Below are 72089 nucleotides of genomic sequence, written 5' to 3'. Positions count from 1 at the left end.
GACATGACCTCCCTGAGACAGCGATGCAGGACACTACTAATTATCAATACTCAACACCACACCATCTACTGAGCAACTCACTGACTGTGGGTCAGGCCTGCACTAAAGCACCATTTACTAGCATTATCCCATGTCATGTTCATAGGCAAGCAAGTGAACACAAACATTTCCTATCAGATAAACCAACTGAGAGGCAGGTGTAGGCTTCATCACTATTTTACAGGTGAGACTGAGGCCTACAGAAGGGAAGAGACTTGCCCAAGAGCGGAACCTAAGGCTTCAGCACCTGGTCAGGATGGAATATGTCACCAGAGGCCCTCCTCAGTCCCACAGATCCTCCACTTCCCTCACTCCACTACTGGCGTAGACCTACCCTTGGTGCTTCCTCGCCAAAGGGCTTCAGAGCCTTGAGCCCACCCCTCCCCACACAGGAGCAAGAAATCTGTCTCTGGCTGAGCTAAGCTGGACTCTGTCACTCTGCTGGAGAATTACACATCGCTCTACAGCTTTCTCTTTAAGGCAGGGGATGAGAAAGCTTGGAGTCACATTGCTAGAGCTGACAAAGCCATAGCTGGAAACAGCAGCCCTCCCCCCACCCCTTTCCCTGGCTGGCGTGGCAGAAGAACTTTAGGCCCAGTTCCAGGCCTGTCAGATTGGCTGTCAGGTGCCTGCCTGCAGCAGGAAGGGGCTGACAATCCAGTCCAAACCCCTTCTGAGTTGTTCCCACACCTGGCTCTAGAGTATCTTGCCTGAACCAAGGTATAGATGAGTTGACGAGTCCTTTTCCCCTTCAGTTCAGCCAAACGGAGGTATTTTTCAAAAACATCTTTTACTAGGAAATTGAAGGAAAACAAACAGATCGTAAGTACACAGCAACAAGCAGATTCCTAAGCAGGACTTTAACCAGCACCTAACCAGAGCCCTATAGATGCTTGCTTCTCCCTTCTCTCCTCATGAAGCCTCTTTCTAGGCATCAGAAGACCTGGGGTCTCATTCCTCATTGCTGGCAGCCTGAGGAATCTGAAGCAAGTTCATAAACCTCTCAACCTCATCTGTAAAGTAGAGATGAAGATACCGCAGGGCCAGGACTGGACCCAGTTCTAATTCTAAAGCCTCCATTCTACACAGCCTTCCTGACCCCACACTTCCACCATTATGGTTGCTGGAGGCCCAAGTGAAACACTGTATGGGGAAGTGCTCTATGGACTGGGAAGGGCTATCAGGGATGCTGACAGTAGTCACTGGCCAGAACACTGGCTCTTTCCTTAAGAGTGAGGGAAATATGTATTGGGCATGTGAAGGATGGCATTCCAGGCTCCTGGTCTCATCAGGTTGTGACACTAGAATTTGCTTGCTGGGTCTCTCTTCTCCCATCTCTCCTCCTCCTTCCTTCCAGCACCTCCTGCAACCTGGGCCTCCTCCCCCATCACCTTCTTGGACAGTGGCTGGAGCCACCTGGGAAGCTTCAAGAATGGCTGATGGTTATCATAGCCAGGACAGGGCGAGCTGCTGCCCCTCTGATTCATCATAGAGCTGGAGTGGATCCAGAGAAGTGACCAAGAGGATCCAGGGCTGCTGCTCTGAATTCAGACAGCTTCAATGGGGAAAGAGGCAGGCTGAGAGGAGCGGCTCAATCCCGCAATCAGAAGGGTGTGAGGAAAAGGGACTTGAGACTTGCTCTCCAAAACAATAGGCAATAGTGTGGCAGGAAAAGCCTGAGAGCTGAGGTTGCACAGCTTCCCTATCTGTCCCATCTCAAAGAACTCCTGTGAGAACTGAACCACAATGCAGGTCGGCATCCAATGAATAGTTCCCTCTCCCATTCCCTTCACTTCTGACCCGGGACACACACATTCACCCTTCCCACCTGGGCAAGTCAGCACAGCCAGATGCTGCATGACAACCCTCTACACACCCTGACCCTCTCATCTCAGAATCTAGGATACACTCAATGTGGGTGTGATTCCTGGTCCCCAAGCTGCTCAGGTGCCCATTTCCAACCACAGCAGGCTTCAGTTTGATAGGGGGACCCCAGTATGGCAAGGGGAAAAGCTGGTTACTCCCCTCCACTGTGCCCTCAAGGGTCACAGCTCTGTACAGCTCACCCAGTGAAGCAGCCACTTGCTGGCAAGCAAGAGATTCTCAACCTTTAACCTATGTCCCCTGCCTTTGAGAGACAAACCCCTGCTTTGTTAAATCTGTCATTTCAAAATAAATCTTGTGACTAAAAACAAATCAACACAATAGTGATTTTAAAATAAGCATTTTTTTTCTATTATTCTCATCTGATAAAATAAGCATTTCAAATTCTACACATCATTTGTCCACCAGCTATTCTGTTACTGCCCCCAAGGGGAGCTGGTAGTACAAGTTCTAGAGTCAGAAGTTCAAGGCTGGCCAGCTTGTTCAAGTTCAAGGTGCAGTGGCTCATGCCTGTAGTCCCAGCACTTTGGGAGGCCGAGGCAGGCAGATCACGAAATCAGGAGTTCGAGACCAACCTAGCCAACATGGTGAAACCCCGTCTCTACTAAAAATACAAAAAATTAGCCGGGCGTGGTGGCACAGTCCTGTAATCCCAGCTGCTTGGGAGGCTGAGGCAGGAGAATCGCTTGAACTGGAGAAACAGAGGTTGCAGTGAGCTGAGACCACACCAACGCACTCCAGCCTAGGCAACAGGGCAAGACTCAGCCTCAAAAAGAAAAAAAAAAAAAAAGTTCAAGTCTACAGTGAGCTATGATTGCACACTACACTTCAGCCTGGATGACAGAGTGAGAATCTGTCTTTATAATTTTTTTAATTTTATTTTAATGTAGAGACAGGGTTTCACCATGTTGGCCAGGATGGTCTAACAGGTGTGAGCCATCGTGCCCAGCCACACCTTACCACTTTTCTATAGAAATAAATACTGAACACCACTTTTAACTGCCAGTTGACTAATTTCAACTTAAGTAAACTAATAATTTAGTTATTGACATGTAAGAGGCTTAATGTCAACTCTATTCTAGAAATTTTTACATTTTCTGTAAAGAAGTTAGCCACAACATCCCACCAATAGCACCAGTTACAAGAAAAAATAGCTCAGAACATTCTCAAAAATAATTTTTTTTTTGAAGTTGTGGAGTCAAATAACCCCAGCTCTACCACGGACTGGCTGTGAACCTTGGGCAAGTCATTAACTTGTTTCCTCAGTTATAAACTGAGAATGAAAAGAGTAGCCATCTCACAGAGCTATCATGAAGATACAGCATGTAAAACCCTTAGCACATTGCTGGTCACAAAGCCAGGGCTCAGTCATTAGCTATTACTGCTTTTAACATCAGAGAATGTTCCTGCCCCCACTTCCAATCCTGAGAATCCTGAGCCAGTAGATGTTTAAGAGTAGGCTCCCCAAGACTTCAGTTGGGCAGAGAACACATTTTACAGAAAAAAAGGGCTGATGCTCCTTTGACAGACCTGTGCTTCCCGAGGTACAAGCCATATGGTGTCATACATACTACTGCTTATACATTCATACCCCCCATTAAACTGTGAGCACCTTCAGGGTGGGATCTGGAACTTCTATTTCATATTGAGGGTGGGAAGGATGCACTGAATGTCAAATGAACTGAGACATGCATGTTAGGGGAGAAAACATAACCATCTACTGACCATCAGAGAGGTACAAGATAGACTGACTCTCTGATGAATGGCCACACAGGAGTGGGCCCCAGCCCTTTTCTAAAATGCTACAGGTCTATGACTGTTACTCTGGACTCCTCTCCATAATAAACAAGTCCAGGGAACAGATTAAACTATCTCTACCCACTACTATCCCTGAACTTCAAGGCCCCTTAATGCCCCTTTCAGGGCCCCAGAGAAGAGCCTCAGCCTGGGTCCACAACCCATGGTCCCTGTGCAAGGCCTCCCTGGAGGGCCAGCCCACACGGCTTTGTTATAGATGACGTCCTGGACAGCTATCTGACCCACTGTCTTCTAGTCTCCTCATCTCCAAGTTCCTGAAGCCCTAGCCAAAGACAACAGTGTGGACTTGTTTTTTCGGGGCCCAAAGTAGAAGGCTTCTCAGCACCTGGGAGCAGCTGGAAGTTGGAACTCAGGACTCATCGCTGCTGGTCTCCCCATCCTGTGCCAAGTGCATCTGTAAACAAGCCTTCTCAGTGGCTCCCTGCAGCTGCTCCCCAAATGGGTCAAAAGAAGAGAAACAGGCTAGAATCAGGGCAGCCCATAGCTTGCAAGTGAGAACTAAGCCAGGCAAGGCCTAGTCTGAAAGGTGGTCCCTGGATACAGCCAGGCCTGCACTGCTGGCCCTGTGCCCAAAGTCTTAGATGGGTTCAACATTGCCCACGACTGCTGCCCTATGCCAAGGTGTTGAGACCCCAAGAGCCATGGGGCCTGTGTCACACTGCTGTAGGTCCCACTGTTTTACAAGCTGGCGGGGAGAATGAGCTTGCTGGGGTGGAGATGCCTGGATGCTGGGCTGTTGTGCGTGATTCTGTTTGCTATAAAACAGCCAGACATTCCTAGGACCTGGAATCGCGCCGAGGCCACGGAGTTAGCCTTCCCAGCCATATATCTCCAGGCGGGGGACAGGCCTGAGACATCTGAGATAATAAAGACATGATTGTCTCAGCCCTGGGGCTTGTCTCCCCTTTGTCCCAGGGCCCAGCAGCCAGCAAAAAGTTTAAAGACATCCTCCTCCTTCTCCTGGGAAAATAAAAATGCACCAGATTCTATAGCCCCTGGGGTGAACTTCCCCAAAACCAGGCCTTGGCCCGGGATTCCTGCTCTCAGCACCCCAAAGCAAAAGGTAACTTGGAAGCACACAGCAGAGACATGAACAGCTAGAACGTAAAGACACTCACTACATGCCATTCTCGTGCACACATCTCTAATTCTCACCAGTCCTACGACACAGCAATAATTTTAGGGATAAAGAAACTAAAGCTTAGAGGTTAATAGATTTCTCCAAAGCCACAGCTATTAGATGGCACAAAGAGGTTTGAAACCTAGATTCGTTTTATCCCAAAACCTGTAACTTCTGTGGTAACCTGAAAACTGCTTTTGAAAAAAATGTTCCTTCTTGGCCGGGCGTGGTGGCTCACGCCTGTAATCCCAACACTTTGGGAGGCCAAAGTGGGCAGATCACAAGGTCAGGAGTTCGAGACCAGTCTGGCCAACATAGTGAAACCCCATCTCTACTAAAAACAAAAAAAATCAGCTGGGTGTGGTGGTATGCACCTGTAATCCCAGTTACTCAGGAGGATGAGGCAGGAGAATCGCGTGAACCCAGGAGGCAGAGGCTGCAGTGAGCTGAGATCGTGTCATTGCACTCCAGCCCAGGCGACAGTGCAACACTCCGTCTCAAAAGAAAAAAAAAGGAAGAAAGTTCCTTCTTCCAATTTCTCAACCCCAAAAAGGGCAGGAGGACTCCCTTTAACACATGAAGGGAAAAATTTGTATGATGGAAGCAAAACCCAGATTCCTTAATCTGGAACCCAAAGCAGCCGCTGCCAGGCCAGTTTCCGTAAGTCACTTCTACCTCAATCTGAGCAACAGCCTGTCCCAAGGGTATGTGGCTTCATGGAGGGAAACAGGGACCTGAGACGTGCTAAGGATGAAATCCCTACATACTTCCAAGGATGACTCTTACCCACTTTATGAATGAATAGAAGGCCAGTTCTAGCCTTCTTAACCACAGAAAAGGGAGAAGAGGCACCACCCACACAAAAGTAAGGTGTTTGAGTAGCGGGAACACTGGATTCAGAACCAAAAGACTCCAGTTCAATCTGTAAAATCTTGTAGAAACTCAACTCTAAGCCAGTTTTCTCATTTGTAAAATAAACACCTGTTTTACTTGCCTCACAGTCTTTTATGAAGATGAACATGAAAGCATTTTTTCAGCAGCCTTATAAATAGAATGTATTACGACCCGTGCAAGCTTTTTCCCTGTTGCCTTCTTTTGCATTCCTGACTCCCCTCTTTTCTCCCTTTCTTCTGTTCACACAACTGAACTATGTGCTCAACAGCATGCTAGACAGGGAGGCTCAACCACAGGTTAAGAGAGTAGAGACATTAAGAAAATCAGATAGTGTCAGACCAGAGCCACTTGGTTCCCAATGAATAAGAACCAGACCTGCTGAGGCCCAGGAACTGACCTCAGTCATATACTTCTGTCTAAGTTTCAGGCCTGCCCACGACCCTCTCAGTCTGGTTGCAGGGCCTCAGGACTAGAGGTTTATTGTCTTCCTAAGTCAAACATTCATTGCTGGACCACATGATCTTTTTCAAGGCTACTTCCAGCCCACCAATTTGCCCCTAACTCATCTGCTTTTTCTATCCTCAATTCACTGGCCTCTACAAACCAGGCAGCCTCAACTCCATTAGAAACACAACTGCCCTCCTTGGCAGCAAAAGGGGACTGAGAGAAACCAAGAGCAGGAAGTCCTCCTAAATGGCCCAGAGAAAAGGTGAACCTTCCACTGACTTACCCATTCTGGCGACATAGACTCAGAACTCTGTAAGAAGGGAAAGGTCATCTGGTATAACAGTCCCAATGGTTGCCCTCAAAAGTTCTCTGCTTGTACCTATTTCCAACAACCTAAACAGCCTTAAAATCGACCAATTTTCTCCAAGCACCATCCCACACACAGACATTTCACTATTCCCTGACAGTCTAAGTTTAATTCTGCTTGTAGGGATGGAATGTATCTGTCTAAAACAGAGGATGTCTGGGTCTGCAAGTTCCCCAACAACAGAATCTACACCAAGGCTTGACTCACGACCCAATTTAAAATAAAATAAAAATAAAACAAACAAGGAGAATGAAGACTGATACTTGGCTGAAGGTTAACTGAAAGGTAATTTCATGACCATCAAACAAACTGGGGTCTAGGGAATTGGCAGCAATTATTTTAAGAAATGAGAAGCAAGATCATCAGCTTTGGAGTGCAGTAATGTTTCTGTATCTGCACAGGCTGCAGGTATGGGGTGATGACATTCTGTGGGCAGTGGGCTCTTTTCCCAGCAATGTGGGAGCCTGTACTCTCCTCTCACGGACAATTAGAAAGAAGCTTAAGAAACCTTGCTAAGTTCCAGGTGCACAACCAGCGACTCTTTTCTTGCTGTTTCTCTGCCATCTAGTGGCTGCTCTGGATCATTACAGGCCCACCTCACAGTCATTTTCCTTGGTCCTTCCAGTAACTTCCTAAATGATGATACCACTTAGACAGCTAGGTATACTGGTGAGTGATTTACCTATATTATTGCTAGTCTTCACAACAGTGCAAGGTACATTATTAATTCCATTTTTCAAACGAGAAAGCCAAGGCTTATAGAAGTCACTTGTCCAGGGTTACAGAGGCTCAGTAGAAAATGTGACACCAAAGTCCATCCTCATGCTGTTGTATCACTCCTCCTGAAGGAACAGAAGTCCCCGAAACTAAACATAATTTCAATTCTTCCAGAAATCTCTACATGCTCCAAGCTCCTCACGGCTAGCTACGATCTTGGTCAAGTAGATGGCACCACTGCCTCCTCTAGCCCCACAATGCATTGGACACTACACTGGGAACTGGGCAAATCACCCCACTCCATTTGCTTCATCTGAAAACTGAGAGACCACGTAAAAATGTGTACACAATGTTCATTGTAACCTAAGGTGGAAATAACTCACGTGTCCATCATTTGATGGAATGAGTATTCCAAATACAATGGAATACTATTCAGCCATAAAAAGGAATGAAGTAATGACACATGCTACCATACGGATGAACCTTGAAACATGCTAAGTGAAACAGTTGGTTAAAAAAGACTACATATTATAATTATACGAACTATCCATAATGGGCAAATCTACAGTGACAGGAAGTGGTTCAGCAGTTGTTTAGGGCTGGGCAGATGGGACAGAAAGTTTCAGGGGATGATAGCTAAAGGGTACAGAGTTTTTGAAGGAAAGAGAAAGTTCTAAAATTTGTCAGGTGATAGTTGCACAACTTTGTGAATAAACTAAAAACCACTGACTTGTACACTTTAAATAAGTGAATTGTTTGGTATAGGAATTATATCTCAATAAAGCTGTTACACTCACCTCACCCTGCCAAAATTGAGAGGGCTGGTCTAAGTAACCTCTAAAAGTCCTTCCCACAGTCTTTTTAAAGCTTAGAGACCTATCATTATCATTCCCATCGCTGATAACTTGGCCTGAACCAAGTTCAATTAACTTGAACCAAGTAAGACTATAATATCCTCAAAGCAACTAAAATCAGAGAATAAACAAACATAATCTGAATCTTCTAGCTCTTTAAAATACTTACGGTTCTATGATATATACAAAACCTAGATTTTGAGGAGTTTTATTTCCTTATAGTCTTTTAAGACTTTCAAGGATCTCGTTTTTTAAATCCCAGAAGTGTAAGTAATCAGACCTGATGGGACTGTGGAGTCCCCTACTTTTTCTCTACAGCACTTAACACCATCTCTGACATACACATTTTAATCATCTGTCTGCCTCCCCCTACGAGAATGTAAGTTCCACCAGTGTAAGAATTTTGTCTTGGTCATCCTGCTGCATCATGAGAGTTACTGATTTGGTTTGGCTGTGTCCCCACCCATATCTCATCTTGAATTATAGTTCCCATAATCCCCATATCCCCACGTGTCATGGGAGGGACTTGGAGGGAGGTAACTGAATCACGAGGGTGGTTACCTCCATGCTGTTCTTGTGATAATGAGTTCTCACAAGATCTGATGGTTTTATAAGGGGTTTCCCCCATCCCACCCCCAACTTTGCTCTGCACTTCTCTCTCCTGCCGCCATGTGAAGAAGGACGTGTTTGCTTCCCCTTCCGCCATGACTGTAAGTTTCCTGAGGCCTCCCCAGCCATGCTGAACTGTGAATCAATTAAACCTCTTTCCCTTTATAAATTACCCAGTCTTTGGTATGTCTTTATAAGGAGCGTTGAGAACACACTAATACAGGTACTAAGCAGATGTTTGTTAAATAAACGAATTTATGGACAAATGAATGAACTGCATTGCTAGTGTTATGTAGGGAAAGGTACAGTTCCTTTAGATCTATACCAGGTATACCACTAAGGCATACCAAAGAAAAATGTTGCTTGTTAAGAAATATGGCTGTAAATCACTGTAGGCAGTGACTGAATGTGGCAAAATAAGTCTACTGACAGACAATTAGATGTGTTCCCAAAGTCACTTCTAGTCACCCTCAATCAGGCAAATCACACTTTGTTTCTTCCTTTTATTACTATTATTCCCAGAGGTGCATCAGACCCCACCACTGACCCCATGGGGAAGCACCATTAGCTCCTCCAAGAGCTCTATGAGCTAAAAAGGCACTGGTTACAACTCTCAACCCCAAGGTCATGATTCATAGATCACTGGTTACTACGTGGTAACAATTCCTTAGATCCTCTATCAGAAGAGAGCAGGATCAGGCTGGCATAAAAGAACACTGGCCTAAAAACAGAGGCCTGGAGTTTAGTCACCAAACAGCTGTGCAACTCTAAGCAAATTGTTTTCCTTCCCAGCGACCATACCCTTATTTTAAAATGTAATTAATTACCACCCTTGGCCTACTCACCTCACAGACTGTGGGGATAAACTGAAAGAATGTGACACACTGTGCAAATGTAAAATCTTGGTCATTATTTTCAGGGAGGAAACACAGGTCTCACCACATTTCAGCACTAGCTGGGGTCTTATCCAGAAAGAAAATACTGCTGGGATTGCTTGACAGGTTTTTTGAACTACATTCCTACCCATCTGAACTATTCAACACAGACTACATGAAATGCTCAATTCAAACATATGTGCAATGTGCGCTAGCTCTGTAAGTCTCAAGATCTCTAAGCAGCAAGCTTCCCTCAAGATAATCTTATACAACAGCTAACAAAAATAACCAAACACTGTACTAGGCAATTTACGCACATGAACTTGTCTAATCCTCACGAAACCCCGTGAGGTGGTATTGCTACTATCCTCACAAGAAAAACATCCAAGTTAAATATCTTGCCCAGTATCACACAGTCAGTAAACAGTGAACCCAAGATTCAAAACCAGGCAGTCTGGCTCTAGAGTCTGGAAGTGATCCATAAGGTAGAAAAATATGCTGTCTGTGGCTGTTTAAGAGTCTAGAGTCTACGTTTTTAATACTACTCTATACTGCCTCCTACAAAACAGACAAGATATAGACAAGCATTCCTGAAATGAATAAATGCCTAAACAAAAGTAAATCACAGTGACGAATTACCATTTTGTACCCACTAACACTGTAAAATTGGCTGTTCTTCTATGAGAACTCCCTATCATACAAAGCTTTGTCTATCCTTTTGCCTGAGTGCTTATTGGAGGAGAGTACCTTATCCCTAAATCCTAATGACAATTCTGCAAAAGGTAAGCAGGCATAACTGGCTTGATTTTACAGATGTGTAAATCAAGACTCAAAAACTAAAGCAGTTTGCCCAAACACAGCTGGTCATTAACAGAGCCAGATTCAAAGTTAAGTCCTTCTACTCCAAAATATATGTGCTTTTCCTACTATTTAATACTGTTTTTCTCTTTAAAATCAAAAGGTTCTACATAGAACTGGCACTAGAATGATTCCTGAAACAAGAACAACAGGAAATATGCTATTTTACATAAACTGTAATGAAGAATGCCAGGATACTTACAAGAAGGGAGACAGTTAAGTCTGTATAAAGGGAGCTAATTTTACCACTGAGTTATATTTATGCTTGGATCCTACTGGTACTCCCAAAAGGAAGTGATCCATAAGGTAGAAAAATACGCTGTCTGTGGCTGTTTAAGAAGCCATATTTGGCCAGGCCCAGTGGCTCACGCCTGTAATCCCAGCACTTTGTGAGGTCAAGGCAGGAGGATCATCTGAGGTTGGGAGTTCGAGACCAGCCTGACCAACATGGAGAAGCCCCCATCTCTACCAAAAATACCAAGAAATTAGATGGGCGTGGTGGCACATGCCTGTAATCCCAGCTACTCAGGAGGCTGAGGCAGGAGAACTGCTTGAACCCGGGAGGCGGAGGTTGCAGTGAGCAGAGATCATGCCAGTACACTCCAGCCTGGGCAACAAGAGCATAACTTCATCTCAAAAAAAAAAAAAAAAGCAGCAGTAGCCATATTTATCCTATAAACAAAAACCAACTCAGTCTTTACTGGTTACTGCTATACGTATTTTTTAAAAACACTACAGACTGAACCAAACTTAGAATCTCTCAACTATATCAGTAAAAATCTAGACTCATCAAAGATGATCCCTATATGGATAATAATCACAATTTTTTTTTTTTGAGACGGAGTCTCGCTCTGTCGCCCAGGATAGAGTGCAGTGGCCGCATCTCGGCTCAATGCAAGCTCCGCCTCCCGGGTTTACACCGTTCTCCTGCCTCAGCCTCCCAAGTAGCTGGGACTACAGGCGCCCGCCACCTCGCCCAGCTAGTTTTTTGTATTTTTTAGTAGAGACGGGGTTTCACCATGTTAGCCAAGATGGTCTCGATCTCCTGACCTCGTGATCCGCCCATCTCGGCCTCCCCAAGTGCTGGGATTACAGGTGTGTTTTTCTGTTTTTCTTTTCTCTCTTTTTTTTTTGAGACGGAGTCTCGCTCTGTCGCCCAGGCTGGAGTGCAGTGGCCGGATCTCAGCTCACTGCAAGCTCCGCCTCCCGGGTTTACACCGTTCTCCTGCCTCAGCCTCCCAAGTAGCTGGGACTACAGGCGCCCGCCACCTCGCCCAGCTAGTTTTTTGTATTTTTTAGTAGAGACGGGGTTTCACCATGTTAGCCAGGATGGTCTCTATCTCCTGACCTCGTGATCCGCCCATCTCGGCCTCCCAAAGCACTGGGATTACAGGTTTGAGCCACCGCGCCCGGCCATAATCAAACAAAATTCTTAAAGACTCACTAGGCTACTTGTATATTTAGTATACAGGTTTTATAGATTTTTGTTAACTACCTGCTAGCAAAAAATCCTGAAACATAAGAGGCTACAGAAACGATCCTGCACTGGTGGTGTTCAAATCCCTTGGCAATACCTTAGAGGTTACTAGGGCTGCACAAACTTTATCTCTGTGACAAGGAGGCAGTGGGAAGAGCAAAACTGCTGGGCCTGCCTTGACTACAGCAACTCTGTTTCATACACCTTTTCTGTTTCTATAGTGTGGCTCTATATAAGCTTTTGTTTAGGAAAAGGAAGACACAAACCAAAAAGACTACTGAAAAAAAGACACAAACCAAAAAGGAACAGAAACTCATTTTATTGAGATGAGGAAACCAAGGCCCAAAAAGGTATAGCAACTTGCCCAAGGAAACTCTGATACCTCAATTAGAACCTGGGTCTTCAACTCCCAAATGAGAGCTCTTTCCAACAGTGTTATTACTACCATGGGAGAAATGAAGATGTAATATCAAGCACCATAATGCAAGCTAGGAGCAAAAACGTGACTTGATTCATCATGCTGTATGTACCAGAGTTCACAGAGTTTTCTAGCAGCAGAGGAGATAATCACAAACTCAGCACCCTCCAGTAAAGTCATTCTTACACGAAGCCAGTGAAGAATTCACAGGTGCCCGCCCACCCTTCACAAGCTGCCACGGGATGGATCTAACTGCTTAACACCAATAATTCCAATACAACTGTGAAATCCTCAAGTTATGGAGAAAAAGGAACATTTCTTTAATAGCTTCAGAATCAAGACAAAAAAATTCCTCTCCCATCAGACTAATGCAAACCTTACAAAGGAGGGCTAAGAAGTTGGCACTGGGGCCCCATAGTGGGTCTGGAACTCCATACACGTTTCCAGCCCTATCAGAGTTGGTCAGAGGTGAAATTAAAAGCCTTACCCTACTCCTGGCAATGAGTATGAGGAGGAAGTCCCTCACTGATACAGCAGCCTCAGACCCAGAAGTCAACAGGGTTTTCTGGTTCTGATTTGATGTGAGCCAAAATGATGACAGTGATGATGACAGCTGCTATCTACCCCATTCACAGATGAGTACCTTCTACTTGCCAGGCACTGTGCTAAGAGCCTCACATATAGCAATTCATGTAGTTCTCACAACTCTTGGGCAAAGTACAGCTATTTCCATTCACAGAGAATGCAACACTCACAGCATTTAAGTTACTTGCCTGAAGACATAGATCAAGTTAGTGGCAAAGCCAAACTCAAATCCAAAGCCTATGCATGTACTTTGCACAACACCAACAATGCCAAGTTGTTTCGCCTCAGTTTTGCCATTTGACAAATGACATCATCCATCCCTGCCTCTTTTACAGAGTTGTAACTGAGGTCAAGTGAAATCAATAACACGAACATGATTTGAACTTTAGGAGTTTACTACTTAAACTCAAAAACTGCATGAGGATCCCTGACCATTTGCGAAGATGTAGCCAGAGCCCCCGTCATCTCCCTATGCTTGGGTCAAGCGAATGAAAGAAGAGAGCCAGGTTGCAGAGCTGGCTCCTAGCCCTCCTCAGACCTTGGGTATTCACTAAGGAGGAACTTTCTCACCAAACAAACCCTGTTCTTCCCAACTCACAGGCCTACTATAATTTAAAAAAAAAAAAAAAAAAAAAAGGTCAACTGAGCAGACTCTAGAGACAGACTACTTAAATTCAAATCCCAGCTCCCTCACTTACTAGCTCTGAATTCTTGGACAAGTTTCGTATCATAACATGCCTCAGTTTCCACATATGAAAAAATGGGGGATTGCTGAGAAGACCGAGTTAATTCATACAAGGGCTTGAAAGAGAGTCATGTACAGAATAAACACTCAAATTTTTAAAAGGACCAAATGACACAATGGGCAAAGGCATCCTACAATCCTCTAAAGTTACACCTTTAGATCCTCTAAAGGAAGATGTCATTCTCTCATGCTACAACCAATCCTAAAGTCACCTCCCGCAAAAAGTTCCTACCCAACAAACCTACCCTTATAGATGAAGCCTTTTATGCTGCTTTGCTTGCCCTGTGCACTATATGATGCTTGAACTACAATTTCCAGCTTTGTAATTAGTCACATACATTTTATTTCCACATAAGATAGGTAATGAATAAGCACACAGGTTCCAAAATCAGACAGATACGATCTCCAACTCTGGCTACAGACACCAAGCGATGATGTCTCAGAGTCCTACTCCATAAAAAGAAGATAACTGTACTATCAACCTCAGAGCTGTTGTGAGTACCAAGTGTGATAACACCATGTGCTTAACACAATGCAAAGCACACAGTAAGAGTTCAATTAACAAAGCTGTTATTTCGCCAGAGTATGTCCCCATTTCTTTTGTGATCCTTAGCAGTTAGGGCAGAGCCCTCCTGGATGTGATTAATATTCCTTCCTTAATGCACTAATTTACTTACGGGGGCCTTGAGGCTACCGTTCTTCCTACTGCACCTGTCCCTATGCGGTGGTGAAACAGAGCCCCCAGCCACTCTGCAAACATGCCTGGGCCCTCCTTTGTTCACATTCCCTCCACTCAGAAATCCACACCTGGCCGGGCACGGTGGCTCATGTAATCCAGCACTTTAGGAGGCCGAGGTGGGTGGATCAGCTCAGGAGTTCGAGACCAGCCTGGGTAACATGGCAAAACCCCATCTCTACCAAAAAAAAAAAAGTAGCCAGGCATGGCGTCACACACCTGTAGTACCTTCTACTTGGGAGGCTGAGGTGGGAGGATCGTTTGAGCTGGGGAGGTCGAGGATGCAGTGACCCAAGAACACAACGCTGCACTCAGCCTGGGTGACAGAGTGAGACCCTGTCTCCAAAAAATAAGTAAGTTGTAATGACCTATAGCCCAGAAATACTCTAAAATTCATGTTTGACATAAATAAATCCTCAAGAAATCATCTCATGTCATGGGTTTCAAACCAAGAGCGCATTAGTCTGATGGGCTTTAAAGAAATGATGCCTCCAAAAAATAATTTTTTATGAAAATTTAAATGGTGCTCAGATCCTATTTCAAAACAATATGGCCCTAAGCACTGTTTTCCTTTTTTAAAAATAAGCTTCTTAGGTAACATTACACAGAACCCTTTAACTTTTGAAAGTTTCAAAAAGGTTCTATCACCAAGGTGTGCACTGGTCCCTAAACATAGCTAATCAAAGTTCTATCTGGGACTCTTTTAGAAATTAGATTGATTCTCAGGTCCCATCACAAACTTACAGATTCAGAATCTCAGGGGCATTTTTTTTTAGCCTTCCCATCTAATTGTTGACCAACCAGGAACCTGAACTGCATTTAAAACCTCAACAATAAGTATGCAATTTTACAGATAGAGGCCAGAAACGTGGAAGCTACCTGCCAAAGGGCACATTGTTAGGAGCAATAATGCAAACTTCATCAAAATTAAAAGATGCTTGTTCAAAATGTAGGCGCCTAGTCTCTACCCCTAAAGATTGAGAGTAAATCCTACAGGGTCCAGGAATCCTGATGACTTGAGATAAGTGGCCCACAGTTCACACCAAGAAAAGTACTGCTCTGCGGGATACATCAGAGCAAACAGAACGGTTACGATGCTGTGCTCTATTTTAATAGCGTTAAGAAAATGCTATGCTTACCTTTGCCTTGAAAATCTGTCACTTCTTCTTTTTTTTTTTTTTGAGACGGAGTCTCGCTCTGTCACCCAGGCTGGAGTGCAGTGGCCGATCTCAGCTCACTGCAAGCTCCGCCTCCCGGGTTTACACCATTCTCCTGCCTCAGCCTCCCAAGTAGCTGGGACTACAGGCGCCCGCCACCTCGCCCAGCTAGTTTTTTGTATTTTTTAGTAGAGACGGGGTTTCACTGTGTTAGCCAGGATGGTCTCCATCTCCTGACCTCGTGATCCACCCATCTCGGCCTCCCAAAGTGCTGGGATTATAGGCTTGAGCCACCGCGCCCAGCCGAAAATCTGTCACTTCTACTTCAGAGAAGGAATGCATGGTGAACCCAAAATCCATCGAGCATTTATTTGCTTTTGGGGAAATCACCTATGAGACTATGATACTGCATTAAAATCAGGGCTTTCCTCCCATCTTGACCCCACTAATCAGCTTTTAAACCTCCCACTGTACTCCTTTATTAGATATACTTCACATTTTTCTACAACGCAGGGCTTTAATGACTCACTGGATATGCTTCTAAGAGGCAAGTGTCTAACTTCACAGAAGTGTAACTGTTCTGTCACAAGTTAGTTCTAATCCACAAATTACCTGATGGCAGCAAAACAAGACGTATACAGAGATTCTAAGAGAAACTAGGTAGAGCCACAAGAAGGCAGTACTTGACTTTGACAGGGGGACTTAAGAACACACATTTCAGGGCGGGCGCGGTGGCTCACACCTGTAATCCCAGCACTTCGGGAGGCCGAGGCGGGCGGATCACTTGAGGTCAGGAGTTCGAGACCAGCCTGGCCAACATGGTGAAACCCCATCTCTACTAAAAATACAAAAATTAGCCAGGCATGGTAGCTCATGCCTGTAGTCCCAGCTACTTGGGAGGCTGAGGCATGAGAACTGCCTGAAATCAGGAGGCAGAGACTGCAGTCCTGGGCAACAGAGTAAGACCCAGTCTCAAAAAAAAAAAAAAAAAGAATACAGATTTAAGAGGTAAACTGGACCTAACACAGCACTGTAAGTACCACAAAACAAAAGGCCAGGAATGCAGGTTTCACACCCAGCTCTGCTACCATACAGCTGTGTAGTGACAGGAAAAAGTCATTTAAATGTCCTCACCTTTCCTCACCATGTGCAAGATGCAGGGATTTAAATTAGCTAGTCTCAATTCTGTGATTGTGACATATGAACTATGAACTAAAAAGGATTACAAAATTGTTCCCCACCCAGTTCTCCATCTTAGCCTATTTTAAATCCCACTATCTAAATAAATACAATGTAGAATAACAATCATGTCAATACAACATGGTGTATGAACTGTCCAAGTTGTGCACTGCACAAATACATCTGTGTATTTACTCTAACAGTTCTAGTAGGTAGCAACCAAATGCCTTGTTCTTTGAAAAATAAAATCACAGGCGGTAGCTGATTGGCTCAAGCCTGTAATCCCAGCACTTTGGGAGGCCGGCCGGGTGGATCATGAGATCGGAGATGGGGCCATCCTGGCTAACATGGTGGCTTGCCGTCTCTACTAAAAATAAAAACTAGCGGGCATGGTGGGCCGAGCCTGTAGTCCCAGCTGCCGGAGGCTGGGGGAGGGAGTGAACCCGGGAGGTGGAGCTTGCAGTGAGCGAGATCGGCGCTAGCTCCAGCCTGGGCCACACAGGCTGAGACTCCGTCTCAAAAAGAAAAGAAATCACTAAATTATTACAAGTCGTTCACAGTGTCTTTGGAAGGGCCTTTGCACAAAGGTTGTATGTGGCCTGGGCAGTGGCCTAGATACCCATCGGGGTTCCAACTGACCACCCACACCACAACGCAGGCACACAGAATACAGTCAGTGGATGGAGCACCGTGTAGGCCATTGAGACCAAAGTCCTTACCTCTGCCTGCTTACGTCTCTGCACTGCTTGAGACTGTCATTCTCCAATGTCTCCAGTGCCAGGGAAGGGAACAGGTTTTTGAGATAAATAATGACAAATGAATGTGTGTCATGGATATGCATGCACAGATAAAACTTATACATTACTCTCTTGAGAGCAATGCAAAGTAGAAAGAGATGACATAGTTATTCAAGAGAAAGCAGCTATCAAAATTGTAAGGGAAAGAAAATTCCAAGTAGAAGTCAGGAGACATCTATTTTACTCTCTGTATATCCTCAGTGCTTTAATTGCTTTAAAAAACCTATTTGTTGAATCTACTACTTGACTATAAGAATGAATGAATAGGCCGGGCGCAGTGGCTCATGCCTATAATCCCAGCACTTTGGGAGGCTGAGGAGAGTGCATAAGAGTGGGAGTTTGAGACTATATTTGAAACCCAGTCTAAATAAAGAAACAAAAAATTAGCCAGGGCATCGTGGCGGGCACCTGTAGTCCCAGCTACTTGGGAGGCTGAGGCAGGAGAATGGCGTGAACAGGAGGCACATAAGCAGACTGGTGTGAACAGTGAAAAGACTGAATGGCGCCACTGCACTCCCAGCCCGAGGCGACAGAGCAGACTCTTGTCTCAAAAAAAAAATTGGCCGGTAGCGGTGGCTCAAGCCTGTAATCCCAGCACTTTGGGAGGCGAGGCGGGTGGATCCGCGAGGTCAGGAGATGGTCCATCCTGGCTAGCATGGTGAAACCCGTCTCTACTAAAATACAAAAAACTAGCCGGAGGCTGAGTGAGTGGCCGAGCGCCTGTAGTCCCAGCTACTCCAGGAGGCTGAGGCGGAAAAGAATGAAGCGTGAACCGGGGAGGTGGAGCTGCAGTGAGCGAGATGGCGCCACTGCACTCCAGCCTGAAGCGACAGAAGCGAGACTCCGTCTCAAAAAAAAAAAATTAAAACTAAAAATTAAAAAATATAAACAAATAGCACTGACTTAGGATTGATTGGCTATATGCCATCTCTGGGCAATGGAATACGAGAAAGTGTAAATGCGCTTTCCCTTGCCCCTCTTTGGCCCACCACAAGCAAGTCCACACTCAAGCAGCCACTGCTCTCTGCAACTAGGCTCCAGAATGACAAACACGAAGCCCACCTGAGCCCAATCTGAAGGCTAGAGACAAGTTCAGCTGACTCTTGAATGAGAAAAATAAATGCTGTTTTAATAAGCTACTGTTGGCATGGTTAAATGCAACATTATTCTGGCAAGTGAATAAAATAAGGAATTTTTTTTTTTTTTTAACTGTTTGAGGCACTTAGAAAAAAGACTCGAAGTAGTAATTAAAAGTATTCATTCTGGTCGGGCACAGTGACTCACACCTGTAATCCCAGGACTTTGGGAGGCCGGCGGGCAGATCACAAGGCCAGGAGATCGAGACCATCGTGGCTAACATGATGAAACCCCGTCTCTACTAAAAATACAAAAAATTAGCCAGGCATGGTGTCACGCACCTGTAGTCCCAGCTACTGGGGAGGCTGAGGCAGGAGAACGGCACGAACCCAGGGGGCAGAGCTTGCAGTGAGCCAAGATCACGCCACTGCACTCCAGCCTGGGCGACAGAGCGAGACTCCGTCTCACTTAAAAAATAAAAATAAAGTATTCCAGCAGCCCTGGAAAGAAAACATGATTGGGCCATGTAATTAAATCTCCATGCTCTGAACTTGGGTGGATACAGAGTAAGACTTACAGAAAACAAGTGTGATATAAAGCCACTTCCCTCCAATAATCATTCAGAGATGCCCTAACCATCAGCCCTTCCTGAAAGATAATGGAGTTGCTACTTCCTAGTGAAATGTTGTCCCTTCCCCCCGCAGTTATATAACAAATTTCTAAATTTGTACCCAGCAGGGACTAAGTTTCAATCCTTCTTGAGCAGGGCCCTTGTATTCTGAGTTTCTTAGCACCCACCACCAAAATAACCACTAATTAACCTCACAAACGGAAAAAGGAAAATAGTCCAAACCTAACAACGAAGTAAAAGAAGTACCACTATTTTATGCATTCTATGAAGGTAACAATTATGATAGCACAAATTTAGTGACAACTTGTAGGACAAAAGGAGAAAAAGTACTACTACACTAAATGTACACCAATGTTAAGAGGTATCCTGATTACAATACGAAAATGTGAGAAAAATACACCTCAGAATGAAGGAAATATTACAATTGTTCTTTCAAACCACAATCCTTTTCTTCCCCCTTAGAATATACTCCCTTTGTGGCATGAAGTCCTGCTTAAAGAACATCACTTTAACAAACTATAAAACCTATTTCTAAGATGTTCAGTAAAACACTTACAAATAGCAATAATATATTAACATTGTATTAAATGCTGTAAATTCGGACACAAACTAAGCCTGTAAGGACTTTCCTATAACCCTTTCCAGCCTCTAAATCATACTCCCTGGAGAATATCACTCACCTTCTAAGTCACGACTATAAACAAGTTTGTTAAGTCAAATAGAAAACAATATTTAAACGGAAAACCTAAGCTGCATCCATTTGCTACCCAAGTTCTTCTGACACGCAGAAATCAATTTGAAAATATTTAAGAAAACATTAGCTTCAATCAATCCCCTTGTCATCCTTGTTCTTCTGCTACATGGGTAATTCATTGACACAACTGTTCGACCTGCTTTATTTCACTTACTAATTTATAAAATAATACACCCATCCAATGACTATTTCTAGAGCCGTATCATGTCAAGCACTGCTTTAGGACAAAGATATAGCAATAGTTAAGGACCTATATGTCCCTGACTACACTAAGGATACATATGTCTCTGCTTTCCAGAGTTATCACATGATCCAGGTATCTCTCCCTAGTATGGTCAGCAAGGAATAAGTAAGATGCATTTCTTGGTTAGAACTGTTAAAGCTTACATCTGCCTCTTCCTAACCCCTTCTCAACCAACCCAGCTTAATTCTAGCACAGTATGCAAATCATGCCAAACATGACTCCATGCAGAGAACTATCAAAATGACACCACAGTGTATCAACCTTAACTGATTTTAAGGGTTCTTAGTTTCTAAGATTCTCAAGCAGATCAGTATAATGTCCTAAAGGTAAATAAACCTTTCTTGCTACCTAAAGAAAATGTATCCCATATTCAGATTCACAGCACACAATTGTATTCTGATAGAAGTAGTTTGAGATAACCACCTAGGTGTGCTGGTTCCCAAACTTGGATACATTTTAGAAAGCCTGGAAAACTTAAAAATCACATTGTTCAAGCTGCACTCCAGTAAGCAGCCAAGTGTGAGAACCAATGATACAGAAAACTTGGGAAATGAGCTGCTTTCCAATGATCTATGGATTAAAGGTACACTAACATTTCCTTCCACCATGAGCAGTGAGCTTCCTGAACACTGCTTCACTAAGAATTATTATGGACCTACTTGGTATTTAAGGGAAGTGTCAAACGTAGGGGAGAAAGCACAAACCTGAACATATAGAGGGCCAAATATTATCTCAAACTAAATGCCAGAAAATAAAATAAAAATAATAAAGCTTTAAAATTTTATCTCAAAGTTAGAAATTGATGTTATCAAGAGTCAAGTTCCCACTCCTATGTATCTGAAAAGTAAGAGACGGAGGGAAAATAACAACCCTCAGGCTGGCTTGTGAAGGGTTTTTGTTTGTTTAATACATCTGAAAAGAATGCATATACAAAGAATTGAGACATGAGAAAGCATTGGTTCAACACTAATGAATCTACAAGAATTAGGATTGGGAAGGTGGGAAAGATTACCTCAACATTTTTAAAAATTGGAAACTGCAACCAAAATAAGCTGATAAAATCCCTATTAGCACTTATTAAGAGTCTTTATTAAGACTCTTTCCATGATTTTTATTAAACTAGAGAGCCTCACCTGGCTGCTCTAGGGTTCCTCATATGCAAAACAGAAATAAGGGGATTCCCCTGACTGGTCCCCATGTTGTTAAGTGTTCTCCCCACCCCCACCCTACCCCCAGCTTCTTAATGAAGCAGGCCTCCATCCTCCTAACTTGAGAGGATGTGAATCATTCCACATATGTCTGTCTTCTAGCACCACCCCTCGTATTTCCTCTACATACCAGGTCTTCAGCTGCATTCTAGGAACACCATATACTACTGAGCTGCAAATCTACGCTAAGCATATAAGACAATGACTGAGAGGGAAAAAAATTTTTTTAATTACAAACTCAATTCATTTGGTGCATTTCAAAGGTGCAATACTTTTCTTCATTTATCAGTGAAAGAAGTTAGAAATCAACTTCCCAAAAAAAACAGTGAATGGCAAACAAATGTCCTTGAAAGTCACAGTCACATATAGTGCGTCCTAGAAAAGAGGAGGGGCAAGACAGGCTCCACCCACTTTCATGAGTTTCATCAAATACTGGATCTACTCAAGGGTGGAGAGAAAAGGCAACTTTCAAAAAGGAGTATGTTATTAAATGAGGCATTTACTATACTCCTTCCTAAGAGCACCAGATGGGGAACATGTTTTCTAAACTAGATCTAGGAAGTGGAATGTGGAATCAATCCGCCCTCCCTCCCCTTAAGGGCTACAATCCACTGGTTAATGAATTAAAAAACAAGACTAAAAACAACCTCATTAACACAATAATTCCCCCAAAAAAAAGAGGAGGGGAAAAAAAAAAAAAAAAAAAAAACACTAAGATGTCCCAGATGTCCTTCCAGAGTGGAACCAGGGAGCAGCTTCACAATTCCACTAGTCTGTTACAGTCATCCACAAGCATGCCTTTGCTTTTAAAACCAAAACAAAAACAAAACTCCACTACTTCTTTTTTTTGAAAACAACAAAACAAAACTAGTACTAATCACTTTTCTGACAATACACAATTACCTCAAAATTAACTAGTAATTGGGAGGGAAAGTAGCCATACCTATGGGCCTTTGTCTCACACTTATGCATGTGGGTAGGTGCAGGGCATTTGTCAATATTGCAAAACGAATTTTTAATTTTTAATCTTAGTTTGATTTAAAGATTGCTTAGTATGATGTCACACCAGCTGTGCAGAAAGGGCTCTGGAGAGATGTTCATAGCAGCACACACCTGGGCGTCGTTCTGGAGGCTCCAGGGCAGCCAATATTGCTTCGTCAAATACATTCTTTAGGCCTTTCTGAAAAGGGGTAGAAAGAAAAAATGGGCGGTCTGATTTTCAGTATAATAAAGTTGGAGTTCAAATTTAAAACATTCAAACCCCCAAGAGTTGGCAAAGAAAGAAACATTAAAAACAACCCTGAATCTCAACACAATAATCTCACTTCACCAAGATTTGTCCAAGGCACTGGAAGGACTCAGCAATTCAGGAGCAGAGGAGCAGATATTCATGAGTGAGACAGTGGTCCTTTGAGAAAACTTTGTGCAGACCAATGTATGTCACAAGAAGCAAACAAGCACATGTGTCATTTGCTCATTCAATATGAGTTTTGTAATGTGCTGCTAAAACATTTTACATAAAAACAAGGGAAGCAGCTCTGCATTCAAATGAAACAGCTGGATATGAAACAGGACTGAGAGGACGGGCACGGGTCAGTGGCATCCTTATTCTATGGAAGGCACAGGCAAAGAGAGAGAGATTATGGTAGCTGCAAAGATAATCACTTTGAACTCCCTTTATCCCACCAGTTAAGAGTCAAGGAGATTCAAGGGAGCAAAAATGTGGGTACCTGATACATACATAAAATTAGAGCCAGTCAGTGCAACAGGAATAAAGCTTCATCAGGCATTTATACAAACAGTTGTATATTTTTAATTTCAAAATTTGAAGGTAACCACAATTGTATATTTCCCTCACAATAAAATCAGAAGCAGGAAAATATAAAGGTGGCAGCTTTACATCTCAACATTAACAAACTGTAAGTCAACTGTTTAAATGGATGCTGTTCTTAAAAGATAACGTAACAAATGAACTCATAAAGCAGTAGCAGATACATCAATATCTTCCCCACCCCACACTGACAAATACTCCACTACAGCACAGACAGCCAAAGCAACAGCAACACAAAGTTTCACTGCACAAAGGAAAACCAGAAAAGAATCCTCCCTTCCCCGTTACACTCTACTAGAAGGTCACCCCTTTTCCATAAGGTTTGTCATGCAATTACAATTAACAATTGATCATAAGAGTAAAATGATGTTTGTGTTACTTTCTCCATCTAGAACTAAGATCTAGAAGTGTTAAAACTCTTGTTATTTTCTCCAACTCTTAATGCCAGACCAAGTTCCCTTTTGCAATGGTAATCCAAACCAAAAAGCTCTGAGCATCAGGCAACTCAAGCAGCAGAAAGTTAAAACAAGTCCAACTTGACTACTGACCACAAAAAATTTCTATAAGATATTGCATTCTTGATCAAAAACTAATACAGAGGTTGCTCTAAGGTGGTGAGTAAAAAGACGCAGAGGCTTTCAAACAGGATGGTTTTATTCCTTTGTTTTTAAACGATCTTTCTACAGTAGTGGGACAGGAAGCAGCAGCAAAGAAGGGAAGGAGAAAACAGTTTAGAATATACAGCACTTCCTTTTGGGTTGAGTTTCCGGAGGCTCGAGGGCAGCTAGGATAGCCTCATCAAACACATTCTTCAGACCTCTCTACAAGACAGAGGGGAGGAGAGAGAATAGCAGCCAGGTTAGAGGATTAGAAAGACTAGCAGGTACAACAGCAGTCCGGATTAAATGAGCTGAATTCACAGAAGCAATGTGCCTTAAGAAAAATGCTAGAATGTTGATCTTAAGCCCATTATTGGGAGAGCAGACAACTGACCAAAAACTTCAACTCAAGCAAGGTTAACTGAGCAGGAAAGCAACTTTTATTAAAATGCAATATGTTGACTTCTAACACATTTTGGAAATAAATCTATTACACTTTCAGGCTTATGTGAATTCAGCCCCTGAATAACTGAAGGACACAAATAGCAGACTAACAGGCATGCTACGTGTTTCTAGGTTCAATGACATATCTGAATGGGATTAATCAAGATTTCAGAGTAAACTGGTTTTCCAGAACAGAAAGGTTCAGACATTTAAAAAGTGTTAATTGTGCAACAGTACCAACTAGAACAGACTCTAGAAACAGCATACACTTCAGTTATTCAGCAATGTTATTAGAGCAAGTAACCACCACCCAAGTCATAAGAAAACAAAGAATGGGATCCTAGAATGAGTTTTAACAAGCAGTCCAGTGCTTTAAGATGTCTGCATGGGTATCAGAGCATAAAGCATGGAGTGAAAACAAAGAATATTCTCAGATCTTATGGGATTAAGATACAGAAATACACTTACACCTCAGCCAGAAACTCCAACATGACAGTGTCACTCAGCAGTGGTGGTACTTAGGACCCAAGTCTACAGACTCACCTAAACTCACCTAAATCTGAAGCCACAAGTTTACCACCCAAGGTTGTTTCACATGTTCTTTAGTTTGATCAGTTTGATCTCAAGTAAGTATGTCCTAGAAGTCCCAGAACACAGCTCCAACTGTAAGTGCCAACCCCAGACCACCCCAAGTGTGCCCACCTCCACCCCATCCCCATCCATGACATCCCACAGGACTGATACCCACACATCACGTTAGATACAAAATAAATCAAAAACAGCTGTAAATTCTTTAAAAGCAGCAAAAGTTAAAAAGCTTTCTTCTTTCTACATCATTTACAAAGTAGAAATGCCATATAAAAACTTAAATTCCTCTGCAATTCTTTCTACACATCTAGGAACCAACTTTGGCAGTCAAATATAAAAGGAAGGAGTACAGAAAGGGAAATATACTTTATAAGAAAAAAAAAAAAGGAGGAGGACCATTAGAAACTGGAGTGTATCCCTTAACAAGAAGGAATTCCTTTCTTGCTTACAGTGGACAAAGATCAACAAATGCTCTATGAAACAAAACTAATCTTTGCTTGACCACCATCTGTTTATATTACGATTTTAGTTTTAGAGGAATCAACAAACAGAATCTGTAAGCCTAAAAGTTCTAGCTCCCAAACACAACCACAGACCCCATTTTCTAACTTCCCCTCTTTTGACTTCTCCATACTTCAAACTCTGGTAAGAAAAATGTACCTGCTAAGACCTTTTAAACTTCATACTCTCTACAAACTGATTTACTGTATACACCTGCTGATACTGTAAAAATCTTACATTAAAAGCATCCAATTATCTAAAGCATCACGAGTAACCTAAAAGTGAATCCACAGGGCCTATGTGTCTTCCCTCAAAGCAACCCATATCTAGAGAACAGAGGTATGCATCAGAAGCACACAGAATGAGTGTCTAACATGGACATCAGTGTTTCACACATGACCTTCCCTGTCTCCCCCAATATACACACACAGGCATACTTTTCTGGGAATGTTACTAAAACACAGAGAGAAGCACCAGGCATTTTTTTAAACTCTCAAAACAGCGCTGTGCATGGGAAGATATAAAATCTTCTAAACTTCTAAATAACTGCTTTTATAATAGCACTAAACTGCCTTAAAAAACTAGGATTAGAAGATTACGTTTAAATCATCTGATATTAGGCCTCGAAGTTATTCTGGGAATATCCCAGTTAAGCATAAAAGTTTTATCTTTAAATATCCAACCAAGTACTAAACTCATTATTAAATTATGCACTAGGCCCTATAAACTAAATACCTAGTGCATATGTAATAAGTAATCATATATGCCATTTACCCTAGTATACGTGTAGTTAAGAATCCAAGTGTTTTTTAGAAACACAATAAAAATGAACAATTACCTGAAAACGTAACCATAAATATAATGAGTTTAATATAATTATTAGAAATCTCCACCCTTCAATCTTGCCCTATTAGGCATATCTGCTCACCGTTCAAAGTTCAAAGCACCAGTACCAGTAGAACGTAAGACTTTTGTGCTAATTATTTCCATAATTTTTTCCTTTGCCTCCAGAACAGTATTCAAAGGATGGAATCAGCGATATCATGAAGGTGAAAAAGTTTAAACCATACACATCAGTTACAAGTCCCTTCCAAATACCCTAACACTGCTCCCTATCTTCAAAATCTGAGTTTCCCATCAAACTACAAAAGGAGTTCCAATTAAATCACTCAAAAATGGTCAGAATGCATGAGGAAGGAATACTTCCAAAAACCTAGGAATAGAGACACTATATAAAGCATGCTTGAGAACTGTGGCAGAAACAGCCATGGCTGCCTTCTTTGACATGAAAGTCTCAATTATTATGACTAATTCCCTATCCTGGTTGAACTGCCCAAGAAACAGTATAGTATCAATTGTCTGAATTGGCAAGAAAAGATCAGACATATTTAGATGAAAATTTAAGTGTCTAGAAAAAAAAATCATTCATATCCTCTCTTGCAAGTCTGTGCTTATCTGAACCTTTCCTGTAAGGTTTTTGTTTTCACACAACCATGACCACTACAAATCATTCAGTACAACACGAGACCTTACCAACACAAGGAGTTTAGGAACTAATAATGTTCTCCAAAAAACGCAGAGGCCTCCAACAAAAGAATATACAATATGAAGCTGTTCATATTCTTGCTGGGCATCTTTGAGCACTGCTGATGACTGTTAAACTCCTATATCCTAATGCTCTAATAAATAACTTGACCATAAATATGCAAGGGGTTTCATGTCATCCTTACCTGTGTAAGTGCAGAACACTCCACATACTTGACAGCCTTCAGGTCACGGGCCAGCTTTTCAGCAGTCTCTGGAGTGATAGGCTTCTGTTTGTTCTTGGCAAGTTTCTCAATAGTGGAGGGGTCATCTCTGAGATCAATTTGAGTCCCAACAAGCAAGAAAGGAGTCTTTGGACAGTGGTGAGTTATCTCAGGCACCCACTACAAAAAGGTATTTTAAAATACACCTTTGTTATTCAACAAGCCTCTAATGCTATTTATAACAGGTCAGTAGAAATTCTGAGATGACCTTCTTAGGGCAAGAATACCTGATCAGCTTACCTTTTCTTTCACATTTTCAAATGAAGATGGAGAGACCACTGAAAAACAGACTAGAAATACATCTGTTTGTGGATAACTCAGCGGTCGTAATCTGTCATAATCCTCTTGCCCTAGAAAAAGGAAAAATATTGGAGAGAATTCAGCAACTGAATCTTGATGTCCTCAAAGCGTTACAAGTATGCTAGTCATTACTCAAAAAGCAACTTACTTATCTAATAAAATGTATGGCTTTGTAATATAATATGTAGGCAATATTCTCAATCATCTAATTCTACAAACTTTAAGCACTCAGAACAGCAATGAATTTACTATTATGTTATTTGCTTTTACTACTAGTTTGTAGTGTTCAATCTTGGGGTCCATTAGAAACCCAGTAATAAATGTAATACTAAACTCTTGCTACAGAAATGGTTAAAAATCAATCCTTGTAATCCCAGCACTCTGGGAGGCCAAGACAGGCTGATCACCCTAGGTCAGGAGTTCGAGACCAGCCTGGCCAACAGGGTGAAGCCCCATCTCTACTAAAAATATAAAAATTAGCTGGGTGTGATGGTGCACGTCTGTAATCCCAGCTACTTGGCAGGCTGAGGCAGAAGAATTGCGTGAATCCAGAAGGTGGAGGTTGCAGTGAGCCAAGATGGCGTCATGGTACTCCAGTCTGGGCAACAAAGCGAGACTCCATCTCAGATACGGTAAAGAAACAATTACAGTGAAATCATCTAAATTTCACTGTGTCATCTCAGTGAAACTCGGATGACAAAACCCACTGCCCATCGTGACTAGAAACACAGGTTCACGTATTTAGTTAATGTGTGTATGTAAGACCAGTATCTGAAACTGATAAAGCCTAGAAAAAAAATTTAGCAAGAATTTAGCAAGAATTAATGGATACTCAAAACAATAAAAATACTTAGAATTAACTTAATCAGAGGCAAAAGACTTGGACAACAAAAATTTCAAAACTGCTCAAAGAAATTAAAGAAGACAAATAAATGGAAACACATCCCACGTTCATGAATTGGAAGACTTAATATTGTTGACATGTCAACATTATCCAAAGCAACCTACAGATTCAATGCAATCCCTATCAAAATCCCAGCAAGGGATCCCAAATAGCCAAAATAATCTTGAAAAAGAAGAATAAAGCTGAAGGACTCCCACATCCTGATCTCAAAACTTAGTACAAGGCTACAATAATCAAAACAGTGTGGTATTGGCATAGGGCGATATATAAGACAGTGGAATAGACTAGAGAACCCAGAAATAAACCCTTACATATATGGGCAAATAATTTTTTTTTTTCTTTTTTAGACAGAGTCTCACTCTCTCTTATCACCCATGCTGGAGTGCAGTGGCACAATCTCGGCTCACTGCAACCTCCGCCTCCCCAGTTCAAGAGATTCTCCTGTCTCTGCCTCCTGAGTAGCTGGGACTACAGGCACACACCACCACACCAGGCCAATTTTTGTATTCTTAGTAGAGATGGGGTTTCACCATGTTGGTCAGGCTGGTCTTAAACTTCTGACCTCAGGTGATCTGCCCACCTCTGCCTCCCAAAGTGCTAGGATTACAGGTGTGAGCCACCACGCCTAGCCTAGGTCAAATAATTTTTGATAAGGGTGCCAAGACCATTCAGTGGTAAAAGGACTCTGATGGTGCTGAGAAAATGACATATTCACATGCAAAAGACAAAGATGGAATCTTACCTAACACTATATACAAAAATTAACTCAAAATGGATAAAAGGTCTAAATGTTAGACCTAAAACTTTAAAACTCCCAGAAAACAGAGGGCAAAAGATTCAGCTGGACTTGGCAATAATTTGCTTGGATATCACACCAAACCAACCAAAAAATAGAAAAACTTCGTGAAATTGTAAAAATTTTACACATCAGAAGATAGTATAGTATCAACAGAATAAAAACGCAACCCACAAAATAGGAAAAAATATTTGCAAATCGTATATGTGATAGGAGATTAATACCTAGAATCTACAGAGAACTCCTAAAACTTAACCAAAAAAAAAAAAAAAAAAAATCCCAATTCAAAAATGGGCAAAGAATTTGATTAAACAGACCTTTCTCCAAAGAAGATATATGGCCATAATACGTTCAACATCACTAATCATTAAGGAAATGCAAATCAAAACCACAAATAGATACCACCTCACACTAATTAGGATGGCTACAAAAAAAAAAAAAAAAAACAGAAAATAAGTATCAAAGAGAACAATGTGACTATATCAAGCCCCCACGTACTGTTGGTAGGAATATAAAATAGGACAGCCAGTGTGGAAAACAATATAGAGGTTCCTCAAAAAAATTAAAAACAGAATTACCACATGATCCAACAATTCCACTTCTGGGTATATTTGTATATCTCAACAAGGTATTTGTATACCCATGTTGATAGCAACATTATTCAAAAGAGCTCAGACATGGAAGCAATTCATAGCACCAGTATTAAAACTGGAACCCAAACATCCATCAACTTGTTAATGGATAAACAAAATTGTGATATATTCATAGGACAGAGTATCACTCAGCAATCAAAAGAAACAACTACCAATACACACAACATGGACAACTCTCACAAACATTATGCTAAGTAAAAGCAGTCAAACACAAAAGACTACATATTGTATGGTTCCATTTATATGAAACCCTAGAAAAGCAAAACAGTGGAAACAAAGAAAGCAGATCAGTGGTTGCCCGGAACCAGGTCAAGGGACAGGGCTGACGGCAAAAGGGAACCCAGAAATAAACATTCACATATATGGTCAAATAATTTTTGATAAGGGTGCCAAGACCATTCAATGGTAAAAGGACTCACCACGGAAAATTTGAGGGGTGATAAAAATGTTACACATGTTATTATGGTACAGGGTCAGCAAAATGCATCACACCAAACACTTAAAACGATTTTTTTTCTCTTTTTTTAAAGACGGAGTCTCACTCTGTCACCCAGGCTGGAGGGCAGTGGCAGAATCTCGGCTCACTGCAACCTCCGCCCCCTGGGTTCAAGCAATTCTCCTGTCTCAGCTTCCCAAGTAGCTGGGACTTAACAGGCATACACCACTACATTCAGCTAATTTTTGTATTTTTAGTAGAGATGGGGTTTCACCATACTGGCCAGGCTGGTCTCAAACTCCTGACCTCAGGTGAACTGCCTGTCTCAGCCTCCCAAAGTGCTGTGATTACAGGTGTCAGCTACCATACTTGGCCTTAAATTGATTTTTATTGTGCTACACATCAATAAAGCTTTAAAAAGTACTCGCCAGAAAATGTAAAGGCTTACAAAAAATAAACTCTGAAATCTGAAAATATTAATTTTCAACCACAAGTAGCCATAAATTATACTTTCTCACCAGGCGTGGTGATTCACACCTGTAATCCCAGCACTTTGGGAGACCAAGGCGGGCGGATCACCTGAGGTCAGAAGTTCGAGACCAGCCTGACCAACATGGAGAAACCCCATCTCTCCTAAAATACAAAAAAAATTAGCCGGGTGTGGTGGCGCACGCCTGTAATCCCAGCTACTCGGGAGGGTGAGGCAGAAGAATCACAGGAGGTTGAGGTTGCGGTGAGCCGAGATTACACCACTGCACTCCAGCCTGGGCAACAAGAGCAAAACTCGGTCTCAACAACAACAAAAAAAATCTTTTCTCTGTGCCTTTGGACACAAATGAACACAGAAGAAAATTCCTCATTTATCAAGAGATTATGGGTCACTGTTTTCTCTATTTTCCAAGTTTAATGTACAATTACTTTTATAATTTTAATGTATTAAAATTTTCTCTAAACTTTATTGTCTCTCCATTTCATGTTCTCAATTAAATCCAAATAGTTCCTCATGGTACACAGTACAACAGATTCCATGAGCGCAACAAGTTAGCTTGGAAACAATAACAAAGAGTAACTCAAACAAAGCAGAAAGTTTAGAATTCCTACATCTAAAGATATTCTAAAGGACATCTTTCTGAGACTTTCCTCTGGCTAACTAAGCTGATAATAAGACGGCACATAGAGAAAAGTCAGAAATTAAGACGTGCAGCCATTCTTGAAAACAAGAAATAGCACTGAGGAATTAGGTACATTTGAGGAAGAAAGTAATTTGTTCTTACAATTTGGATAGTTGACAAATGTCAATACTGTGAGCAAGTAACAGTTCACTCTCAAATTATTTTCAGATACAGTTTAAAATAAATAAGCTATCGTAAGAAACTAAACATGTTATTAGACACATAAATTGAATACGCCTTCAGATATCAGAGAGTGATAATAATAAATACTATAAATGGCTTACGACCTTACAACCTTAGGCATATTTAGGAAACTCTAGGCTTTAAACAGAGCAGGTAGGGGTGAAGGGAGAGAATCAGTGGGCATGATTCCTATGAATTCATTCCCTTAGTCCCTCCCCAACCACTAATACAGTCCCCAATTCTCTGCAAGGTGCACACATCAGGATTTTAGTTCAGTTTGGAGCTTGTATAATGCACTCTAGTCTCACTCTACTTCATCTACTACGCTGTTCACCCAGGGTACTCCAAACTCCTATTTGCCAATCCAGGTCTGGGACTGCTCCTTGGTCAAGCATCAACGATCATTATATTCAATCCTGCTAACTAATAACAAAAGGCAAGTACTCAGCTCATGTGCTAGTTTCTCAAAATATCCACAAGAGACAAACAACTAGCAACTGTTAAAAATCAAAACAGTATAAAAGACATTAAGTTTTCACCTGCAGTATCAAAAAGTCCAAGAGTATATGGTTCTCCACCAATCATAACTGTGACTGCATAGTTGTCAAAAACCTAAAAACAAAAAAAATACAACACTGTTAGTGTGCAAGGAGAGAGCTAAAATGGGACAGAACAACTCTTAAGCTAAGGCAGTGTTTCCTTGCTAAGACTTAATCGTCCCTTAGTCCATTCATCATCCTTATATAACCAATCTTGCCAACCAAGTACCTTGTGTGAGCTAAATGGTTCCTGGAAAAAGACAAAGGATGTGTTCTGAGATTTCTGCTCTACCACAGCAGCCTGGATAAAGAGTCAGAGAAGGCTTAGAGGTGTCACAGGAGCAGAGTCCTCTAGCTACACAAAATGAACCTGTTCAAGTCTGAAACTTTTGAGACAGTGGTCTACCTCAACATTCAATCTGATTCCTAAGAAATTATTTCTTCATAGACCATTTTCTTTTCATCTAGAAATAAAATCTCCTAGATCCATGACCTTTCTTCGTTTCAGAGTCCTAGAAAAGATAAGCCTTGTTACAAACAAGCCCATTTGAGAGAAATAACGGTTCCCTCAAAGTACTCAAAGTGTCCAAGAAAAGGCTGACAGATTATTTGCTGGGATTTTTTTTTTTTTTTTTTTTGAGACAGAGTCTCACTGAGTCACCCAGGCTGGAGTGCAATGGCATGGTCTCAGCTCACTGCAACCTGCCTCCCAGGATCAAGCGATTCTCCACCTCAGCCTCCTGAGTAACTGGGACTACAGGTGCATGCCACCACACCCAGCTAATTTTTGTATAATTTTAGAGACGGGGTTTCACTATGTTGGCCAGGCTGGTCTCAAATTCCTGACCTCATGATCTGCCTGCCTCAGCCTCCCAAAGTCCTGGCATTACAGGTGTGAGCCACTGCGACTGGCCAGCGGGGAATTTTATGAGTAAAATTCATGTTATTGGGCACAAACTGCATGACGTGAGACATCTTCTGTAACAAGATGCTTAATATGTAAATAGACCATAAAACCCTTATCAAATTCAGTACAGCATATGCTAATATTGGTTGTACTAAGTTATTTGTGAAAATGGGAGGTTTAACAATGCTAAATGGGAAAAGACCCAACACAAATTCTGGAGTCTTTAGAATTAATTTACAATAGAAAAGCAATGCTTTCATATACAACTATAATCTGTCAATTTACAATAAAAATTTAAAAATTAAATGATATATATAAAAAGAAAAGCAAAGCTTTCCAACTAGGAGAAGAATGCCACATTTTAAGACCAGCCCTACTTAACCTTTGGGTACCTACTCTGATTTTCTGATTTATGTTTTAACAGACTGCTCAAGAGCTTATTTAAATGTAAAGAAGAAGAGAAGCAAGGGCCTGAGGGAGATGACAAAGGAAAGTCCGTTCTTAAAAACAAGAACAAAGAAATCGAATGAACGTGATTAAGCTCTCAAACCAAACACATAACTTTCTTAAATCGCACTTAAGAGACTCAAAAACAACCCTCCTTTACTGGATTGTTCATATCCAAAACCAGACTAAGAATCAGAAAAGCTGGCTTCCATTCCAAAGTCTACTTTCCCTAGTGTAATTACACTAAGTAATTAAAGTCAGACTTCTAAGTCTCATCCCTAAATTGGGCCTGAGTACTCTCATCCGTAAGAGATGGATAAGACAATATGTATTGTCCCATCCAACTCTGAATTTCTATTACTCTAGAAACGGCAAGCTCCAATTTATAGATGGGAACTAAAATGCATTTTACACCAAATCCATTTCCATATTAACTTCAACAGGTACCATGAGAACATTATTTGTGCCTCATGGTCCATTCATTTACCTAAATCGGCTCATTTAAAATTTTATTCTACTACTCTTCCTTCCACCCTCACTTTTCCAGAGATGTACACACAAACATACATATAAAAAACCCACAAGCCCACTTAAAATACAACACCAGAAGATCAAAGTCATAAAAGACTCAGAAATTATGTTTACAAGTTAAATAACTTCAATGGAAACTAAAACAGAAAAACTCTGATAGCTGTCCTCACTCTGAAACAAGATTCATGTACCTCTAAACGTCCCCTGTAAGTCCACTGAACCTCACAACATCTTCCATTTATCTTGTCTCCAAATGGGCCAATTCAAAGTATCAATGTGATTTTAGTGTTTAATAATACCTTCAAATTCTCCCCCCTTCAAAATAAACAACTTTACTTATTTTTGAGACAGCGTCTCACTACCTTTCACAAATGAGTGTTACTCTAACTCTTGTCTCTCTCTCTCTCACTTCAATATCTTTGTTATTCCCACCTTCCTTCTCCCATTCCAAAGAGTTGATTTAAAAAACAGCTGTGGGGTCGGGCATGGTGGTTCACGCCTGTAATCCCAGCACTTTAGGAGGTCAAGGCGGGTGGATCATTTGAGGTCAGGAGTTCGAGACCAGCCTGGCCAACATGGTGAAACCCTGTTTCTACTAAAAATACAAAAATTAGCTGGGCGTGGTGGCGGGCACCTGTAATCCCAGCTACTCAGAAGGCTGAGGCAGGAGAATCGCCTGAACCCAGAAAGCGGAGGGTGCAGCAAGCTGAGATCGCACTACTGCACTCCAGATAGAAGGGGCGATAGAGACTCCGTCTCCAAAAAAAAAAAAAAAAAAAAAAAAAAAAGGTTGTGGGGGGTGACCCCCAAAGGTTTCTGTTGGTATTCTCATAACATAACAGGTCTTCTCTTCTCTGCCCCTAACAACCAGTTTGGAGCTCCATTACTGCTAAGAGAATAGTTCCACAAGGAAAGTGGAGACACATACAACTTTCTCTCAAGTTACAGGACCCCAAATGGTATCCCAGGAGACCTCCAAGTACTGTTCAATAACTGGCCAAAATATCCAAAAAAAAAAAAAAAGTCACCTCATTCCAAGATGTAGGGCATACTTCACCAAACTGAGATCACCAATCGTTAGAATCTTGTCTACTGGAGTTTTGCCTCCCAGCACTTCTTGTAAACCCTTGTGTCACCCCTTCTGACTTTCCACTGATTTTTCAGCTGTTTAATTTTAAAGTGTATATAATTTACCCATGAGAAGTCAAGATCTTTAAAAACAGGAAACAAAGGCAGAAAACAGAAAAAAATTCAGTACACACAGAGAAAGAATTTTCAAAAGGGTATCAAATTTTACATTTTACTAACAGAAAGAAGCCTTAATACTTACAGTTGGTACATATTCCGATGGAAATTTGTTTGTTGTGTAGGATATCAGGAGACATGTTTTACCAACAGCACCATCGCCCACAACAACACACTTAATTGTCTGCATTGCTGAAATAGTTTTGTATCCACTTTAAATATTTCAAATCTGATGTTGACCTGCAAAAAGATTAAAGACATGTTTATTTATGCTTATGTATGTATTTTTTTTTCCTCACTTAGCAACAGGTTAAGGCACTCAGAGCAAGAAAAGAACTAGCACAATTATTATGGCTAAAAGAACCCAATAAGAGAAACAATGACTTGCTATAAGTTACAATAACAAATAAGGTTCATTTCTAAGTTTCTGATCCCTGGCTGTTTCAACTTCTTAAGTGTTATTTTAGAAGGTCCCATGGTTGATAAACAGCAAATTTATTTTTATAATGAAAAAGAAGAGACTGTATCAGAGAAAATTCCACATACTGTACTAAATATTATTTTGTGAAAGCTTTTCTTCGGTTACACGTGCACACACACCTGTATGTATGCATGTATGTGAACTAGACTGCAATACAAAGGCCACTGCTTTAAAGAATGGTTCATTATCCAGCCTTACTCAGCCTTACTCAGGCTCTGACCAACAAGCAGCACAGCCTCACACGAATTATATAAGTAACGTGAGGAACTGAACAAAGAACAGGGTGATCGCTGGCCTCAGCAGCTGTTTTAGCACCAGAATGCCTAGTCCAAAACCTACATTTTTATAATGAAAAGTCAGATTGCTCTAAAGCATACTGACTTATAAACAGATACTACAGCTTCTCTTATTCGAGTTCTCCTTAATTTTAAGAAGCTATCAATTACAAGTACCAAAGAGTCATTAATTTGAGAAACTTTTTTTTCATTTAAACATCTCTAAAGTCAGAATGTATCTTTATTGAGTCTCTTACAATCATTATCAGCCATTTTTCCCCCACATTTTGACTTCTATGAAATTGGAATCTTAGATTCAATGAAATACTTTAACAGTTTTCTGAAAGAATAAAAAGAAATACCACCCAATATATACCTAAATTTTAAGATTTATTTATATGTAAATTAATTTAAATTATAATCCTAAAAGGGTTTAATAAAACATAAAAATACAGAACCACCTAACTCTTGGTCAGATGCCACCATGCTCCTATAGCACCATTCACAACAATTAATCATAACAATTTATAAATGCCTATTAACATCCCTGTAAATGAACCTATAGTACCTCAAGCACCACTATACTTCTAGCACTGAGCACTTCTAGACTGGCACACTGCAAGTTGTTGAAAGGATGCAAAAATCAAGAACACGAAATTACACTAGTGTGAGTAACCTACAGGAAATACACACTCTCCCGTTCCTCATCAAAATTATCTGCAGTATATTTTTCTTTTTTTAAACAGGGTTTTACTCCCATACCCTAAGCTGGAGTGCAGTGGCACAACCTCAGCTCACTGCAACCTCCACCTCCCAGACTCAAGCAATCCTCCCACCTTGGCCTCCCAAGTAGCTGGAACCACAGACACATGCCACCATGCCTGGCTGGGTTTTTGTTTTTTATTGGTTTTGGTTTGGGTTTTTTTAAGAGATGGGGTCTCACTGTTACCCAGGCTGGTCTTGAATTCCTTGGCTCAAGCAATCCACTCGCCTTGGCCTCCCAAAGTCCCAAAGTGCTGGGATTACATGCATGAGCCACTGCAGCCAGCCATATTTATCTTTCTTTATTCAACTTCCTTTTATATCTCTTTTTTCCTTCTCCTTTCCCTTTTACGCACTAAGAAGCACCCATACTAATACAGCATTAAAGGTTAACAACCCTGATCCCTAAGATCAATTACTGGTTAAATCTAAAAGCACTCTCAAATAATAGTAAGCAGTAAACACTTATACAGCATTTACTAAGTGCCATGTACTGTTCAAAACATGTTACACATATTCACACATTTCATCCTCCCAAAAAGCCTATGATGTGCTACATTATCCCTATTTTACAAGCAAGAAGAGTGAAGCTCAGCAAGTAAGCAAGCCAAGGCTATTCAGCCAGTAAGTGGTAGAACTGTAATTTAAACCCAAGCAGTCTGACTCTCAAGTCCCTGCTTGTTTTTTGTTTTGTTTTTGCGTGTGTGTGTGTGTGTGTGTGTGTGTGTGTGTGTGTGAGACAGAGAGAGAGAGACTCTCATTCTATGGCCCAAGCTGGAGGGCAGTGAGACAGAGAGAGAGAGAGAGAGAGAGAGAGAGAGAGAGAGAGAGTCTCACTCTATGGCCCAGGCTGGAGTGCAGTGGTGTGATCTCTGCTCACTGGAATCTCTGCCTCCCGGGTTCAAGCGATTCTCCTGCCTCAGCCTCCAGGGCAGCTGGGATTACAGGCGCCCGCCACCACAACTGGATAATTTTTGTATTTTTAATAGAGACAGGGTTTCACCATGTTGGCCAGGCTGGTCTTGAACTCCTGACCTCAACTAATCCAACTGCCTGGGCCCCCCAAAGTGCTAGGATTATAGGTGTGAGCCACCGTGCCCAACCTCAAGTCCCTGCTCTTACTAAACATTACATTACACTACACTGAGAAGTGACATTAATCAAAACAAATATAATCAGTGCTAGTGGAGTGACGAGTATATATCCATGAGTTACCAGCAATGCAAAGAGGAAAGCAAAAATAAAGAAGAGGAAGCAAAAAACAGGGGCCAAGTTCATTTCCTGTTTTTCACCCTGCACATAACTACTGAATTTCATTGGGAGAAGGGAGTAAGATAAGAGTTTGCTCTTCCCCTTTCTATTTATCTACAAATCTTCCACTTCTTAGACTTCTCAACCTGACTGCTCAGCAATTTGTTACAAACTGGTTGGTTGTGAGTCCCCTGTTAGGCCTGGGTTCTGGAGTCAGAGTGGCTCTACCACACTCTAGCTATTCAACCTCTGTGTTATTCATCCTCTGTGTAGCTTGGTTTCCCCTTCTCTAAAAATGAAAACAGTACTACCTTTCTCATAAGGTAAACTAAAATAATACATGTAAAGAACTTGCAACAGTGCTTGGCATACAGTACATGCTTAGTAAATGTTAATTATTAGTCTTCAACAACTAATGGTACCTTTAAGCCAATATAAGGAATTTTAAAACAGCAACAATTCGCAAACTTCTTAGAAACTCATAACACCTTTTATCTCCAAAATAATTACAGTACAGTCAGCCTTCCATCTACAGAGATGCAGAACCCAAAGATACAGACGGCTAACTGTACTATGACATTTTATATAAGAAACTTGAGCATTCCAGGATTGTGTATCCTTGGAGAGCTCTGGAATCAATCCCCTGTGATATCAAGGGACAATTATACTAATTGTTCTCAGTACAAATGTAGTCAAATGTAGAGTTACCATTACAAAGATGGTCATTTCAGAGTCAAGTTCTAATTAAGACTATTCTGCAAAGTATTTGGCATGTATTAATAATTGTTTCATGTGTTAAATAAAACTATAGGAGGCTACCGTAGTAGACTAATCTCCTGCACTAGGCCCCAAGTGACCAGACTAAAAATCAAAATGGAGTCACTCATGCTAAAGTTTCACATCACTAAACTTAAATTTAGTTGTTATCTGACCTTCTGAGAAACAGGAGAGATGACAGCCAGTTTTCCAAACAGGCCACTTTCAATCTTCAATTGGAATGATAATGAAGTTCCCTCTGCTTTAATCCTTACACAAAAAAAGCAGCCTGAAGTAACCTGATATTAACTAATAAGTTATTTTTCTATTGTTCTGTCTTCTCCCTGTCCCTGCCTTACAAGAAAGGTAGCTTTGAAACAACTAATAGGCCTTTTGTTCTTTGCTTCCCCTTTTCTCAGCTCTTCTGTCTATTAAGCCAACCTCTTGTGCTCAGTTCCTTCAAACACTTACTCTGTTTTGTGGAATGAAGCATTGCCGAATTCTAAAATCGCAATAAAGCCAAGGGAGATTTAAATTTGTTGTAGTTTTGCCCTTTAACACACATATTAAACAGCACAGTGGCTCACCTATGATCTTTGCACTTTGGGAGGCCAAAGTGGGAAGATCACTTGAGCTCAGGAGCTCAAGACCAGCCTGGGCAACATAGTAAGACCTGGCCTCTATTTCTTTTTTTTTTTTTTTTTTAATGTCACCAGATACTCCACAAATTGGGGTGGGTAAAGGGAGCAATCATGGGAGAGACTTTGGGTTTTGCAATATATATAGGCCAGACATGTTCATATACCCTACGTTAATTTCCTATTGAAATAATGTCAAACCACTATGGCAGCAAAGAGGCCACATAGAAACAATTACCATTCTGCTAACCAGAAAATTTATTCTGCGCCGAGCGCAGTGCCTCACACCTGTAATCCCAGCACTCTGGGAGGCCGAGGCAGGCAGATCACAAAGTCAGGAGATGGAGACCATTCTGGCCAACACCGTGAAACCCCATCTCTACTAAAAATACAAAAAACTAGCTGGGCGTGGTGGCACATGCCTGTAGTCCCGGCTACTCAGGAGCCTGAGGCAGGAGAATCGCTTCAACTCGGAAGGCGGAGGTGCACTGCAGTGAGCCAAGATAGCGCCATTGCACTCCAGCCTGGGCGACAGAATGGTCTCAAAAAAAAAAAAAAAAAAAGAAAAAAAGAAAGAAAAGAAAAGTTATTTTGCACCAATAACTGAATCCTACCTCTTTTTAACAGTGAAGTTCGTTTGTACCACAACTTAGAATTGGAGTTGGGCAACTTAACAGCATAAAAAATGATTTTGCAGGGTCAGGTATGGTGGCTCACACCTCTAATCCCAGCACTTTGGGAAGACAAGGTGGGGAGATTGCTTGAACCCAGGAGTGTGGGACCAGCTTGGGAAACAGAGTGAGACCCCATCTCTACAAAAATAAAAAATTAGCTGGGTGAAGTGGCACACACCTGTAGTCCCAGTTACCAGGGAGGCTGAGGTGGGAGGACTGCTTGAGTCCAAGGCTGCAGTTGGCTATGACTGTGCCACTGCCCTCCAACCTGGGTGACAGAGCAAGACCCTGTCTCAAATTTTTTAAAAATGATTCTGCCAATCATAAGGAAATAAAATTGTGAAATAAGGTATATCTTCCTTCTTTCCTTCCTGGCATCTACTCCTCCAATACCCGTATCTTCTTTTTTATTTTTCTCTTTTCTTTTTTTCTTTTGGAGACAAGAGTCTTGCTCTGTCACCCAGGCTGGAGTGCAATGGCGCGATCTCAGCTCACTGCAACCTCCGCCTCCCAGGTTCAAGCGATTCTACTGCCTCAGCCTCCCAAGTAGCTGGGACTACAGGCATGCACCACCACGTGTGGCTAATTTTTGTACTTTTTTTTAGTAGAGACTAGGTTTCGCCATGTTGGCCAGGCTGGTCTCGAAATCCTGACCTCACGTGATCCACCCGCCTCGGCCTCCCAAGTGCTGGGATTATAGGCGCGAGCCACCACACCTGGCCCTCTTCTAGGTTCCTAACACTAGGGGAATCCTAATATCCTTTGAGAACCTCAGAGCTACAGCGCCTGAAATTTTAAGTCCATGCGCTATAGCTTTTAAAAGGCTATGGAACCCTCTCTATGGTATCATTATGATTGGCTGGCTGCCATCTAAACTCCACCAGACAATCCCTGAGCAAACGATCCGTATGGAGGAAGGGGAGACTCCCAGCTACAAATGCCCTATTTTCCCGTGCCCGTTCATTCTAGGCACATACAGCAATCTTAAGATCTGAGATTAAATACTTGCTAATAAGTTTTACAAAAAAACTTATGTTCTCAATCAGATTACACCCCTTATAAAACTATGTCAAGTATTAATAGTAACTGTGAATAAAAGTCAAGCCAGATTTTTGGTAATACACTGTGGCAATATTTAGTATCTGTCCCCAGTTCCTAGCAGAGAGCTCCTAAAATCCCTAGGAATTTCCTGAGTGATGAGTGTCTTTTGTTTTTCATAACAAATTCACACCTGAATTTACCTTAACAAAGTGACAGGGCGGCAGTGGAAGGCATGCGAGGAATCCTCAGGATGGGGCTGGGTCACCAGAAAGACAAAGTGACTAGAGGGATGTAACTTTCAGCCCCATGCACCAACCTCCAGAGAGGGGAGGAGGGCTGGAAACCGAGCTCTATGAAAACTCCAGAACAGGAGATTTGGAGCGCTTCCAGGTCTGTGAACATTTCAAGGTGAGGGGAAAACAGGTCCTGGGAGGGCAACACTTGAAGCCCTCCCCACCCACAACCATGCCCTATATATCTCTTCCATTTGGCTGTTCGTGAGTTGTATCCTTTATGACAAAGGCATAAAGGTAAGTAAAATGTCTTCCTGAGTTCTGAGAGTCATTCTACCTAATAATCAAACCTAAGAAGGGCCATGGGAATCCCAAAATTCGTAGTCTACCGGGCAGAGGTGTAGGTAGCCTAGGCACTGCATTTGTAGCTGCTGCCTAAAGTGAGGGCGGTCTTGCAAGACTGAGCTCTTAAACTGTGGGGTGGGAGTATCAGAATAAAACTGTTAGTAAACTGTTAGTATCAGAACTGAATTTTCTTTTTCTGACACCACATTCACTCTAATCCAAAGCACACTAAAAGTAAAGTTGTCTTCACGTGAAATACATTTGCCCCTGAAGTAACCCATTTTCATACTTAGGATACAAAAAAGAAGAGGCACTACAGAAATCAAGAGAATGACTCAATTTCACAATCTTCCTTATCAGTTCAACAGAAGGACTAGTCTGGTTGTGGGATTAAACAGAATAAAATCAGAACTAGTTGTCTCTCCTGTCAAATCCAGCCACTTTGGAAAATGCAGCTTATATAATCTTCTGTTGTAAGTTATAGTAGCATATCTAATGTACAATTTTTTAAACATCTGCCCATGCATGTGATTTTTAGGCAACCAAAAGTACTCAAACCACAGGAATGTATTCCATGCATTCACATGTATGCAGGTGTGCTAACAACTGTCTTGTTTGCAAAACTTTGCTTCTATATCACAGAAGATATGTAACAAAAAGCATACAGCTGGCCTTATATGTTTGTTAGAAATGCTTGTTCCGGCCAGGCACGATGGCTCACACCTGTAATCCCAGCACTTTGGGAGGCCGAGGCGGGTGGATCACAAGGTCAGGAGATCGAGACCATCCTGGCTAACACGGTGAAGCCCCATCTCTACTAAAAATACAAAAAATAAGCCAGGCAAGGTGGCGGGTGCCTATAGTCCCAGCTACTCAGGAGGCTGAGGCAGACGAATAGGGTGAACCCGGGAGGCGGAGCTTGCAGTGAACCGAGATCGCTTCACTGTACTGCAGCCTGGGCGACAAAGAGAGACTCCATCTCAAAAAAAAAAAAAATAGAAATGCTTATTCCTCGGTGCCGTAAAGAAATAGCATTTGAACATAAATTTCATTTTCTCAGCAAGGCCATTTATATCTTCTGCAGAAAGGGTACACTTGCCAGCAGTTTTGCCATGAAGGTATACCAAGCAAAGGAGACAGGGTCATTTATAACCTGATGCATCTATCCTACTGCTGTGTCCGGTTTTTATTGGCTGGAACGGGACCTCACATTTTGTATTTGTCCTGACAGGCTAGCAACTTACAACTTTTAAAAAGAGGCAAAGGCAGCCAGGCACAGTGGCTCATGCCTGTAATCCCAGCACTTTGGGAGGCTGAGGCAGGCGGATCATGAGGTCGGGAGATCAAGACCATCCTGGCTAACATGGTGAAACCCCGTCTCTACTAAAAATACAAAAAAATTAGCCGGGCATGGTGGCGGGCGCCTGTAGTCCCAGCTACCCAGGAGGCTGAGGCAGGAGAATGGCGTGAAACTGGGAGGTGGAGCTTGTAGTGAGCCAAGATCGTGCCACTGCACTCCAGCCTGGGTGACAGATGGAGACTCATCCCCCCCCCCAAAAAAAAAAGAGGCAGAGGAGAACAAAGGAAGGAGGAAGTAACTTGTGGAATGCTGAGAAAGGCAAAAACACCTTCCAATAAGGAAGAGGAACAGGCTATGACCTGATGCTTGCTTGGACCAGTATAAGCATGCCAGGACAAATATTTAGGCTAAATTATGGGAGCTAAGAACATAAAGTACACTGACTTATTTATTACGGCTAGCAGATATTTAAGAATGTTAGCACAGGTCTTTGAATAAATTTTGCTTTTAAGAGAAGTTACTATTTATTTTGAATTAGATCGGTGGGGGGAGTCTTTGAAGAGGAATCTCTACTTTACCTCTTACATGTTCAACTAAGAATACAACATTGCTTAGACAATCCTACCCAGAGGCTGGGCACAAGGCTCACGCCTATAACCCAGCACTTTTAGAGGGGCCAAGGCACGTGGATTGCTTGAGGCCAGGAGTTCGAGACCAACCTAGGCAACATGGCAAAACTGCATCTCTACCAAAAATACAAAAATTAGCTGGGCACGGTGGCACGTGCCTGTGGTCCCAGCTACTTGGGAGGTTGAGGATCACCTGAGCCCAGGAGATGGAGGTTTCAAGTAAGGCAAGATTATGCCACTGCACTCCAGCCTGGGCAACACAGAGAGACACTATCTCAAAATAAAAAACAAAAAATAAAAAAAAAGTTCTACCAAGGCTAGGTGTGGCAGCTCACGCCTGTAATCCCAACATTTTGGGAGGCCAAGGCAGGAGGATCACTTGAGTCCAGGAAGTCACCAGTTTGGGCAACATGGCAAAACCCCATCTCTACAAAAAATACAACAACAACAACAACAAAAATAGTGGTGGCATGTGCCTGCAGTCCCAGCTACTAGGGAGGCTGAGGTGAGAGATCAACTGAGCCAGGAAGGTCAAGGCTACAGTGAGCTCTAGTCATACCACTGCACTCCAGCCTGGGTAAGAGAGGAAGATCCTGTCTCGGCCAGAAGTGGTGGCTCACACCCGTAATCCCAGCACTTTGGGAGGCTGAGGCGGACGGATCAGGTCAGGCGTTCAATACCAACCTGGCCAACATGGCGAAACCTGGTCTCTACCACAAATACAAAAATTTTCCGGGTGTGAAGGTGCTCACCTGTAGTCCCAGCTATTTGGGAGGGTGAGGCAGAAATGCTTGAACCCAGAAGGCAGAGGTTGCAGTGAGCCGTGATAGTGTCACTGCACTCCAGCCTGGGGACAGAGTGAGACTTTGTCTCAAAAAAAATAAAATAAAATGGAGATTACAATAAAATTTTTCCTCAAAATATTCAAGACTTGTAGATTTACTCATTCATTCAACAAGCCTTTACTAAGCACCTAGCATGTGCCAAGCTTTGTCCTATATGTAGGCATACCCCACAATTCGCATAACGAAGTTCACGCCCTCTTGGAGCAACAATTCCAGTGCAGTACACAAACAATAAACAAGCATCATGGTCCTCCAATAACACTATCAACTGACATCCTTACATGTAACTTTCTCATTCTAGTCTCTTAACTAAGAAACAGCAGGTAGCCAGAACACAGCACAAGCTGAAGCCAGCATGGCACCAGAGCACAAGACCAAGTTCTCCAAGAACCTGCTGCACATGAAGTTCATGCAAAGAGGACTGGACTCAAAAACTAAGAAATGACTAGAAGAGGAAGAAAATAAAATTAGTTAAGAGCACTGGTACTCAGATTTGCTAGAGCTTAATAAAAGTAAAGAATTTCCTAACAGAAGAGGAGCATCTCTTGTTATGTGAAGATCATTTCTATGGAAGGAATGTCATTCATCAGATTTACTCCTGAGGTTGAGAAATTAATGCCTCAGATGAATACTAAGAACAAAGCAGATATTGAAGATGGAACAGTGGAATTTTATGTGTCAGAAGAAGAAGAAGAAATGGCTAGAAGAAATGGCTAGAAAATGAGACCTTGGTGGGGACAACAGGAAAAATGTTTGCCAAAAAGGGAGGTCAAGTCAATGATGAAGACAATGAAAATGGAGACCTACAACTAATTAAAGCAAAGAAAATGTTCTTAAAGCCCCACGATCAAAATAGACACCTTAAGAGATGGCTCAGAGATGCCTTGAGAAAGTTAGCAGCATGTTTTGTAACTAGTCCTAATGGTGCCTCTATAGTTATTAATACTGTAACGTTTATTTGTAAAGACATGTATAATTTTAGAAACATGCTGTTTTTAAAACGGATGTGTAATGGATGTTATACATCCTCTGCTAAATGGTACTGAGTGAATTTTTAGCCCTTGATCTTCAAATATACAGGTTTCCTAAAGAGTTTTTTTTTTTTTTTTTTTTTTGAGACAGGGTCTCACTCTGTCACCTAGGCCAGAGTGGAGTGGCTCAATCATGGCTCACTGCAGCTTCAACCTTCCTGGGCTCAAGGGATCCTCCCATCTCAGCCAAATCTTGGGTGCCTGGCCTTACAACTTACCCTATTTTCAAGCTACCCTTCCACTACAAAACCCCTTCTTCTCTGAGACCTTTCCTATCTAGTCCAGGTATCAAAACTGCCCCAACCACCTGACTTCCTGCTATGATCAGAATGTCTGTGTCCCAAAATAAATAAGCTGACACCTGATCATCAGTGTGATGTTGTCAGAAGGTGAGACTGTTGGGAGGTGATTAGGTCAAGAGGGCAGAGTCCCCTCATCCCCAAATGGGATTAGGGGCCTTATGAGAGACCTCAGAGAGCTCCCCCACCCCTTGCACCATGCAAGAGGACACAGCAAAAAGGAACAAACTGGTCTGGGCGCAGTGGCTCAGACCTGTAATTCCAGCACTTTGAGAGGCCGAGGCGGGCGGATCATCTGAGGTCAGGAGTTCAAGACCAGCCTGGCCTACATGGTGAAACCCTGCCTCTACTAAAAATACAAAAACCAGCCGGTGGCGTACGCCTGTAATCCCAGCTACTCAGGAGGCTGAGGCAGGAGAATCGCTTGCTTGGGAGGTGGAGGTTGCGGTGAGCTGAGAGCACCACTGCACTCCAGCCTGGGCAACAGAGTGAGACTCTGTCAAAAAAAAAAAAGAAAAAGAAAAAACCAACCATCTGTGAACCACAAAGCAGGCCCTCACCAAACATCAAATACGCCAGCACCCCAATATCATCCTTCCCAGGATCCTGAACTGTGATAAGATTCTGTCATTTACAAGCTACTCAGTCTATGGTATTGTTAAAGAAGCCCAAACGGACTAAACAGAACCCACCGCAAGGCCCTTCTTAGCTCTCAAACCTTCTCATGCTCCGTTCCCCTGTACTCTCCATGTTCTATACACAGGTCTCTTTACCTCCCCAAACGTGCCAGGCTCTGTCCTGCCTTCAGGTCTTTTTTGGCCCAATCTCTGCTCACCACAACCTCCGCCTCCCAGGTCCAAGTGATTTTCCAGCCTCAGCCTCACAACTAGCTGGGATTATAAGGCATGTGCCACCATACCTGGCTAATTTTGTATTTTTAGTAGAGATGGGATTTCTCCATGTTGGTCAAGCTCGTCTCAAACTCCCAACCTCAGGTGATCTGCCCCCCTCGGCCTCCCAAAGTGCTGGAATTACAGGTGTGAGCCACTGCACCCGGCCATGCCTTCAAGTCTTTACCAGCAATACTCCTGCCCCTGCTCTTAAAGCTTTTGGCTTCTCACTCTCCAGATCTCAGCTCAAATCATCATCTCCTCCCAAAGCCCTCCCCTGACCACATTATCCAGGGCAATAGTGCCCTCCCTCCTTACACTCTTATCATATTACCTTATTTCCTTTATTGTAAGGTCATAATCTATAATTATCCCATTTATCTGTTATATGGCAGTAGAAACAGACTTTTAAAAATAAGGAAATCTCCATAAAGGTAGTAACTGCTGTATGCCCACAAAATAGCTCAATACCAGTCACACAGGACACACTGAATAAATGAATCACAGAAGTAATTAACCATGTTATTTTTAGTCACATATGCCTAATGTTTATTCTAACAGATTTTTTTTTTTTTTTTTTTTTTGAGACAGGGTCTCACTCTTGTCACCTAAGCTGTAGCACAGTGGTACAATTTGTGCTTACTGCAACCTCTGCCTCCTACGCTCAAGCGATTCTCCCACCTCAGCCTCCCAAGTAGCTGAGACTACAAGCATGCACCACCTCACTGCACCCAGCCCCTCTAACAGATTTTAAGCTCTCTGAGGGAACGACTAGGCTAATACTTCTTTTTTTTTTTTTTTTTTTTTTTTTGAGGACGAGGTCGGCTCTGTCGCCCAGGCTGGGTGCAGTGGCCAGATCTCGGCTCACTGCAAGCTCCGCCTCCCGAGGTTCAGCCATTCTCCTGCCTCAGCCTCCCGGTAGCTGGGACTACAGGCATCACGCCACCTCATCCCGGCTAGTTTTTTTGCCTTTTAGTGAGTGGGGTTTCACCGTGTTAGCAGGATGGTCTCGATCTCCTGACTACCGTGATCGCCGGTGACCTCCCAGTACTGGGATTACAGGCTTGAGCCACCTTGACTAGGCTTATACTTGCTGTTCCCTCCCAATGCAGCCAATACAATACTGAACAATATATTAAAGGCAGGAAAAAATAAAATTCTTTAATGTCTTTTAAAACTTTGTTGACTAAAGTAGTAATACGAAAAAAACGCCCAGGCACAGTGGCCTGTAATCCCAGCACTTTGGGAGGCCAAGGCAGGTCAATTACTTGAGGTCAGCAGTTCAAGACAAGCCTGGCCAACATGGTGAAATCCCGTTTCTGCTAAAACTACAAAAAATTAGCCAGGCATGGTAGCACATGCCTACAATCCCAGCTACTCAGGAGGCTAAAGCTTGAGAATCACTTGAACCCAAGAGGAGGTGGCAGTGAGTTGAGATCATGCCACTGCACTCCAGCCTGGTTGACAGTGACTCTGACCAAAAGAAAAAAAAAAAAGAGATTTTTAAAGACAAGCAAATATGGGTTCCAATCTTAACTCCACCTCAACGTGTACGATCCTGGCAAGTTACTTCACTTCTATGCCTTAACTTTCTCGTCTACAAATTGACATCTAATTCACAAGACCACTACAGAGAAATGAGGTAATGTATATAAAGCAACTAGTAACAGAGAGTAAATACCTAATATGGCACTTTATTCTTATTAAAAATTAAAACTTGCAGAAACAGCCCTAAAAAAATTAGAAGAGTTAAGTAAAAGCATCTAAATACTATGAATAACAGGGAATTCAGAAAAATCCTTGCTTCTACTATACAGGGTTATTTGCTAATTTGATCAATCCTTTCAGAAATCCCTTCACTCCAATCTCAAAGAGCAATTTAATTTAGTAAGTGTCACATTTGTAGCCAAGAGATTCAAAGTATCACAGAAAGGGCTGTAACCCACCTCGCCCTATTTTAAGAGACAAAATACCCTAATCACACAGCTAGTATTTCTCAAGTCTCTAACATGCCCAAGGAAGACTGTTACAGAGTTGCAGTGAAGACGATATGCTTTCAATCAAGCAGCCCTAAAGCTCATATGCCCATTCTTGTGTGATTCTGGGCAAGCTACTTAAAACTCTTTAAGCCTTGCTTCTTTTGTAAAATAGACAATAGTATCACCATCACAGGTTGTCAGTCACTCTGCAAAAAGCACTTAACACTCAACTATGAACTCTATCAATAATCCAAACATGCAGGCAATTTAGAATCTTCTCTACCACGCCTGTAATCCCAGAGTGCCTAGGTGGGTGGATCACCTGAGGTCAGGATTTCGAGACCAGTCTGACCAACATGGTGAAACCCCATCTCTACTAAAAATACAAAAATTAGCCAAGTGTGGTGGCAAGTGCCTGTAATCCCAGCTACTCAGAAGGCTGAAGCCAGAGAATCGCTTGAACCCGCGAGGCGGAGGTTGCAAACTGGGCAACAGAGCGAAGACTCTCAAAAAAAAAAAAAAAAAGAAAAAAAAAATCTTCTCTAGGCAATCTTCTATAGCAGTCTGTGTTCTAAACTCCATCAAAGTGAAAGTCAATCATACTCCCCTGAAAACAAAGTAAGAGCACTCACAAGGCCAGGCACAGTGGCTCACACCTGTGATCCCAGCACTTTGGGAGGCCGAGGCGGACGGATCACCTGAGGTCAGGAGTTCCAGACCAGCCTGGCCAACATGACAAAACCCAACTTGGCTAAAAATACAAAAATTAGCAGGCACGATGACACACACCTGTACTCCCAGCTACACAGGAGGCTGAGACAGGAGAACTGCTTGAACCCAGGAAGCAGAGGCTGTGGTGAGCCAAGATCACGTCATTATACTCGGGCTTGAGTGACAGAGCGAGACGCTGTCTCAAAAAGTTTTAAAAAAAGAGCATTCACAGAGTATATGATTAGAAGGGAAGAAAGATTACAGTAAGATTTTCCCTCAAAATATTAGGAAAACACAAGGTTTTTGTTTTTGTTTTTGTTTTTAATGCCCTACACATATATTTCCACTTCAGGTAATTTATCCAAAAAGAAGAAAATACTTTATCAAGAAACAATGACATGCTATACCATTAAAACAGTTAATGTAACAAAAAAAAGAAAATTAAGTAGTAATACACCACAGGATGAAACGTTAAACATATTAAAAATGATTGTGAAGGCCTGGCGCAGCGGCTCACGCCTGTAATCCCAGCACTTTGGGAGGCCGAGGCAGGAAGATCATATGAGGTCAGGAGTTCGAGACCAGCCCGGTCAACATGGCAAAACCCCATCTCTACTAAAACTACAAAACTTAGCCGGTGTGGTGGTTCGCACCTGTAATCCCAGCTACTTGGGAGGCTGAGGCACAAAAATCACTTGAACCCGGGAGGCGGAGGTTCCAGTGAGCCGTGATGGCATCACTGCATTCCAGTCTAGGTGACAAGAGCAAGACTCTGTCTCAAAAAAAAAAAAAAACGTTGTGGAGGCTACCAACAAGGTAATACAATGTTATTAAAAGCACACAACTGTTAAACCCTTTTTTGTTCTAAAGGGGGAAAAAGCACAAAAGAAATTTAACAGTAGTTGTGCCGGTATGTGTGCAGTTAAACAAGATCCCAAGCACCTAACAGACCCTCTCTAATTAGGACACAAATTAGGACCTAAAATATCTGTTAAAATAGGATTTTGTTCTTCCAAGAACCAACTCTATTAACTTATTACAAAAGTTATCGAAGTAAGATATCTAAATGCCTATTACAGCATTACCCTGGGTAAGAGAAATCTTGCCTTTAAAGGCCTTTAAAACATTTCAATAATTTACTAAATGCCTACTCCGTGCCAAATACTATGCTAGAAAGTTCATCATACATCATCTAGCATACTTTACTGGTTATAAGCAGAACAGACTAACAACTGTAGTAGTCTCAGATCGCTACAATTCTACACTATAAACTACAAGTGCCACAGATTTTCAGAATAAACATGGGAGAGTAATCTAGAATAATGTGAGAATAAATCTCTAGTTAGATGGGAGTATCAGGAGAAAAGGCACAACCAAGCATGCAAAGTGGAAGAAAGAAACAAAAAAACCCATGAGTCCAAGTCACATAGACTCTAAAAGCTAGGCAGAACAGTCACTTCTTTCATATCCATGAACAGCGTTTTAGGAGTATCAATATTGTGCCTGTATTCCAAGGTGGACTACCAAAGACAAACAGATAGTCAAGGAACTCGGCTAAGAAACTAGGGTAATAATCTAAGATTGAAATGGAGGATCTGTCCCGGGGTAGTAGCATAGAAATAGAGAATAGGTCATCAGATTGAAGGTGGAGGGTTTAAGGAGAAAGTTACAAAGAAGTTTTTTGGTTTGAAAAATTAGAGGATAGGTTTGTACCACAGACAAATGGACACATTCGGAAAAAATCCTCTTTTTTTTTTTTTTAACAGAGCCACGGTCTCACTATGTTGACCAGGCTAGTCTCAAACTGCTGGCCTCAAGCAATCCTCCCACCTCGGCCTCCCAAAGTGCTGGGATTACAGGCATGAGCCACCACACCCAACCAGAAAAAAACTCTTAAGACCAGGCAACTTATGTTCTTAATACATGCACCAAAAAAAAAGACAAATCTTTTCAGAATCAGTACAGAGTAATTTAGTCGTAAGTCTACAAGAATGAAATCATGCCAGCCTATTTCAGAAATTCTAAACAAGCATACATTTGCAGCATAAAATAAGTCACTACATTACCTAGGCAGCAAACGTTGACAAATTGAGAACCTTTCTTTTAAAAGTTATGAGATGAGATGCCAACTACAAAACAACGATTATTTAGACTTTCTTTGCTCTAGCTGACGAGGCAGAAGTACCTACATTCAGATTCTCAGACAATTTGTCTTATAAACCACAAGTCATTTTTTAAATGGGTCAAACAGCGGGGCACGGAGGCTCATGCCTGTAATCCCAGCACTTTGGGAGGCCAAGGCAGGCATTATCACTTGAGGCCAGGAGTTTGAGACCAGCCTGACCAACGTGGTAAAACCTCGTCTCTACCAAAAATACAAAAATTAGCTGGGTATGGTGGCACATGCCTGTAGTCCCAGCTACTCAGGAGGCTGAGGCAGGAGAATCGCTTGAACCCAGGAGGCAGAGGTTGCAGTGAGCTGAGATCATGCCACTGCACTCCAGCCTGGGTGATAGAGTAAGAATCCGTTCTCAAAAAAAAAAAAAAAAAAGGGTGTTCCATGGGGGTGATGGGGAGGATGAAACTCCATCAAACAAGTTTAAGAAACATCAAGTTAGGCCGGGCACAGTGGCTCACACCTGCAATTCCAGCACTTTGGGAGGCCGAAGTGGGTGGATCACTTGAGGTCAGGAGTTTGAGACCAGCCTGGCCAACATGGTAAAATCCCATCTCCACTAAAAATACAAAAATTTAGCCGGGCATGGCAGCAGGCACCTGTAATCCCAGCTACTCAGGAGGCTGAGGCAGGAGGATTGCTTGAACCCGGGAGGCAGAGGTTGCAGTGAGCCAAGATCACGCCACTGCACTACAGCCTAGGCAATAGAGCAAGACTCCATCTCAAAAAAAAAAAAAAAAAAAGGAAACATCAAGTTAAAATGATTGACAGTCTAACTTCTCTAACCCTTAAAAATAAACTTATATACATTATGATTTCCACGATGAAGATATAATAAAGGGTTTCTTTTTTTTTTTTTTTTTCCTGAGACAGAGTTTTGCTCTTGTTGCCCAGACTGAAGTACAGTGGTGCGATCTCGGCTCACTGCAACCTCCACCTCCCAGCTTCAAGCTATTCTCCTGCCTCAGCCTCCCAAGTAGCTGGGATTACAGGCACCTGCCACCACACCCAGCTAATTTTTTGTATTTTTAGTAGAGACGGGTTTCATCACGTTGGCCAGGCTGGTCTCAAATTCCTGACCTCAGGTGATCTGCCTGCCTTGGCCTCCCAAAGTGTTGGGATTACAGGCGTGAGCCACTCTGCCCAGCTAGGTTTCTAATTTATCTGACACCCCAGCCCATGGAAACATCTTTCAGATATTCTGAAACACACTAAGCCACACAGGCCTTACTCTAAAATTATTCCCTACCTTCATCTTTACTAGCTTATCAACTATTAGGATGATCGCTAACATTCCCTTTGCCCCTATGATGAATAGAGCAAATAAGCAGCACAAATAAAACAGCAAAATAAAAAAACACTGATATTCATAAAACTATCCTTTCAAGTCATCTGATAAACCAAACTTTACACACTTTAAATTCTAATCACTCATTTTTAAATCTCGTTAATCTTAAACCCTATAATAAAAATTTTTTTTTGGGAGGCTGAGACGGGCGGATCACGAGGTCAGGAGATCGAGACCATCCTGGCGAACACGGTGAAACCCCGTCTCTACTAAAAAATACAAAAAACTAGCCGGGCGAGGTGGCGGGCGCCTGTAGTCCCAGCTACTCGGGAGGCTGAGGCAGGAGAATGGCATAAACCCGGGAGGCGGAGCTTGCCGTGAGCTGAGATCTGGCCACTGCACGCCAGCCTGGGCAACAGAGCGAGACTCTGTCTCAAAAAAAAAAAAGTTTTTTAGGCAAGTAAGTAATATGAATGTATTAATTCCATTTCAGAATTTATCTAAAACTGAGTTCTTCTCCAATAGTATTCAGCTAATGAAACAAATACTAGTAAAGTTGTAATGAAAATCTCTGAAACCAGAGATAAGTGTTATTCAAGTAACATTATTCTTTCACTTCCCACTCCTCTTCATCTGCTTTCATACAGATTTAAAAACAAACTAAAAATATTAAATACTCCTAAACTGTCTTCCAGCAAAGCAAATGAATCATAGCTGAAATCTTGTTTATGTTTTCTTTACTAAATTTATCCTCTTCTCTCATACTCCTTAACACTAATTAACACAATATTCGCTTACTCCACCTCCATCCCCCTCTGGTTTCATCATCTGTTCCTCATTTGATCTGTTTTCAGACACCTCTCCTCCTTCCACAAGGAGTAACGAATTGCGATAATCTGGGTTTTTTTTGTTTTTTTTGTTTTTTTAGTTTTTTGAAACGGAGTCTCAGCTGTCGTCCAGGCTGGAGAACAGTGGTGCATCTCCGCTCACTGCAGCTTCTGCCTCCTGGGCTCAAGCGATTCTCGTGCCTCGGCCTCCCGAGTAGCTGGGATTACAGGCGTATGCCACCACAGCTAATTTTTTGTATTTCTAGTAAAGACGGGATTTCACCATGTTGGCCAGGTTGGTCTTGAACTCCAGACCTCAGGTGATCCACCCAAAGTGCTGGGATTAAAAGCATGAGTCACCGCACCCAGCCTACTGATAATCTTTTAACTGAAAAGGATGTAGACTGTTTCAAATGGCCACTGAAGACACAGAGAATGGACACAGGTAATAAACACAGGTGTTCCTGACACACTGATCCCCCAGCTCTCAGGGACAGTCCTAGTCAATTTCTCCTACACCAAATAGTTAAAGAAGGAAAAAGGAAACATCAAAAAATTAATTCAATCTGGTCCTTGAAAAGTAACAACACGCTGGGAGCGGTGGCTCACGTCTGTAATCCCAGCACTTTGGGAGGCCAAGGCAGGCGGATCACCCAAGGTCAGGAGTTCAAGATCATCCAGTCCAACATAGTGAAACCCTGTCTCTACTAAAAATACAAACATTAGCCAGGCATGGTGGTGTGTGCCTGTAATCCCAGCTACTTGGGAGGCTGAGGCAAGAGAATCGCTTGAACCTGGGAGGCGGGGCTGCGGTGAGCCAAGATCCCACCACTGCACTCCAGCCTGGGCAACAGAGCAATTTTTAGACTCCGTCTCAAATAAAAAAGAACAGAAAAATAGCAATAATTTTTTCAGGCGGGTAGGTGAAAAAGATTTTGGTTCTTCACATTTTCCCTTGAAATTGGAAATATGATGTCAGCAAAGAAAGCAGAAAACATTTTTACATTCAACAAGCTAAATGCCAAGTCGGTATTTCACCTAAATTTTCATAATATGAATTATCCTAATCATATGCTTAGACCATTCCTCTTCACAACAATTAGTTTTCAATAAAATGTCGCTTAAGTTCAAACGTGTAATTAAGGCCCGGTGCTGCGGTGGCACATGCCCATAATCCCAGCTACTAGGGAGGCTGAGGCAGGCGAATCACTTGAACCTGGGAGGCGGAGGTTGCGATGAGCCGAGATTACGCCATTGCACTCCAGCCTCGGCAACAAGAGCAAAATTCTGTCTCAAAAAAAAAAAAAAAATTAAGGCCCGGTGCAGTGGCTCACAACTATAATCCCACAGCTCTGGGAGGCCAAAGTGGGAGGTCACTTGAGGCCAGGAGTTCAAGAACAATCTGGGCAACATAAGAAGTCCCCATCTCCACAAAAAAAATATATACATATTTACAATTAGCCAAGTGTGGTGGTGTGTGCCTGTAATCCCAGCTACTTGGGAGGCTGAGGTTGGAGGATCCTTTGAGCCCAGGAGTTCAAGGTTACAGTGAGCTATAATCACACCACACACTGCAGCCTCGGTGACAGAGCAAGACTCTATCTCTAAAAAGGAGATATTTTTTAAATTAAAAAATACATAATTCAGCCGGGTACGGTGGCTCACGCCTGTAATCCCAGGCTGAGGCCGAGGTGGGTGGATCACCTGAGGTCGGGAGTTTGAGACCAGCCTGACCAGCATGGAGAAACCCCCCAACACGGAGAAACCCCAGCTCTACTAAAAATACAAGATCAGCCAGGCATGCTGGCACATGCCTGTAATCCCAGCTACTCGGGAGGCTGAGGCAGGAGAATCACTTGAACCCGAGAGGCAGAAGTTGTGGTGAGCGGAGATCGCACCATTGCACTCCAACCTGGGCAACAAGGGCAAAACTCCATCTCAAAAAAAAAAAAAAAAAAAAAAAAAACTTTAAACAATGTATTAGTTCCCGATAACGAGCAGACATGAGGCAAATCTACATAATAGGCAGGAAACTACAATTCCTTTAAAAACTAAATAGGCTTCAGATTCATTTTCAGATTATGATCCTTGCAATAAATTCTGGTACACTGCCTAAAATAAACCAGGTTATGCTTCCGTAGGAAAATAAAATGAAATAAAGCATTCACATTGTTTCTGGAATTTGAAACATCACTCTAGCAGTCCTGAAGAGGGTGCTTCAAGCCTTAACACACACATAAAAATCATGTGGGGATCTTATTAAAATATGATTCTGAGTCAGTAAGACTGGGATGAATCCTCATAGTTCAAATGAGCTCCCAGGTGATGCTTACGCTGCTGGGTCCACGGACTAGACTGCATACCTGAGGCCTTACACCCTTTGCTTCTATGATAATGGTAAAGATAATGGATAAAAACGTAAAGGAGGCCGGGTGCAGTGGCTCATGCCTGTAATTTCAGCACTTTGGGAGGCTGAGGCAGGCAGATCATCTGAGGTCAGGAGTTCAAGACCAGCCTAGCCTGACTAACATGGTGAAACCCCCACCTCTACTAAAAATACAAAAATTACCCGGGCGTGGAGGCGGACACCTGTAATCCCAGCTACTCAGCAGGCTGAAGCAGGAGAATCACTTGAACCCGGGAGGCAGAGGTTACAGTCAGCCAAGATCACGCCACTGCACTCCAGCCCAGGTGACAGATCAAGACTCTGTCTCAAAAAGAAAAAAAAAAGTAAAGCAATGCCCACTTCATTTAGAAATGTTTTGGGGGCCGGGCGCGGTGGCTCAAGCCTGTAATCCCAGCACTTTGGGAGGCCGAGACGGGCGGATCACGAGGTCAGGAGATCGAGACCATCCTGGCTAACACGGTGAAACCCCGTCTCTACTAAAAAATACAAAAAAAACTAGCCGGGTGAGGTGGCGGGCGCCTGTAGTCCCAGCTACTCGGGAGGCTGAGGCAGGAGAATGGCGGGAACCCGGGGGGCGGAGCTTGTAGTGAGCCGAGATCGGGCCACTGCACTCCAGCCTGGGCGACAGAGCGAGACTCCGTCTCAAAAAAAAAAAAAAAAAAAGAAATGTTTTGGGGCCAGATGTGGTAGCACAGGCACTTTGGGAGGCCGAGGAGGGCAGATCACCTGATGTCAGGAGTTCGAGACCAGCCTGACCAACATGGACAAACTCCATCTCTACTATAAAAATACAAAATTAGCCGGGTGTGGTGACGCACGCCTGCAAACTCAGGAGGCTGAGGGAGAATCGCTTGAACCTGGGAGGCAGAGGTTGCGGTGAGCTGAGATCGCACCATTGCACTCCAGTCTGGGCAACAAGAGCAAAACTCCTTCTCAAAAAAGAAAAAAGAAACGTTTTTGGATTCATCAGATTAGTCCGGGAGAAAGATGGTTATTAAAATGTTTATGTTTGAGGGAAACACAGCTTCTCAAAGATGGCGGGGAAGCGTCCTCAGAGTTGTGCCAAGAGCGAAAATCTATACGGCACTCACTATGTGACAGTGAATAGTCCTCAACACTTCACATATATGAACTAATTCAATCTTCCTAACACTGCAGCACTGTGAGGTAAGCATTATTGCTACCCCTATTTTAGAGGACGTAAACCTGAGTCACAAAGACGTTACTAAGATTGCACATGGCTAATAAGTGGCAGAACCAGGATATGAACCCAGGCAGTCTGGTTCCAGAGTCTATGCTTTTAATCACTATAGTAGCAATATATCAAACAAGAACACACAGCAGAATTGAAATGGCAAATGGCAATGACTTAATTTTACAGAAAAGGATGCAAGGTTAAAGGGTAAAGCGTTACAGAACAACAGTAAGTAATAGAGCCTAAATCAGAGTTTCTCTTCAGGTGACAGAGAACCAATGCTTACTGAATACCATGACTTAACAATATAGTTTTCTGCTCTATTAGAAACTGTTCTGGACTTTAGTATAATGGCCAATGCCAAATCTTTGATTTAAAAAATATTTTTCTAAAATTGCAAGGAGGGACACCATACTGGTGGCAGAAAGCCTGGTTTCACTTCATGGAATAAGCAGTTTGAGATCAATGTCCCAGAAGAATTTTGACATTCAGGACTTAAAATAGCAGCAGCAGCAGAGGTAGCTGAAATGGCAAGTAAAGAAAACTGCTTTAGTAAAAATATTTTGGACTGGAGGGATGAGAAACTAAAAGTAGAAACTAGTAAGACACAAAGCATAACATGATAAGGAATCTGATACAGTAGTGAACAAGTGGCAAAAGTTATTTGCAAACAAAGAAATAAAGGAAGATAAGGAAACAAACATTAAGTGAATAATTTTTAGGAAAGTAAGGGAACTCGTCATCATAGATTTTCTAAGTGACAATAAGTTGTCCAGACAGTGCAGCTGCAGAAGATACTGAACTAAACAGATGGAAAAAGTCAAGCAAAAGTAGATTAGTAATCACTACTTCAATGATCCCAAATAAAGATATGGGCTGACCAAGCACAAAAGTTGTCTCAGGAAACACAGCACAAAGACCCATGGAATATTAGGGAAAACGTTAACCCTCAGACATCATCAAATTCATTCACTTGAAAAATATTTCTTAAAACCTACTATTTGTATGGCAGTATTCTAGGCATTAGCAATGGGGTGACCATGTCAGGCCAAAGCCCTGCCTTCACAGAACTTACAATCTAATGATGAAATTTATGTGGAAAAGAACACTGAATAAGGCATTACCATAAAATTCCCAAATGAAGCATTTTAATATAGAGGGATATGTTTATGGAAGATATGTTAATGCAATATTTAACATATCTTCAAAGGAAGCCCTGTAGCCTAAGGTGCTCATTAAGTGTTTCTCACCCTCTCAAAAAAAAAAAAAGACAAACTCTGAAACAATAGAGAAGTGCATTTAAAATACATCTATAAATAAAAGCACAACTTGTCTTTTACTTCCAAGAAAGTCTGCCAGCGGCACAGCAGCTCATGCCTATATCCCAGCACTTTCAGAGGCCAACGGGGGCAGACAGCTTGAGTTCAGGCATTCCAGATCAGCCTGGACAATATGACCAAACCCCATGTCTACGAAAGATACAAATATCAGCCGCGTCTGGCTGCATGCAGAGGTAGTCCCAGGTACTGCAGAGGCTGAGGTGGGAGGATCAGTTGAGGCTGGAAGGCCGAGGCTGCAGTGAGCTGTGATCACACCACTGCACTCCAGCCTGGGTGACAGGGTAAAACCCTGTCTCAAAAAAAAATTTTTTTTTTTAATTTAAGTCCCCATACTACTCTAGGCTATAACATCTGCCTTAGATTCCCAAAAAATTAAGCTTAGTTAGAACAGGTATTGGTTGTAACATGAAAACATTTTAAGAGTAAACAGATGGGATACCTTTCTGGTCTTGAAGAAATTACTGAAAACGACCTCATTTAATACTTAGTAGATTACCAATCTCGTGTCTCCATCTTAGTATAAACTATAAATTCAAACTACTGTTATTTTCTAAAAGGAAATATACAAATTGATATTTAAAGTTATTAAACATAGAAAGTTCAAGAAAATAAGGCAGATGTGTTCCAATTTTATATGCCTAAAATATTACATCAAGGCTAACAAATGTATTTCAGAAGATCCAAGTTCCACACTTATCCAATGGTCTGTAATGCCTACACACTACAGAAAGCTGCCTTGAACCTACATTCCTTTTAAGTGTTTACCAATCTGTTCTCTACAGAAATGAGAAACAGCGGGAAAGCACTTGTTCGGACATGAATTATCTTTACAACAATGCATTACACAATTGGATCTCATTTGCTTTGCAGTGTTAACATTTTTCTATGTTACTACTGCAATCGCGGAAGGATATAAAATTTGGGATGTAAACACTCTACGGAACAAAAATTGTGATCTCTGCTTGACCCCAGGAGTTCGAGACCAGCCCGGGCAATATGGCGAAACCCTGTCTGTACAAAAAATACAAAAATTAGCCGGGCATGGGGGTACATGCCTGCAGTACCAGCTACTCGGGAGGCTGAGGTGGGAGGATCACTTGACTCCGGGAGGCGGAGGCTGTGGTGGGCCAAGATCGTGCCACTGCACTCCAGCCTGGGAGTGCAATATCCATTATATTTAGTAACGTCGAGACCCTGTCTCAAAAAAAATAAAAACTGTAATCTCAAAATGAAAATATTAAATTTTTTGCATAAAGATCCAAGTCTCGTTTTCAATAACAAAACTAAAATGTCTAGCATAGATCTGGCATAAACTGATTCTCTTTTCAACACAGCTTCGCCACAAAAAGTACACCTGAATCAACTTAGGGAGGTTCCCAGCATGCCATAATTCATAAAGGAGAAGTCAAACAGTCTGGGAAAGTCATTCTGGACCGAAAAAGTGTTCCCACAAATAAACCCACTTCATTCTAGTATAGTCAAAGGGGCCTCTATTTAAAGTTAATGCCCACGCAAGGGGCCGTGGACGGTGCTGTCTTACACTTTATTCCCTTACACAAACTAATGCTGGGATTTTAAACATTCCTGGCTTTTAGGTGCACTGAAGGCGGTCATGAACACAAGTAACAAGGCTTCAAAACATCATCTGTGGGAAGTAGGCAGGACAAGCCACTGGGTGACCAAGGCTGCAAAATGCTGTCTGAATTTAAGTCCCTGACTTGCAGGAGTTAAGTCTCACTCCTTATACCGCGATGACGTAATCTTCCACACTGCATTTCTCTTGGACTTAAAGGGGAGGAAAAACAAACGAACAAAGAAAATTTCCCCCCGATAAGAGGAATTAACCAAGCAGCAGAACTACGGTTTCGGGAGGTGGTTAGGTAACTCCCCAAAAGGGAAGCTTCAGCTGAATCGGCAGGGAGCGGGCTGGAGAGGCGGACGGAAATGCTAGGAACTCGACCTCTGCCAGGAAGAGCAGCCTGGAGCCCGGGGCTCGGGGCCACCGCGCCGGGAGGACGCGGCCGGCGCGGAGCGGAGCGCGGACAGGCACTGCCGCGGGCAGCCCGCGAGTTGCCCTCCCGCCGCCGCCCCGCCGCGGCCGCAACGCCGCTCCCCTCCCCCCGCGCCGCAAAATGTCCGCGACGGCGCCCGGCGAAGCAGGAAGTCCAGGCCGGAGCGCAGGGCACAGAACCCAGCTTGTGAGCCCCAGGGACCGGCGCCCGGCCAAGCCCAGGCGCCCGCGAGTCGCTCTGAGGCCCCCGGCACCCAGGCGCCGGCCGCCCTTAGGAGCCCGCGGGGCCGGGCTGGGGGGAAGGGAGCCCGGGCGCCCGGGATGGGTGTGACCCCTTCCTTCCGCCGCTGCCGGTGACAGCCCGGCGCCGCTCGCGCCCCGAGTCCCGGCCGCGCGCCCCTCAGCGGGCGGCCGCCCCCAGCCTCCCCGGCCGCGAACCCCGCCCCGGCTCCCCCACAGAACGCGGACCCGCGCCCGCCCGAAGGACGCAGCGCGAGCCTGGCACTCCCCCAGCACCGGTGCTCCCGAACCCCCCGAGATCCCGCAGATGGGGTGTCCCCGAGAACTGAGAGAGGATGGGGACGGCGGGGACAGGACGGCAGGGTGGCCGTTCCCGCGGGGAACCTCAGGCCCCGTACTCACCTCAGCTTCTCCACCGGGGCGTTGGCAGCACTGCGCGGGGTCTCCTCGGCTGCCGGACAGGGGCACGCACCTGACGTCAGCGCGCAGGAGACGCACAGTTGGGTGCCCGCGGAAGTGGGAGGAACAGGGAAGGGGAAGAGGCTGGGGCGGGTCAAGGCGGTGCCTGGACTGCCCTGGCTCCGCCCGCCTGTCGCGCAGGCGCGGGCCAGCGTAGCTCGTGAGTTCGGGGCTAGGCTCCGCATCTTTTCCCAATGGTTGTATTTGTAATAATACTGTGAACGGTAGTATGCAAAGCGCTTCCTCTACCAGTTCTTTGTTTGTTTGTTTGTTTTTCTGAGACAGTCTCGCTCTGCTGCCCAGGCTGGAGTGCAGCGCACGATCTCAGCTCACTGCAACCTCCACCTCTTGTGTTCAAGTGATCCTCCTGCCTCTGCCTCCCAAGTAGCTGGGATCACGGGCACCTGCCACCATGCCAGGCTAATTTTTGTATGTTTAGCTGACACAGGGTTTCGCCATTTTGCCCAGGCTGGTCTCAAACTCCTGACCTCAAGTAAGTGATCCACCTGCCTCAGCCTCCCAAAGTGCTAGGATTACCAGCGGGAACCACCTTGCCCGGCCCACTACCAGTTCTTTTGATCCTTGCAGCCTTGTGAAGCAAGGTATTATCGTCCCATTTTGCAGAGAAGACAGAAGCTTCTCTGAAAGGGCTGGTGATTTGCCCCAGATCACAGGGGTGGATGGTCTCTCGCTCCCCCGGGCCTGTATTCAGTCCGCAGTGATGTGAGAACTGAATATCACTTTTCTTATCTCTACCTACACTCAGTGTCCCTCGCTGTAGCCACATGGGTCTTCTTTAGAGTTACAACCTTCCCCTCAACCACAGGCCTTGTGTTTTTTTTGGGGTTTTTTGTGGGTTTTTTTTGTTTTTTTTGGTTTTTTTTGTGGTTTTTTTTGACGTTTTTGCTATCACCCAGGCTGGAGTGCAATGGCATGATCTCAGCTCACTGCAACCTCGACCTCCCAGCAATTCTCCCTCCTCAGCCTCCCAAGTAGCTGGGACCACAGGCGCATGCCACCATGGCCGGCTAATTTTTGTATTTTTTTGTAGACACAGGGTTTTGCTGGATTGCCCAGGCTAGTCTCAAACTCCTGGACACAAGCTATCAGCCTGCCTCTGCCTCCCAAACTGCTTGGATTACAAGGTGTGAGCCATTACGTCTGGCCAAGGCCTTGGACTTTCTTTGCTCTGCCTCCCTCCTCTTCCCCTAAATTCATATCACTGCATTCTCCAATCATCCTATCTTCGCAGTATCTATTATTTGTCTTCTCTGTTAGTATGAAAGCTTCAGGAAAATAGAGAACTTCCCTCTCTTATTCTTAGATGTTTCCCCATGTTAGAGAAAAATTGCTTAAATTACTTATCTTAATAACAGCTCATTTATTGTCTACTGCCACAGCTATTTGGCCAGCAAAGACACTTAATTCCAGTGTATTGACTTACAGTCATATTTTCTTTTGGATTTTTTTTTTTTTTTTTTTTTTGAGATGGAGTCTTGTTCTGTTGCCCGGGCTGAAGTGCAGTGGTTCAATCTTGGCTCACTGCAACCTCCACCTCCCGGGTTCAAGCGGTTCTCCTGCCTCAGCCTCCCAAGTGGCTGGAACTATAGGTGCCTGCCACCATGCCCGGCTAATTTTTGTATTTTTAGTAGAGACGGGGTTTCACCATATTGGTCAACCTGGTCTCGAACTCATGACCTTGTGATCCACCTGCATCGGCCTCCCAAAGTGCTGCAATTACAGGTGTGAGCCACCACACCCAGCCCTCTTTTGGACTTTTTAATTACACAAGAATAAGAACTACATTCTTTAGCATTTACTGCAGGTATGGCTAATAGCTTTGCAGGTAGTAGTAGCTAATTTAATACTCACAGCCACCCTATGAGTTAAGAACTGTTACCCCCACTTTATGGTTGCATGAACTGAAGCTCAGAGGTGTGAAGGGATTTGCCCATCGCCACTATACCAAGCAGTGGCAGAGCTGAGACTTGCACTCAGGAGGCTGGCTCTAGTTGACTATGACACGATCACACTATCAAGCAGGCTTATTATAGAGAAATCAGAAGATAAGCTTCAGGCTCATGCCTGTAATCCCAGCACTTTGGGAGGCTGAGGCTGGTGGATCACCTGAGGTTGGGAGTTCAAGACCAGCCTGACCAACATGGTAAAATCCCATCTCTACTAAAAAACATACACACACACAAATTTGCTGGGTGTGTGGGCGGGTGCCTGTAATCCCAGCTACTTGGGAGACTGAGGCAGGAGAATCATTTGCATCCAGGAGGCGGAGGTTGCAGTGACCCCGAGATCATGCCACTGCACTCCAGCCTGGGCAACAAAAGTGAAACTGTCTAAAAAAAAAAAAAAAAAAAAAAAGGCCAGGAGCAGTGGCTCACGCCTGTAAGTCCAGCACTCTAGTAGGCCAAGGCAAGTGGATCACTTGAGGTCAGGAGTTCGAGACCAACCTGACCAACGTGGTGAAACCCTTTCTCTACTAAAAATACAAAAATTAGCTGGGTGTGGTGGCATGCGCCTGTAATCGCAGCTACTCGGGAGGCTGAGACAGGAGAATCGCTGGAACCTGGGAGGCAGTGGTTGCAGTGAGCCGAGATCGCACCATTGCACTCTGGCCTGGGCAACAAGAACAAAACTCCATCTCAAAAAAAAGAAAGGGCCGGGTGTGGTGGCTCAAGCCTGTAATCCCAGCACTTTGGGAGGCCGAGACGGGCGGATCACGAGGTCAGGAGATCGAGACCATCCTGGCTAACACGGTGAAACCCCGTCTCTACTAAAAAATACAAAAAACTAGCCGGGCGAGGTGGCGGGCGCCTGTAGTCCCAGCTACTCGGGAGGCTGAGGCAGGAGAATGGTGTAAACCCGGGAGGCGGAGCTTCCAGTGAGCTGAGATCCGGACACTGCACTCCAGCCTGGGCAACACAGCAAGACTCCGTCTCAAAAAAAAAAAAAAAGATAAGCTTCAGCTGTAGTCCTACCTCTAACGTGGCTCACACCTGTAATCCCAGCACTTTGGGGGGCCGAGGCGGGTGGATCACTTGAGCCCAGGAGTTCAAGACCAGTCTGGGCAACATAGCAAGATCCGCCCCCACCCATCTCTACAAAAAATACAAAAACAAAACAAAAAAACTACATTGTGAACATCTTTCCATGTCAAATAAAGCATTATTTGTAAAGGCTGCATTTTACTCTCTGGGCATTACAATATTTACCCAGACTCCTACTGTTGGAATTTGGGATGTTTTGGGCTATTGTAAATTTATCACTATTGTAAAAATGTATAAGCTTCGTTTTTTAAACTTGAGGGGAAAATGGTTGTTTCTTCCCTTCATAAGTCCAGCTGGTAGTGCCCTTTCCTTCATCCTGTCTCACAATCCCATGAATGTCCCCAGACAATGTCTGCCCTTTCCAGTAGCAGCAATATCTTGATGGGGTGTCACCCAACTGTTCAGCTTTTCCTGCCTTTATTCTGAGGACAAGGACTTACTTAGCACTGTGTCTTTTATGTTGTCAGGTTTTTTGTCAGAATAACCCTCCCAGACCTTTTCACAGCCCCAAACAGCAGGGACAATGGTGTTACTATTACTTGACCCCAATCTACCATGTCCCTCACTGCCGGCCCAGCCCCCAGCCTCCTAGTGCCTCCCTGAAACTGCCTCACTGCTGTAGGTGCCTCACATGAACAGGAAGGACAGCTTGTGGGGCTCCGGCTCCTTCCCGGTGGCTGCCATTCCGGTGTCCATTCTTCCTTCTGGTAACAGCACTTCCATTTCTCCTACAGCAGCCCCTGCCCCAACTCTCAATCCATGTAGCTCTAGAGATGACACTATCTCCAGTTGTGGGAACGGACACGTGACCCGGGCTTGGCCAATCACAGCATTATAGAGAGCCCTGTTGCCACGCCATTTCAGCAATAGGCATGTGACCCAATGAGATTTAATTCTGGAACTTTGGTCAGAACTCTTCAGTTCAGTGAATCTCTCTGTTTGCTGAGGGTAGGATGTAATCGTGGCACCGCTGGCAGCCAGCTTCCCACTGCAAGCAGAGATGCTGCCTGAGAATGAGACCAAGACAGAGTGGGAAACAACTGAGAGATGAAGACATGAAACCAAGTCTCAGTGGCATTGTGTGAGCCATCAGATCCAGTCTTGCTTCAATCTTCAGTAACATTGGCAATAAATTGCCTCTACTGCCTGAACCAGGTTGAGTAGGTTTCTGTCACTTATTGACTGCCAAACTCTTGATGAATCACTGCCACCCCTGCCCTGCTTGTCTGCCCATGAGGTACTTGTCCCTACCCTCTAGGTAATAACTCCCAAATCTATACCTCTTCCAATCCCTATTCCCACCCCCATTTTCTTTTTCTTTTTTTTTTTTTTTTTAAGACGGAGTCTTGCTCTGTCGCCCAGGCTGGAGTGCAATGGCGCGATCTCAGCTCACTTCAACCTCCGCCTCCCAGGTCTGAGTGATTCTCCTGCCTCAGCCTCCCAAGTAGCTGGGATTGCAGGCACCTGCCACCATGCCAAGCTAATTTTTGTATTTTTAGTAGAGATGGGGTTTCACCCTGGTGGCCAGGCTGGTCTCAAACTCCTGACCTCAGGTGATCCACCCGCCTCAGCCTCCCAAAGTGCTGAGATTACAGGCGTGAACCACTGCACCCAGCATCCCACCTCCATTTTCAAATTTCCAGCTACTCAGCACCATCAAAATAATCTACCAGCTCCCACCTACTCCAGGGTCTAAGCACCCATGTCTGCTCTCAGCCCCTACAGCCTTGTATATCCAGGAGTTCCCAACCTTTTCTGCATCACAGATCCTATGCCCACAAAATTCATATCTAATTTCTAGAGTCTCCCTTCAAGCTCTCTGCTTTAGGCCAGGCATGGTGGCTTATGCCTATAATCCCAACACTTTGGGAGGCTGAAGCGGGAGGATCACTTGAGCTGAGGAGTTTGAGACCAGCCTGGGCAACATATTGAGACCTCGTCTCTACAAGAAATATAAAAATTAACGGTGTGGTGGCAAGCACCTGTAGTCCCAGCTACTTGGGGAGGCTGAAATGGGAGGGTCGCTTGAGCGTGTGACATCAAGGCTGCAGTGAGCCATGATCATGCCACTGCACTACACTGCACTCCAGCCTGGGTGACAAAGCAAGACCCTGTCTCAAATAAATAAATAAATAAAAAGAATCTCGGCTGGGCATGGTGGCTCATGCCTGTAATCCCAGCACTTTGGGAGGCCAAGGCGAGAGGATCACACAAGGTCAGGAGATGAAGACCATTGTGGCCAACATGGTGAAACCCCCTCTCTACTAAAATACAGAAAATTAGCCAGGTGTAGTGGCATGCGCCTTTAATCCCAGCTACTCCAGAGGCTGAGGCAGGGGAATCGCTTGCACCTGGAAGGCGGAGGTTTCAGTGAGCAGAGATGGCGCCATTGCACTCCAGCCTGGCCACAAAGCAAGACTCCATCTCAAAAAAAAAAAAGAATCTCTGCTTTAATTCATTTGACAAAGCACAGCATTTATCTTCCCAGATCATGGCTCTGATTAGGTCACTCCCTTACTCAGAAACCTTCAGTGTTTTCTCCTTTGTCTTCAGAATAAAATTTAAGACCTTGGCCGGGTGCAGTGACTCACACCTGTAATCCCAGTACTTTGGGAGGCTGAGGTGGGCGGATCACAAGGTCAGGAGTTTGAGACCAGCCTGACCACCATGGTGAAACCCCATCTCTACTAAAAATACAAAAATTAGCTGGGTGTGGTGGTGCACACCTGTAATCCCAGCTACTCAGGAGGCTGAGGCAGGAGAATCGCTTGAATTTGGGAGGCGGAGGCTGCAGTGCCTGGGTGACAGAGAGAGATTCCATCTCAAAAAAAAAAAATTTTTAACCTTTACCCAGACATTCTGTGTCCTCTATGATCTTTGCCTTTCCAAAGTGATTTCCCTTTCTTTTTGTATTAGTCAGAGTTCTCCAGAGAAACAGAACCAATGGAATGGTAATATATATTATTTATATATTACATATAAAACCCATTCTGGTTGCACGCAGTGCCTCACACCTGTAATCCCAGCACTCTGGGAGGGCGAGGTGGGTGGATCACTTGAGGTCAGGAGTTTGAGACTAGCCTGGCCAACATGGTGAAACCTCGTATCTACTAAAAATACAAAATTAGCTGGGTGTTGTGATGCATGCTTGTAATAATCTCAGCTACTTGGGAGGCTGAGGCAGGAGAATCATTTAAACCCAGGAGGTGGAGGTTGCAGTGAGCCGAGATCGAACCACTGCACTCCAGCGTGGGAGGCAGAGGGAGACTCCATCTCAAAATGATAATAAAAATAAAACCATTCTCTATATATTATAGAGAATGGTTGTATATACATATAGAATGGTTTATGTATAATATATAAATTATATATAGAATGGTCTATGTATAATAAATTATATATAGAATTATATAATCGTATATTATATATAATATATTATCTCTATATATAATATACATATATAGAGAAAGAGATTTATTATGAGAGATTTATTATAATTGGCTCACTCACATGACTACGGAGGACAAGTCCCAAGATACACAGGGTGAGTCACTGAGCGGGAGACCCAGGAGAGCCAATGGTATAGCTCCAGTCCAAGCCTGAAGGCCTGAGAACCAGGAGAGCTGATGTTTCAGTTCCAGTCCAAAGGCCAGCAGGCTCAAGATTAAGGAAGAGCCAATTTTTCTCTTTGAGGTCTGAAGGCAAGAAAAATTCTCCCTTAGTCAAGGGAGGGTCAGCCTTTTTGTTTTATGTTGGCCTTCAACTGATTGGATGAGAGGGTAATTTGTTTTACTCAGTCTCCTGATTCGGATCTTAATCTCATCCAGAAACAAGTTTGCAGACACATCGAAAATAATGTTTGACCAAATATTGCTTCCCACCCCATGGCCCAGTCAAGTTGACATATAAAATTAATCATCACACCTTCCACTACACACCTATGCTACAGCTAGACGGTATAATACTTAGTATCATGCAGTCAGGAACCACGACTTCTACCTCTCTGCCACTGCTCATGCTGATCCCCTTCCCTAAAACACTTTTCCTGCTTATCCATCCTACATGTCAAGTCCACTCTCCCTCCCACCATGAACCGTACATTTTGCAAACATCCACCTTGTGTCCTTTCCCACCTCTGTGCCTCTGTGGATTCAGTGGCTCCCTTCTCTGTCTGCCAAACTCCACTCTTTTCTCCTTCAAGGACTAGCCTAGGGCTCAGTTTTGAAATCTCCCAACAACCCCAGGCAACCAATCAATCTTACATCACTTTGTATTTAAAGCATCTCATATTGGAATTATTTGTATCTATTTATGCTAAACTATTAGGCCATGAGCAGGCAGAGATCTTACTCATTTTTTGTATTCTTTTTTTTTTTTTGGGACGGAGTCTCACTCTGTCGCCCAGGCTGGAGTGCAGTGGTGTGGTCTCGGCTCACTGCAAGCTCCGCCTCCCAGGTTCTTGCCATTCTCCTGCCTCAGCCTCCGGAGTAGCTGGGACTACAGGCACCCGCCACCACAACCGGCTAATTTCTTTTTGTATTTTTAGTAGAGACAGGGTTTCACCGTGTTAGCCAGGATGGTCTCGATCTCCTGACCTCGTGATCCGCCCGCCTCAGCCTCCCAAAGTGCTGGGATTACAGGCTTGAGCCACCGCGGCCGGCCCATTTTTTGTATTCTTTTACCTAATTTCCTGGCACACTGCCTTCCCTCAAAAGTGTTTGATAAATGATGCATGAATGAATACAGCACCACCTCTTACACAAAGCCAGCTCTGCCTCCCACTGCCAAAAGGGATTGCTGGCTCTTCTAAACCCCGAGAGCACTTATCCGAGCCCCTCTCCAGGCCCTCTGTCTGGGTGATCATGTTTACCCACGCTTTTTCAACCCTACTGCAAGCTCCCAGGGATAGGTTTGGTTTTGGATGCATTGCTGTGCCCCTCACAGTCCTCTTCAGATCCCTAGAACACTTTGGCTGAATGAGAAAAGCCTCATACTGCATTCTCTGCCAAATGCAAAAGACTGCAAATCCACCGCCATCTCCCCAAGGGCCTGCCAAGATTTACTAAAGAAGATCTATATTAAAGAGGCTGTCCTCCAAGGTCTTCAGGCTTGGAATTTGTGTGAGAAAATTCTAATTTAAGACTTTCTGTGTGATTCATAGGCGAAAACTACGAAGAAAACCAAGGAAGTGATTACCATACAAATCCAGCTAGTGGCTGCCTCTAAAGGGGGTTAGAATCTGGAAGGGATGGGGGTATTGGGGGGCAGTGTTGGCAGTGTTCTATTTCATGACCTGGGTGATGATTACATGGATGTTTGCCTTGTCATTATTTATTGTATGGCACATGTTTTATTTGCTTTTCTTATGTGTAATAGTTCATTAAAAAATAAAAGGCCAGGCACAGTGGTTCACGCCCGTAATCATAGCCCTCTGGGAGGCTGAGGCAGGTGGATCACTTGAGATCAGGAGTTCAAGACCAGCCTGGCCAACATGGCCCATCTCTACTAAAAATACAAAAATTAGCCGGGCATGGTGATGCATGCCTGTAGTCCCAGCTACTTGGAAGGCTGAGGCAGGAGAATGGCTTGAACCCAGGAGGCGGAGGTCGCAGTGAGCCAAGATGGTGCCATTGCACTCCAGCCTGGGTGACAGAGCAAGACTCTGTCTCAAAATAAACAAATAAATAAATAAATAATAAAAGTTAGGGCCAGACGCAGTGGCTCACACCTATAATCCTAGCACTTTGGGAGGCTGAGGCAGACAGATCACTTGAGGTCAGGAGTTCGAGACCAGCCTGGCCAACATGGTAAAATCCCATCTCTACTGAAAATACAAAAACTAGCAGGTGTGGTGGTGTGTGGCCTGTAACCTCAGCTACTTGAGAGATTGAGGCAGGAGAATCACTTGAACCCAGGAGATGGAGGTTGCTGTGAGACAAGATCATGCCACCACACTCCAGCTTGGGCAACAGAGTGAGACTGTCTCAAAAAAAAAAAAAAAAAGTTAAAGCCTAGGCAACACAGCAAGACCCTCATCTCTACAAAAAAATATAAAAATTAGCCAGGCACGGTGGTGTGCGTCTGTAGTGTCAATTACTCAGGAGGCTGAGCTGGGAGGATCATTTGAGCCAGGAGGTCAAGGCTGCAGTGAGCCAAGATCACACCACTGCACTCGAGCCTGGGCAACAGAGTGAGACCACTATCTCAAAAATATAAATAAAAATTAATTAAAGTTAAAAATAATTATATTAAAATATCTCTGTTGTTGCCGAAAGGTTGATGTTGTTGTATAATTCCTATCACTGAGACTGCAGCCCACCCCACTTTCCTGATTCCCCTGGCTGGTCACGGCCCAGACCTCTCCAGGACCCCCTAACCCTACTGCCAGGACTCCAGCTGTGTTCCTGGTTTACCTGCTGCATCACAAGAGGCTGAACAGCTGCTGGGGCTGCCTCCACTAAGGGATCTATCTGCTCCCTCTGCAGCCCCTCCAGCTGTTCAGCCTCCCTCCTCCACTTATGCCCATATTATTACACTTGTCTAGGGACTTGGACCCTTCCTGGAGGCAGAGAAAGGGAAGGAACTCACCAAACCTGTTTCCTTCTTGCCTTTTCTCTAACTGGCCCAGGCTTGCCTCCTTCATCTTGCTTACACATCTCTGGTGAAGATAATCTGGGTCACTGAACAAGGGTGGATAAGACAGGATAGGGGAAAGAGGAAAGTCTAGAAATAACTGAGCAACTCTGTCCCCATCCTGTAGGCCCTTGTCCATCTCTCCAATCTCATCAAGACCACGTACTCACTCACTGGGCTCCAGCCATGCCGCCCTGGTTGCTGTTCCTCGGACATACTGGGTTTATTCTGCCTAGCTCAGAGCCTTTGCTCTTGCTGTTCCCCCTGGTTATCTGTACACACCTGCTCCTTTCCACCCCACAAGAATTTGCTCCAATACCCCCTCTTCAAGAAGACCTCCCCCTTCTCAGCTTAAGTAGCACCCCCCACCTACTATCACACAGTTTTGCTTCCCTCATAGTGCTTATTTCTATCTGAAATGGTCTCAATTATTTATTTTTCTTACTATCTGTCTCCTCCCATTAAAGCCAAGTAAAGCCCAATAAATCTGAGGGCTTGCTTCATCACTGTACCCTCAGTGCTAGAATATAGTACATACTCAATAGAAATCTGTTAAAGAAATACAATAAGACACAATCCCTACTCAAGGAATTAAGGACTCCCAGTGGGACAAACAGTAATTAAAACGAAGCTGGGTGGGTGCGCTGGCTCATGCCTGTGATCCTGGCACATTGGGAGGCTGAGGCAGGCAGATCACCTGAGGTAAGGGGTTCGAGACCACCTTGGCCAACATAGTGAAACCCCGTTTCTACTAAAAATATAAAAAAATTTAGCCAGGTGTGGTGGCATGCGCCTGTAGTCCCAGCTACTCAGGAGGCTGAGGCAGGAGAATCACTTGAACCTGGGAGGCAGAGGTTGCAGTGAGCCGAGATTGCGCCACTGCACTCCAGCCTGGGCGACAGAGCAAGACTCCATCTCAAAATAATAATAATAGTAA

The 72089-nt window shown here is 43.4% G+C and overlaps 1 protein-coding gene and 1 pseudogene across 3 annotated transcripts; one reads left to right on the top strand and one right to left on the bottom strand.

The window, feature by feature from the left end:
* Positions 1-21164: 21164 nt before the first annotated feature.
* CDC42 (cell division cycle 42) lies at positions 21165-61520 on the bottom strand. 3 transcript variants are annotated; one of them, XM_031665251.1, is made up of 7 exons: positions 61401-61427; positions 35460-35614; positions 35158-35340; positions 32245-32317; positions 27502-27611; positions 27184-27381; positions 22542-22670 (listed from the first exon to the last, which is right to left on the bottom strand). In XM_031665251.1, the coding sequence occupies exons 4-7, from the start codon at positions 32288-32290 to the stop codon at positions 22551-22553; spliced, it is 474 nt and encodes a 157-aa protein (XP_031521111.1). In that variant the 5' UTR covers positions 32291-32317; positions 35158-35340; positions 35460-35614; positions 61401-61427; the 3' UTR covers positions 22542-22550. The 3 variants fall into 3 exon arrangements, with proteins under 3 accessions (XP_003891332.2, XP_031521111.1, XP_021792783.1); XM_003891283.4 differs by lacking the exon at positions 35158-35340 and having other exon boundaries at positions 21165-22670; positions 61401-61520; XM_021937091.1 differs by lacking the exons at positions 22542-22670; positions 35158-35340 and adding an exon at positions 23280-24142 and having other exon boundaries at positions 61401-61520.
* LOC108586918 lies at positions 44879-53860 on the top strand (annotated as a pseudogene).
* Positions 61521-72089: the final 10569 nt, after the last annotated feature.

This window comes from Papio anubis, chromosome 1, assembly GCF_008728515.1.
Source record: "Papio anubis isolate 15944 chromosome 1, Panubis1.0, whole genome shotgun sequence".
Taxonomy (NCBI): Eukaryota; Metazoa; Chordata; class Mammalia; order Primates; family Cercopithecidae; genus Papio; species Papio anubis.
Note: the sequence above shows the minus strand (reverse complement) of the source record. Positions and strands in the feature narration are given on the sequence as shown.

Bases quoted from the DNA above. Each gene is read 5' to 3' on its own strand.
- CDC42 (XM_003891283.4), bottom strand. From the start codon at position 35,564: ATGCAGACAATTAAGTGTGTTGTTGTGGGCGATGGTGCTGTTGGTAAA. The intron at 27,612-32,244 runs GTGAAAACTTAA...TCCTTTTTCTAG, and splicing joins TGGACTTTTTGATACTGCAG to GGCAAGAGGATTATGACAGA. The intron at 22,671-27,183 runs GTAAGGATGACA...ACCCCTTTTCAG, and splicing joins AGTGTTCTGCACTTACACAG to AAAGGCCTAAAGAATGTATT.